This window comes from Aplidium turbinatum, chromosome 6 (genome assembly GCF_918807975.1).
Source record: "Aplidium turbinatum chromosome 6, kaAplTurb1.1, whole genome shotgun sequence".
Taxonomy (NCBI): Eukaryota; Metazoa; Chordata; class Ascidiacea; order Aplousobranchia; family Polyclinidae; genus Aplidium; species Aplidium turbinatum.
Window position 1 is genome coordinate 31461709 of NC_137477.1, and position 60948 is coordinate 31522656.

Here is a 60948-nt window from a genome sequence, read left to right on the forward strand (position 1 = left end):
AAGATCGGGTTCCTTGCCTTCCCGTCCACTTAATCTAAATCTTCAACTACCGGGTGTAAGCCTGGATACGACAAACCAAAAAACATTTTCACGTTTCCAACTTGGCCTATTTGCAAACTCATACGATAATGCACTAGTGGTCACAGCGGTAAACCATAATCTCTTCGTGGGAAAATTGTAACATAAAGTTCCCGGATCCGTTCGTCTGTATGTAATGACCGAAAAAGAAACACTCCTTCGAAACGTCTTTTCAAAATTGTATTTCTGTAAAAATAGCCTCAAAGCTGTCGAAATTGGATGCAACGCCGTACACCACTAAAACTTGTCACTACAGAACAGATTACTTGGATAAAAGACGGAAAATTTGTCCAGCTAGCAAGCACCAAGCAAACAGTTAAACTTGCGACTGACTTCCAACAAACAATTTTACGAATGACTAGAATAATTTGCGATATCTCAAATGCACGTAGACAGTAACTGTGACGCAATAATGAAAGACATTGTCACGCAATTCAAACCCGTGTTCAAAGCGGCTGATGCAATATTTCATCAGGTCTTACGACCGATGGTGCAATATTTGGACATTTTCTAGCAATTTCCATGACGTAAGATGCCAGCTAGGTTAAGTAGACCATAACGGTTTTTATATGACGTTTGATTTGGTGAACAAAATTGTCGGGAACATAGCGGCCCCTAGTTATGACAGTCTAGCATGGCATAACTAAAAAAAAAGAATTGACGACAATTGTGAGCCAATGAATAAAAACACATGATACACAAATTGTTTGAATCACTCACTTTTAAGTTAATACGTAAATACAAGGGGCATGCAAAGAATGAACAACAATACGGGATAATACACGACGATACATGAAATTGGTACCATAGGTACATGCTAAAATGACGCTACCTACAATGGTTGCGATAATAACCGACTGTTCTGGGCTCAGACAAGTGTCGGCCACCACAGACAAAACCAGGCTCAAACCGTAACACTTAGGTGTTCTTTACGGGGGCGAGGCATGAAATATCCCTCAACACGTAGTCTACTTTCACTTCCCCCGTACTCTCATCATAGTTGCAGACGGCAACTTTGGCTCTACGAACCACAGGCTTCCCTTTCCTAATTTGTGGAACTACCTCATGCACCCTCCCAAGTTGATACTTCCCACGTTTACCAATGTCTTGGAGAGAACCCACCACTCCAAATTCTCGGCCATTTTTAGCCATTTTTTTCCGGCCCTGAAGACCTGGCAAGTAAAAATCGATCCATTTACTCCAAAACTGCTGAGAAAGTGACAAATTGAACCGATAATCCCTTCTTAATTGGTCACGATCATGTGGTTGCCCAACAGCACAGTATGGGTCTAAGTATGGGGTCAAAAGTGAGGTAGGGGTGATGACAGTAAAATCCCTAGGGTCGTCACTCAAAGGTACCAAAGGGCGTTCGTTCACGATCCGAACGGCACTGCCTGTGTACGTAAGCAATCCAATAAAATTGGGCTTACGTATTGAAGAGTCCAAAATGTGAAAAAAGTGCTTGGTCATATCGGCCACGAAACCAAATCTGCCAAGCCGCAATCTAGCCAAGAGATCTGCCAGAGAGTTTAACAAATCAGGACGCGAAAACATTACCTCATTAACACAAGTTCCTCGAAATTCAGACTTGCCATCGTAAACAATACGCTTTTTTAATTGTGACGTAACAAAGTATGGTAAATACCACTCAAATATTTTTACATTTTCTGCTTCACCAGCACGCTCAATATAGCCATTAGATTTAAGATCCTTCAGGGTGTCAGTAAGGAAATCACGAAGTTCAGGTTGTTTTAAAGCCTTCTTCCTTAAAGCAGCAACTCTATCTGACGCCAACACAAAATTGTTAGGTAAATCAATATCTTCCTTCAACGGTACAGGTATCTCAAATCGACCATCTTTCAACTTAATATTCGGTTTGACAAGTTCTCTAGCCAAAATATCATTGCGAGACAATTCACAGGTTTCATTTTGCAAAGTCAAATCCTGAATGACTTTATTCAGGTCTGCTATTTCCATATCACGAGACTCAATTTTACGCTGAAAGCCAGAGATGACATCCGACTCTGAAGACGTCTGCACTCTGCACACATTTGCAACGCTTTCATCCAAGGGTGACTTACCACCACAAGCCAACCAACCGAGAGGAGTGAGCAAAGCATGTGATTCACTACGATTTTCACCAACACGCTCTTCTTTAGCACACATCAAATAAGCGTTGTCGTTGCCAATCATTACATCTACAGTACTACAATCATTCAAATGAAACATATTCACGTCATGAAAATGACGGAAACCACTTAAATCCTGCTTATGGGGTAAAGTTTTAACATCGTCAGCCCAAGCTGGGTTAACCACCGAAGTTATATCACAAAACAGTTCATCTGTCTCTAACGACTGAATGTTGAGTTTAACAAGGTCAGCACAAGTAGGTTTCTAACCAACCAGGGTATCCATCTTAAACGACGCTTTGTCATACGGTTTAACGTCAAGTTCGCAGACCAAATCACTCGAAACAAAAGTCAACTGCGAACCATGATCATGCTGACAATACACCAACTTCGATTTGCCAGTCATTGGATTCAAAACACGAGCAGCAGTAACGCGGTTAAAGGCTGCTTTAACATTTCCAATCTTAACATTACGCACAGGAACTCTGGCACGAGCATCATCTTTGCCAATCGAATCCAGAGAATCACGTGACGTCACATAAAAATCATGCAGAAGAAAATAGTGTTTCCTATCGTTGTTAGGGCCACACTTACGACAGTTGTTTGCATGAACGCAATCCCTAACCATATGCTGGCGCAAACAATTCAAGCATTTGCCAGCTTTCACAATAACATCTCTCCGATCTTTAGGTGTCAAGCGCAAAAATTCTTTACAATTAGACAAAAAATGATATTCAACTTGACCACGTGACGAACAATAAAAACATGCCGGTATGTCTCTACGTCTGGCCACACCATCGCGCGGTGCGCCAACAGCAGTCGAGTACTGCGGACTCCCTGAAATCACATTATCATGGGGTTTTACCGACGTCTGCCTAACCGGACATAAAGGCAATTTTCCTTTGCCAAACTTTTTAAAATGCTGCGACTCACCAGAATCGCCCATTAGCATAATAGCAAAATCAGTCGACTTGCGCGTTTCCTCCCGTACTACAAATTCAAACAAACTCTGAAAAGTAGGCTCATCAGTACTACCATACTGATCATCTAAAAAGTCAAGATAACGCTGCTTAGCGTCAAACGGGAGTCGCTTAGCCAAATCCAAAACAAAACGTCCTTCCAATTTATCACGCTGACCATAAGCTTGCGCGTAAAGCAGACACTGCGACAAATCATCTTTAAACTCTTTCAGATCACTGGAAGAGGTCGAAGTCAATTTGCTACCATAGCGATACTTTCTAATTTCCGGTTCGGCAAAAAGACCTCCACGAACCCCAATACGCTGGGACAAGCGAGCTAACGACATTTCTATCCTGTCTTCTTCTGACAAGCCAGGAGTGTCGGAAACCAAATTAGCAATCGTTTGCGCAGCTGTTCTAACACAAGCTGCTTGTAACAAAGTCAAACGAGTTCCTTTAAAGGGTGAAGCTGCCATTAAGGCCGTAACACGATTTTTAAAGAAGATAAATGGCATATTATTACCATCGTAACCAATCAAGGCCGCCTTATCGAAAAACGTCCTACTACTTTGGTATTCAAAAAAGCAATCCTGTTGTTGAGAACTCGATTTAGCGGGAGAAGACAAGCTATATCCCTTAAGGGGCTGAGGGGGCTCAGTCATATGCACAGCCCGATCACGATCCTCACACACGTTAAAATCAGAAGACGCGATACGCCTCTCACAACCACCCAAATTACGTGTAGCTGGGAGATCAAAAACTAGCCGCGCAGAAAATTGTGAAGGGGGCAAAACATTACTTCTGATAGCGGCCCCGTGACCTGTACGCTCTGGGGGAGGAGTTCGGTTGTAATTCGCAGACCTTGGCTCTACAGCTTTCGGAAGACCCTTAGCCGCGACCCCGAGACCTCCTGAAACGGCTGGAAAACGTGTGGATTGCACTGGTCCACTTACAAATTGAACAGGCGTCTGGAAAAGGTTATGTAAATTAAACTGCGATTGATGTTCATTTCTGGAATGGCTAGAAGAGCCCTTCTTAGAACTACGCCGGGAGCCCAACTCTGATCGATATTCAGCTAAAACTACCTCTTTACGTTGTTCAGCCCTCAACTGAGCGTCTTTGAGTGCGAACTCAGCAGCTCTCGCTTCGGCTCTCGCGGCGGCCTCAGCAGCTCTCGCTTCGGCCTCAGCTCTCGCGGCCGCCTCTGCTCGTACGGCCTCAGCAGCTCTCGCGGCAGCCTCAGCTCTCGCGGCCGCCTCTGCTCGTACGGCCTCAGCAGCTCTCGCGGCAGCCTCAGCTCTTATGGCCTCAGCAGCTCTTGCTTCGGCCTCAGCAGCTCTTGCTTTGGCCTCAGCTTGTATCTGGAGCTCCTCTCGTCTTAGCTGCAGGTTAATTTGTGCAACTATCCGTGACGAGCTCTCAGACATCCTAGTGCTTACATTTGAAGCGCTATCCTCAGGATGTATGTCAGCGTCCAACATATCTGAGAACTCTCTTACTTTTTCTTCGAAGTTATTTTTTAACGAGTTAAATTCTGGATCTACCCTATCACGAAGTTCTGCCAAGATTGCAGAGTTAAAAATTTTAGTCAAAAGAGCATGGAAATGCCGTAAATCCTCTTCCAAAGTAGAGAACTTAGATCTAAAAATTAACAGTTCCTGCTTATCACTCAAAGAACCTAGGGCTACAGAAAGTTCCCCAATTTGAGTCAAAATATCCCGTCTAAGATGCCGGGCCTCTCGAACTGACTTAGCCTCATCGTTAATGGGTCCCTCCCCAGAATGGCCTGCCCAACCGCAAAGAACACCATCAGGCTTAAACTCAGTCGAGTCGACGGCGGTCGAGTCCCTGTCGCCACCGAGTGTAGACATGTTTGTTTGTTTGTTTGTTTATCTTTATCCTGCATTGCGGGAAAGCGGACTTGAGCGCTATGCATCGGTGTACGCCTTCCGACATACACCTGACCCATATTAAATGTTGGGGCTAAATTTAACAATTAAAAAATTAAGTTACACAAACACACAAAATTATTACAGTAGTTATAAAAAACTTAACTGCAAAGACCGTAAAAATACAAAAAAGAATTTAAATGCACAATACCGTAGTTGTAGGGGTATATAAAGTCCTAAAGTTCCACAAAACTTGCTTGGATTCGTTCACTTGAATCTTCAAGCACAGATGGATTGTCTTTAATCTTTTATCTTGCCAATGTTATTTTTTCTTCAGAACCAACAAAGAAACGCCTTTAATTTTCTTTTGCTTCTGTAGACTACCAACCAACAAGATCTTCTTTTATTATTTCTTTTCTTTTGTAGCCTACCAACCAACAACTTCGTCTTTTATTATTTCTTGCTTCAAGTTCTTCTTGGCCTACCAGCTAACAAAAACGTCTTTTATTATTTATGGTCACAGCCAGGGCCGGATTTACCAATAGGCTAGACAGGCTGAAGCCTAGGGCCTCAACGTCCAGGGGCCTCGAAATTCGGTTTCGAAGTTGTAATTCTTTTAAAAACTTGACCAGTTTAAACCCTACCTAAAATATTTATATAGGCTATCAAGCTTTTCAGAGTAAAATTTCTATACCCAATTGGTTTGACAGACTTTCTAAGCGAAATTAGAGATAAGTTTGATCAGCAAGCAAAAGCAACCTTGCCGAATATTAACTACAGAGCTGTCGCTAGAAGACAAAGAAATGCACCTGACGCTTTAAGTGAACTCTCTTCAAAGGAAAGGTTTAAAATAAATTCCTTTATCCCTATGCTCGTCGCGCTTGAAGCCAATTTAAGAAGAGCTAATGTGTACAGTGACATTGCAGAAATGTTCCTCTTTCTTGCTAATCTGAAAGCAACTAAGGTAGAAATTGTACGAGGCGTAAAACTTTTAAAAGAAGCGTATCCGTAAGATGTTGACTCGAAACTTGCTGATGAACTTCTATATATTCATTTGTACGTGAGACAAACACAAAACTAAAGGCTTGCCGGTACAGAAGAGCAATTTATTTCCTTGTCTCATGGAGATCTTTATGAAATTATATGCAAGGAAAAAATTAACACTGCCTTTCCTAACGTGGAAGCAATATTAAGACTGTTTCTAAGCTTAATGGTCAGGTCACTAACCGATAGCTCAATTGGTTAGCTCGTCACTTCTGGAACGAAGTAGTTTCAAGATCAAGCGGCGCTGGCTCGACTCTCGGCGTGTGCGCTTGAGCAACGCACGTTAAAGACTGCTCTCCATTCAGCGGCACCTAGTGAATGGAATAATTCCCCGGCAACAAGACTTCAACAATCAGAAACTTCTCTCTGTTAATCTCGGTGACCGGGCCTGCGTCAGTGATTCAAAGCCTCTACAGTATGCAAAACTGCCAGAATTAAGCTCTGCAAGAAGCTTTCCCAGTCCGAGCATAAAGATTCAACCAATCAAACTGCTCAGGAGAGAGATCTTTCTCAAGGCTCAAAAGCATCAAAAATAAATTGAGATCGACAATGTCTCAAGAAAGGTTGTCCGCACTGAGCATTCTGTGCATTGAGAGTGACAAACTTAAACAGATAAATTTTGATGAACTTTTGCATGATTGTGCTTTGACCAAAGCTAGAAAAAAAATTTGGTAGCCTAGTCTTACTCTATTTGATGGCTGTAACTATTTTTTATATTCTCGTAAATAAACTTTACAATTATTGTAACGGTTGTTTGATCAAAGAAATTAAAAGCAAAATTGCCTAAACTAGATTTTTATTCTATTAATTAAAAATTTGCACCCATGAATGTGGAAAATGAAAAGAACGAAGAGTTTAATGCACTCATATTTTTAACATTAAGCAATGACATGTGATGTTGTTTAGAGAGAAATTCTGAGCTCAAAAATAGGGAGAGGCCTCACAAGTGGAATAGCCTAGGGCCTCTCATGGTCTAAATCCGGCCCTGGTCACAGCGGTAAACCATAATCTCTTCGTGGGAAAATTGTAACATAAAGTTTCCGGATCCGTTCGTCTGTATGTAATGACCGAAAAAGAAACACTCCTTCGAAACGTCTTTTCAAAATTGTATTTCTGTAAAAATAGCCTCAAAGCTGTCGAAATTGGATGCAACGCCTTACACCACTAAAACTTGTCACTACAGAACAGATTACTTAGATAAAAGACGGAAAATTTGTCCAGCTAGCAAGCACCAAGCAAACAGTTAAACTTGCGACTGACTTCCAACAAACAATTTTACGAATGACTAGAATAATTTGCGATATCTCAAATGCACGTAGACAGTAACTGTGACGCAATAATGAAAGACATTGTCACGCAATTCAAACCCGTGTTCAAAGCGGCTGATGCAATATTTCATCAGGTCTTACGACCGATGGTGCAATATTTGGACATTTTCTAGCAATTTCCATGACGTAAGATGCCGGCTAGGTTAAGTAGACCATAACGGTTTTTATATGACGTTTGATTTGGTGAACAAAATTGTCGGGAACAACTAGTCCATACGAAAAAGATTTGTAACAAAAATGAAGACATAGCATACCGCGATTCGGCTAAGTCGGGGAAAGATCACGAAGACTGACATAGATTAATCAACGCTACCGTTATCTGTCACGTTTGAGATTACCATGTGATACTTAGTATTGTTTTTGGAAGTTTAAGTTGTACAAGGTAGCTTTCAAGTTGCTGTATGTAGGCCTATGTTATAATCATATCTCGTAAGAGCTATTGCAACAAGCATGAGTACCAGCAAACATCTATAGGATTGGCCCATGATACAAGAGAAGGATTCACAGAGGATACAAACTGATAACTACGTAGTTATCTTTTAGTTGTCTCGTAGTTATCTTTTAATAATGTCTTTTTAGACATTATTTTTAAACAAACATAAAAGAGTTAAAATGTCTTTTTAGACATTATTTTTAAACAAATAAAAAAAGAGTCAAAAGTCATGTAAAATTCACTCTGTGTGGAGCTACATGTACTTGAGAGGTTAATTGTTATTTCTTTATTTACTTGTTGATTTATGCATATCAGTTTGTATCCTCTGTGGATCCTTCTCTCGTATCATGGGCCAATTATTCAGATGTTTGCTGGTACACCCCTTTATTTTTTAATATCCAGCTTTCCCTTTAACTCTTCATCTCCTACCATAGTTTTGAGATAGTTATTGAGCTTCCTTCATCTAGCAATGAAGAGTTCTTGTTGATTGATGAACCTGCAAGTTTCTTACAATGCTGTAAACGTTTGGCCACCAAAGGAAAATCCTACAATCGGGAGGAAACGTACATATCCAATTTAACCTACCAGAAATAGTAGGCTACCTTCAATTTGTATTGAGGTTGGCTATTGAGTTTGGTTATGGATTCAGACGGAAATGGGTTTGTTTATTTGAAAAAAAAATTTACTGCTAACAAAACTGATGCCAAACTGTTTTTTATATTTATTAGACCATGAATCGGGTATCCTTTGCTTGACGATGACTTTAAAGAACGGCCTAGCCTCCTATGCTAGAAGGATGGGTTGGATTAAAAGCAGTAATTGACAATCTTTGTAAAAAATTCAAGCATGAGCAGTTTGATGACATTGGTGAGAACATGTTAAAGCAGGGTTTCTCAAACTGTGGTCCGCGGACCACTGGTGGTCCGCGACGACTGCACAGGTGGTCCGTGGCGATATGACTAGAAATTAGAGTCACACATATACGTTGTACAGTACGTATCCTGCAAAGATAATTGCCGCAGTTCTTGACAACTTAAATGATTTCGAAAGCTTTTGCTATTCAGTATCGTGAATCTTACTTGGTGCACCTTCGTTGCAGTTAAAAAGTTGTTTACGAAAAATTCTCGTATTCAACATTCTCATTTAACTTGTTGGTGTGAGGTGGTATGGGCAATTGGGCATGTTTTGAGAAGGGATGAAGATGATGGTTTGAGAAGAGCGCTGGAGTTGCAAGTGGAGGGTCATAGAAAACAAGGAAGACCCAAGAAAACGTGGAGAAGGCAAGTTGAGGAGGAAAGCAGCAAGGTCCAAGGTGGGCTTAACAAGAGAGGACGCGTTAGACAGATTGATGTGGAGGCAGGGTGTGAAGGCGATTGCGGCACTTGGAGGTGAATCCGGCTACCCTCGGTAACGGGGACATCACCGTATTAAAACTGGACTACTAGTAAAACTTGTAGAACGCGTCTTTGAACAGCGAGAGGAGCTTTTGGTTTTCCTGCAAGCACACAATGCTGACTTGGCTTCACTAGTAGCCGATGAAATTTGGCTTGGGAAACTATTGCATACCTGGAAGGCATTTTTAACCTTCTAAACCAATTGAACTTGTCACTTCAGGGAAAAGATGCGAAAATTTTACTTACTCAAAACAAAATAACACCATTCATAAAGAAACTCAACATAGGGAAAACAAGGATAAATGGTAATGCTGTGGATATGTTTCCTGTTCTGTGTGACTACATTACCAACAAATCCTTAATAAAGAGTTGATTTTCTCTGACGTTACACAACATTTGGAATTGCTTTTTGCACATTTCAAGAAGCATTTTTTTGAAAGAGACATATGAGATTTTGACTGGATTTTAAACCCTTTTGTTGTTACAAAGACTGATCTGTCAGGACGCGAAGAAGAGGAATTAGCCGAATTATCATCTGATCGAACTTTAATGCTTAGTTTCAATCAAACAGCTGTCGTATCTTTCTGGTTGAGTGTTGTGGATGAATACCCATTGCTATCTCAAAAGGCATCTAAAATTTTATTGTCTTTTTTCACGACCTACATGTGTGAGACAGCATTTTCCGCTCTTACCAACATAAAGGCAGAATACAGGTCCAGACTTTCAGTAGACCCTGACTTACGAGTTTGCCTTTCACAAATAACTTAATTCAGAGAATTGATGACTTAGTAAGAAGCAATCCCATCCGTCCCATTGATGTTGTCAGTTTTTTAAATATACAAAATTCGGTTTTATTCATTTTTACCTTTGTATTGGGGGTCCGCGAATAAACGGATTCACAAATAGTGGTCCGTGGCCAAAAAAGCTTGGGAAACCCTGTTTAAAGAATTGTTTTGCTTTGTTAACTTTTTATTATTGCTTTTGGCCTTTAAATTATTGTGGTAACCTACGCTGAAAATAACTAAATAATATGATGCTTGCTGAAAACTTGACGGGATAGAGAAAATCTGACTTCAGATTTTCCCCATCACATCTAAATTGATTTTTCTGTAAAATTTTCCTCATTTAGGCCAATAGGACTATTACTTTGCTCAAACGGACCACCCTCCTACTCCATATAGGCTTTGCAGTTAACAGTTTTTTCACATGTGTTTGGCGAGATTACATTTCGTTGAGAAAGTAATCATTTCCCACTGTGTTTGAAATTTTCTACTCTCACTTGCTAATTTTCGTTTTTTTGCTTGCTGCCTGTTACGGACAATCTTCAAATCAAACGTCACATAGAACCGTTGTCTACTCAACCTGACGTCTTACGTCATGGACTGTTGCTAGAAATAAGCAAAGATTGCATCACCTTTGTCACACCTGTGAAACATTACATAATCGTTAAATCTTGAATTACGAGATATGGTGTAAGCCAAATTTAACAGGTGCTTGAATAGCTTCATAATGCTTATCATTATTACGTCACAGAAGATGGTTACGTGCGTTTGAAATATCGTAATCCAGGGGTGTGCAACCTTTATTACAGGAGGGCCAGATGTAAATATCTGAGTGAAACCGCGGGCCGCACGTTTATTTTCACGCTTTCCATTTGCGTTTCCTTGTCGCAGTACGGATGCACAATCTGTAATTTCTTGTTTGAACAAATTGTTCTTTATGTTTGGAATGCCTGCCTATGTTCATTCCGATAGGGGCTCTGCATTCCTCTCGCATGAACTCATCACTTACTTGCATTGCAGAGGAATTGCGTGTAGCCGCACATCTGTATACAATGCTCCTGGTAATGGTCAGTGTGAGCGGTATAATGGGATCATATGGTCCGCAGTAAAACTTGCTTTGAAATCACGTAAACTTGACATATCGCAGTGGGAACTTGTATTGTCTGATGCTTTGCATTCAATTCGGTCACTGTTGTGTACTGCTACAAATGAAACACCCCACGAACGGCTATTTTCATAAACGTCGCTCATCCTTTGGTGTTTCCGTGCCTACGTGGTTGAGTACATCTGGCAATGTGTATTTGAAATCTCATAGTCGCTCTACTAAATACGATCCACTTGTTGAGGAAGTGGAGCTTGTTCATGCCACTCCAAACTATACCCGCATTCGATTCCCTACAGGGAGGGAAACAACAGTATCGCTCAGAGATATTGCACCGATAGGGCAGTCTTCATGTGAGCAGAATGTTTCGATGGACGCAGAACTGCCAGAGTCGGCGGACTCATTGCAGAGACATGACGTTGATGTTCCTACTGAAATTTCACGTGATGTTCCTGATAATTGTGATAATACTGATCGTGATCTTGACCTTTCATGTGAATCTAATGTACCTTCTCCTGTTGATTCCTCTCTGACTCATCCAACTACCTTAAGGAGATCCACTCGTATAAGAAAACCTGTAGATCGTTATGAATGTGTTCCATACGTTTGAACTGTTTGTGCATAAACCTGTTTGCAAGTGTTTATGGTAATATTTTAGGGAGGATGAATGTGATGAGAGGAACAACTCTTGTTACAGTTTCTGCCTTGAGCATCAACTCCTTTCCTTGCCATTTGCTGTTCACGACTTCTGCTAAAGGCAAACGTCCTAATTTAGTTTCTCTCTCTTTTGTTGTAGACGCTCTTTCAGTTAGTGTTGTCAGCTGTGAAGATGGTTGTGGTTTGGTGTAAGCTATACGTAAAGAGTATCTTATTGTATTGTACTTTATGTTTTCAGATGTTTCGTTTTAAGTGAATAAAGCCTTATGTTAGGTTAATCTTGAGTCTACTTTATACAGCAGTATTTTGTATTATGTATTAAACTCAGATTCTTATTCTTTTTTCAAGACAAACACTGTGTCAGTCTTCTGTTGCCTGTTTTTGTATTTGAAGTGTGATGCAATTGCAAGTTTAGAGACAGCCTTTTTGTTGCCACCAGGCCCAAATTATCCTCTGAAAACGACCATTGTAAGATCTCCAGTTTTATTTAGTTAAACTCCATAGCCCTTTGCATCGGTATGTAGCCCTATAGTCAAAGATGGAGTCCAAACAGATTGTGGAGTCAGTCTGATGTTTTTGATCTGAATTCACAATTTATGGTTTGAAAAACATTTTAGGCGTCACTGAAAAATAGCGGTCCACTAGTGGATTTCAGGGGTGGGGGAAGGATACTTGCTGGATCCATCTCTAGATACATTTATGCAAAAATCAAAGTTTTTATAATCGTTGTTTGTCTGTTATTTGAAATAAAACAAAAGCTATTTCAGAATTTCTGTACCGGTACCATTTCAACAAAAAAATAAAACGGTCAAGTTTAGGGACAAATTTACCCATAACCAAATCGGTCCGAACGGGTCATAAAATGGCAATCTGTCCATCCGGGTAAAACTTTCGTTTGAAACTGTAGTTCCAAAAAAATGTAAGGAGTAGGTTTTTCCATATGCCTATACTACCATAGGCTAATTGACAAAGTGGTGAGTAGCTAATCGGAAGTCGAGAACTGCATGACGAATGTAGGGCTTCTGGGGATGCAACAACAACCCAGTCAGCAAAATTTGTCGTTTTTGCGCTGTTTTGACGTCCCTAGTCCAGAGAGCGTTAAAGCGATTCAATATCAATTAGTGCAACATCTGGCGACGTTAGAACAATGCAACTAATGTATTCTAAAAATGACAAGTTATTCTGGCTGAGAATGAGCTTCATAGTTCATGCTGAATGTGAGTAGCTTGTTACCAACTACGTTGTGGCCATCATCGTAGTAACGCATGAATAGAAGATAACGCGGATGGAGGGAGTTAAACATGGTTTGTTTGCGTTAAGTAGCCTACTGGGATTATCAATTAAACCTTTAGCTTCCGCGCAAAGAAACTAAAGACAACAAAAACTCTGTTCCAAATTTTCTATTAGACAATAAAAAATATTTGACAGAAGAATAGAATATTCAATGGAGTTGATCACCTCGTTACATCTTTGCAAACAACACAGTAGTAAGAATGTCCGATAACTCAATAGGGTAGCGCGTCACTTCTGGAACGAAGAAACTTCAAGATCAATAGCGGCGCTGGTTTGACTCTCGGGGTGTGCGCTTAGCAACGCACATCAAGGACTGCTCTTCATTCAGCGGCATCTAATGGATGGAATAATTCCCCGGCAACAAGACTTCAACAATCGGAAACTTCACTCTGTCATTCTCGGTGACCGGGCTGCGAAATTTTTTTCCCACGAAATTTCTGTCTCATTTGCATATTTTGGAAAACCGTGTAAATGCACCATTTTCTCGTTGGCACGGTTGGTTCAGTGGCTTCATCCTCTGCCAGGTGTTCGTGAGAACGAGGGTTCGACGCCCGTCGAGGTCAAACTTTTTTTTTCTTTAAATTAATTTTTGCGATGCACAAGAGCTTTTCAAAAAAAGTAGGGTTAGGGAAAGCTTATATTTTATTATCATTGCAGAATTTCATTGGCAAATAGTTATTTCGCAATCTCAATCAAACAATCTTTCAAAACACTTTCTGAAAATCTTACTTTTAGAGTGACTAGAATCAATGAAACAGAAAGCTCGTGGGAAAAAAAATTCGCGACCGGGCCTGCGTCAGTGATTCCAAGCCTCTACAAGTAGGCTACCGTATGCGAAACTGCCAGGATTAAGCTCTGCAAGAAGCTTTCCCAGTCCTAGGATAAAGATTCAATCAATCAATCAATCATGTCATTACATCGGTTTAAAAGCAGCGTTTATTGGCACTGAACTAAAACAAGGAATGGCTTGGCGAAATGTTAAAATGGTCAAACAGTCCTCAAATAAGACGTTCGACATACAAAATAATGAGGCACGCGAAAGAATATTTACATGAAGAGGCTGCTAACTGGTATTGACTTCAACAATTCTATAATAACCTCGTGCTGCTCTGGCGCGAGTGTCATGCAACGTAATCAAGTGGCTAGTCACGTGATTACGTTCTGCAGTCGTGTTCATCCAGTTTTCTGTTGAAGTCATCCAAATCATTCCAATTCCCGACTTCGTATAAGTCGTTCGGATCATCGACCATTTCTTTCAGAGCGCCTTTGCAACGTGGGTCATGCGATTCAATACCAAGAACTGACAGCTGTTTGAAATACAATCAGTTAACCCGTTATTGCGAGCATCATAGAAAAAGGAAACAGTGGGCAGAGATTGCGATTTGCGAAACACTCGTGTAACTACTTTTTCTAAACATTTAGGGGTTTAACTTTTATTTGGGCTAACGATTGGTTTATCGAATATATACAGTAGTATTTACTTTATCAGCAGGCCACAAACTACTTCCTTTGTTTTATAAACCCACCAGAAAGCAACTTAGTTTATAATTTTGTATTTTTTACCTTTATTCCTCGTTTTTTAATTGCTTTTAATCCTTGGTGCAGGAAGTATCCTTTTGATGTTCTGCATCCGTCCGTAGCAATAAGAATCTCATGGACGTTGTCGTCATCATACCCGGGAAAGCTCCTCATTCCTGAAATGAAGGATGACATCGCATTGATGCAATAATATATCTTTTGAGATCAACCCAGCGTCTTGAGCAGGCTAAGTAAGTTTATAATCCTTTACAATTGTGAAGTTAGTTTATCCCTGGTCTCAAGCATCATCAGACTATAAAACCATAAGATTGTTCGATGTTGTCATTTCTTTCTATTGCTATTTTTTTTGTACTTGTGTTTATTATTTCGAAACTCTTATTTGAAAGGCAAAGTAATGAATAAACAACAACAAAGAAGTTAAAAATGAGAATTATTTTTCAAAATTTGAATTGCTAACTTATAATTTAAAAAATACCAACACTCGACAATTAGACTTGTTGTATGTTATATGAACACTGCACAGTTGATACAAGCCAAACAGCGAAATCCGTCATTTTTACATAGATTCAACGTCTGCAGATATTAAATCATTGTAAAAATGACGGATATTGTTGTCTGGGAAGAGTGGCAAATACACACACTTCCACACAATTCAATCTAGGCTAGGCTAATCAATGTTGGAAGATGGGCAAGCAACTTTGCTCCTTCAATTACAGATCTGACAACAACAAGCGAATTCAACACCAAATGGACATTGTTTTATTCTAAACAGACCTTCGGCTTGTTGAAACATCCAAGCATTTGCTTCTATTAAAGCTTGTCCGATCTTGGAGCGATGGCCGCCGTGAAATATCGCTCGATCAATTGCTTTGGTGATGTCATTTGTATCCTGATATTTGTCAAATCCAAATTGGGTGCGCGTCCAACCAGCAAATGACATCATAGCTATTTGGTTGTTTTGCGACCCAATGCCTCCTCTTACGTTCCGCGTCACCGCCTGCGCATGATATTCAGACAACTTTCAAGGTCTGATAGAATTAAAAAATCCAGCAAAAAGCTAGCCCTATAAACATTGGCTCGTAAAAACACGAGAAATATACGTGTATTCAGGCGCGGATTTATGGGGGGGGCCCCCCCGAAATTTTGTGAAAAATCGTATGTTTCCGCATCAAATGGTTTGATATGCTTCTAAACAGCTGATATTAGTCCCTCGGCATCACAATTGATGAAAATGGTTGTTTTAATGTCTATTTTCTAGCATATCGTATATGTCGTAGTATCATTGTTCATATCTGTTTAGCTTTTTCTTTCTTTTTAATTGATTTTCAAATTTTCTGGCCCCTCCCCGAAAAAAACTCTTAGATTCGCGCCTGCGTGTATTACACGAGTTTTCTCAGAATTTTACGTGTTTTTCACGATCAATGTTTATGGGGATGGTACTTTGCAGATAAGGTTGAGCATTGAGTGTACACCACCAGAAGAAAACTGTTATTTCATATCGAGAAGAGCAGACGTTTGCAAAATGTATTTAGTTGAAAGCAACGAACGTTAAACATAGAATATATCTTTATATCTTTAGTGCCGCTAGTATCCAATTTCTTGTATTTTGGATCCATCTCCAATGGTTGTTATGTCCTAGCTTAACAACAAATTTTTGTCTTTTTCTCAAGTTTTTTTTGTTTTTAATGGAATTATATCCTTGATGTTTTTGCTTTATGCAGAGTCAATTCGAAAAGTTCGTTTTTCTTTATACGACGTTGCTTGCTGCCTTTAGCTGTGGCCTTTTCCAAATCGTACAGGGCTGCTTTCTTACCCTATCATATGACAACAATCATCCAATTTTCGTGTGCGTATCACTAGTCATCAAATCTGTATAGTGAAACTTTGAAGGATTTCCGTTTACAACAAAAATGTTACCATACCGAAATAAGCACTTTCTGAAGTAACTATTAAAGTTATATTCCAAATAACCTTAAAATGTTCCTTAATTTTGTCAAAGTTGATCCAACCAATGCTCCCAGATTCATCTCCTAGCAACAGAATATCTCGCTGCCCACCAGTTGTTCCATAGCCAAGGAAATCCCTCGTGTAACGGCACAACACCTCCTCATCAAATTCTATATCAGTTCCACATCCTAAAATCATTTTTTAAATTAATGCGTCTTAATTTATCTTAATTCTTAACCAACCACGTTAGGGATGAGCTGTTTTATATGAAAAAACAAACAAACTGCAAATCTAAAAAGTTTCTAATTGTCATAACTGTTGTCATTATAGAGATAGAATCGCCTGGAATGAACGAAGCTTTATTATCAAAAACAAATCTAAGGATAGCCTAATAGCCTATGCCTTTTATGAGGTAGCCTATCAATCAAGACAATTTTCTTGTGCGATCAGGTGCAGCGGACCAAAAACAAATAACCAACAGCAACGAACATTTTGTGAGGGATTATTTTGTTTTAACAAGAAAACTAGAGTAGTGAGTACGGAACAGAATTCCAATCAGCCTACTTTCAGAATCCGTTCGTAGTCTCGGACAAGCCGATCCAGTACCCGTCGCTTCCACAACAACCACTTGAGTACGAGAACGTCGATTACTGACACAATTTCCCCATTCGCCCCAATCGACGACACAATCTGAGCATGCTGAAATGCATCAAGTTTTGTTATAGGGATTTCTTGCAGTAGCGAATGCGAAACTCTTAGCTTCAATAACTGTGATGTCCGACTCTTTTTCTTTGCAACTTAAATTTCTAACAAGCTCAAAAGTAGACTAATGGTCTTCTTCTATCGAGTCTTCTAAAGTTCGTTGATACACCACAGATTGACACATTCTTCCGCAACGGAGTTATACACTGACAGGTCCCACCTACTGCACCGGGTGGTAAGCCGAGGGCAAACAAGAAGGTGGTCCGCTGAGACTAATCGTTGCATGTTAAAACAATCACAATTTTAAATTACACAAAGTCCATCCAAAATGACATTTTTAAAATGACCTAATACAACGAAGTTTGGTAATTTAGTCTTCGCAAGGAACTTAGAGCTTAAAAAGCATTATGCTATTTTGTCAAACTGCACCCTGTGCTTTTATGGTGGTTTTATTTACGGACATTTACAGCCTACCCAAATGACTTCAAGATTCTGTCACTTTTTCTAATTTATTGGCACGTTCGATTGTTCGTGCTGGTGTGTAGCTTTAAGGTAGCTAGTAACTTACTTTATTTACGATTCAGACAAAAAAGAAATAGTGTGCCAGTTAGTAAAATAGAAATCATTAGTGTCTGATGGGTAAAAGTGAGTCTTGTACTTGAATCTAAGCATCGGCGGATTAGAAGATAAGGTTCTGATTATATTAAGCTTTCGGCACTAAAGAAAGAAGAGTGGCCAGTTCCTTTCACTCGGCCGTATTTCCTTTAGTTGCTACGCCCACCCAATTTATTACACACTAGGTAGAGCTGAGCGGTGTTTTCAACAACCAATAAAAAGTATATACGTATTTATTAAAGAAATTTTACAGCATGTCAAAACAAGCTGTTAATAGCAAAGGAAACTTATAAGTTTCTGTTGGCTGTTTTGAACACACCGTCAAACAATATCTTGAAAACTCTGCTATCATCTAGGCCAGTGTTTCTTAAACAGGTGAATGGTTCACCCCAGGGTGAATAAAAATTCGCAGGGGTGAACCAACCAAAAGGGGTGAATAAGGGTGAACCGTCAGAAATGGATGATAGCTTGCAAGCAGGGCGAATATTCCGGGTGTTTAACCTGTTCAGTGAACAGGTGAGAATTTCCAAAAACAAAATCAATTCTAAGTTTTTCATCTTTTAATCAAAACTATTTGTTTTTTATAAATTTCAATATTTTTGATTGTTTGATTTTTTTATAAATTTCAAAAAACTAACTAAAAAGAGAAATGCAGTGAAATGTGTGAACTCATCGATGAGAGTGGCATTAGAAGGACTGATTCATCCGCGATTTGAAAAAGTAGTTGCGAAAGTTCAGGAGCATCTTAGTCACTAGTAAACAATTTTCTACAGTAAATCGACTACCGGTATTGAACTGTTGTTTTTTTGCTTATTGTAATAATGAAGTTGGTTTGTACTGAGTGTATAACTACAAAAATTTGGTGACTGTGTTTTGTAGCTTTATATCTCTGGACTCAAGAAATTGTAGATTGCAATGGTAAAACTTAGCTTGAGTTGATCTTAACAAAAATCGAAACAACCTAACTTACCTAAGTCATTTTGTGCTGCTATATATGGACGAGATAGTTTTATCATATCATGAGACAAGGGTGAATGAAATCTGGAGGTAGATGCTCGGTGTGAACAAAACTAAAAAACTTTAAGAAGCACTGATCTAGGCTACTTGAGCATACAAAACTTTGCAAGGAAGCCAACTTTATACTGATTGATTACTTGTATTATTCCATCCAGACAAGTTAAATCGTTAAATAAACAATATGAATAGCCATGACTGATTCTATCGGTGATTAAAACTAGCAGTACATTTTGCACAATGCCAACATCTTTTATACAAAAATCTCACGCAAGGTATGTCTCCTACCTTCTGTCTCTTCATCAAGTTCAGGACATTCCGCTCCTCCACCCAACGGTGTTGAGGAGATAAATTGCCCACGTGACATCCTCCCGTTGACGCAGGATCCAAATTCTCCCCATTCCACAGCACAGTCTCTACATACTGAAAACAAAGAAAACAACAGCTTTATTCTTGTTGAAGAACGAGCTACCAGAGACGCCAGTAAACTCACGTTTAAGTCATCTTACTAGCAGGTTTTTTCTTCTACAGTATCACTTTGAATTTTAAAGCAGACAGTGTTTGTCCGCTGCTGGTTTGTCGCAGTTTCAACTTCATATGCTTGTCACATGGGAGCAGACGAATTCATGTTTTCCCTGCAGAGGAGCTTTGCATTTTAAGTTTAAGGTTGTTAAGTTGCATTATAACTTGAATGAATGGAACTGGCAAGAGCAAGATAGCTTTAAAAAACAACATCTACAAACTGCACAAAAAAAAACACTATAAACTAATTTCTCTACTATTGTTTTAAAACTAATGTTTAAAGAAGTAATTAACCTATTTACTGATTTATAATGATAATAGCTTTCGTCAAAGACATTAGAACTTTCGCACGAGTTTCGTTCTAGGTGTTTCTCGGCAGCGATAGACATCGTGTTTCGCCCATGCGAGGCTTGGGTCTTTTTTTCTCTTTGCGCAACGCTCAGAGTTCAAGATGGATACCACTACATTTTGCAGGTTTACAATTTTCCATATAAAATGGAAAGCTCAGCGGTTAATTACGTCATGCCTCCCTGTGAGTATAGTTTGTAATTAAACTCACCATCACTATCCGAATCCAATTCGAAGCAAGCGTTTCCAGCGCCCACTGGCTCCACAGCGATGTACTGCGTTCTGGTTCGACGATTGTTGATGCAGCTGCTCCAGTTGCCCCACGCCAACTCACAATGAACGCAGGCTATAATGTGAATATGACATTAATCCTTATTCATTTCATTTCCATTAAACTTATATTCCACCCGATACCATGATAAGATGAGTAGGCTAAGGCTTGCAAAACGAAAGTGATAATGATTTTTAAGATGACTTATTAGGATTGAAGGGAAATTTGGTGAAAGATGCTTTTTGTCATACAAGGAACCGCAACGGTTTTGGAATTCCAGGATTTGCAAAACTTATCTTTAAATTTTGTGTGAACTGTTTCATTGCTTTTCTATATAATCTAAAGAACTCCAAGAGTCTTACATGGGATCGCTTGATATTTATAACAATAGCAAAAAAGTTGCAAAGTTTTTGTGTTAGTTTGAGCACAACTTTTACACAATTGCACGAATATTTATATTAACAGAAAGCCTTTTTAGGCCCCTTGAAGGACATTGCTCAAGGATGGTAAAAGGCAGAGCTCTTTGATTTCTGGAGTGGCAAAGAAGATAACAGTTCACACGAAGAAGAAGGACAAAAAAACCCACTCTTGACACTAGCAGAGAATTTGTTCGAACCACTGATGTGAACCACCGGTCAAAGTTTAGTCAAGGAGATTCCAAAGTGAAGTTTTCATTTGTTGAATGGATGTTGCATGTAAGTTATTTCATTTAGTAAGTGTCTATGAAGAAGAGCTGCCCCTGATGTGCTTTGTTTAAACGCAAACCTGGATAGTTAAATCTCTATTGCTTGACCTTATCTTTTTCTTCGCTCGCAGAATGGGATGTTTATTCACTTAGAGCACACAGTTACTTTAAACAACATTTATGTTTGATTGGGCAATTGTTCAATGTTACCTTCGCTATCGTCACCGAGGTCAGGACATTCTTTTCCGGCTCCTTGTTGCTGTACTTTCGCATACTGGTATCGGATGCGCAGTCCATCCAAACAATCGCTCCAATCAGACCATGCCACCTCACAATCGATGCAAACTATGTCATAATCATCAAATTAGACCAAAGAATATAATGTCATTGTTTCTATTCCGCTATACTGTCCATCATTTGTTTGTGATATTGTTAATTAAATCTCAATCGATTTCGCATCCAACCAGCTGAGCTTTGTCGCGAAGAAGCCATCATCCTTCTCTTCATGCCATGAACCCCACCCACTTGCTCTACTCAAGCCTCTACGAATCTGAAATCGAGATAACTATTTGTACAGGCCGCACAACTTTTGACAAAACTGCTGAAGACCAGTCCATCAGTGTGGCTGCCATCCACCCAACAGGAATGCATTTGCCAAGGAAGGCTTGGGTGCGCCTCATCCGCCTGCGCACTGGCATCGGACTATTCTGCTCCAACATGCACAAATGGGGGTGGCTCCATCGGCGATTTGTGAGTGTGGCAAAGAGGAACAAATTGCAGACAAAACTAGATGCAATTACGCCATGTACCATGCGCCATATGGTGTGTGTAGACTGCGTGAACTAGATGACGAATCAATTAAGTGGCTGTTCGACACTTGCCCAAAAATATATAGACCGAGTCGCCGCCACTGCTCAAGGGTGGTAAAAAACAGAGCCCCTTGACCTTTGGAGTGGCGAAGAATATTCCTAAGCAGGATAAGAATCGATTTCGCTAAATAACACAAAACAACACTTTTTAATTAGACGTTATTGCTAGAGAGAACTAAAACGTTTTCATGGTATCCAAAAATATTATTACTGTATCAGTCTAAATTCAATTCAATCAAATGTGCAGGAAAATTGATGGGATACAATGAATTGCACGTACTTTCGTTTTCTTCGTTTAAAACAGGGCACGATGTACCGCCTCCAGACGCAGGGTTAGCCACATACTGACGCCTTGTTCTTATTCCAGCAGAGCAGGTCGACCAAGGTCCCCATTCTACAATGCAATTGCTGCAGTCTGCAAGAATACCATGTTATATTAGAGTTGCCCTGAGCCTGGTTCCACTAACGCAGGGTTTTTTAAAGTTCAGGTCGCCAGCCGTTTTCCGTTGAGTCACCAAGTAAATCGAAGAAATGGGTCCTTTGAGTGGCAAGAAAGAGTTTCATTTTCAATGGCAACATGGTATTGAAACACTTTCTCGTTGTGCTTATGTTTCAATTATAAGAGAGACTCTGGAACAAAAAAGGGAACAATGGGCGTGACAGCTACCCTTGCAAATGGAGCGTATTTTCATGGGTGAAGCAAACACCGAATTCTAAGGAATTCTTATCACTGCACATTTTCTTAGAAAACAGTTAAATAACGCCATATGGCATAAAAACTATGAAATTGCAAACTTAAAGGCATATTAAATGAAATTTTCAAACGGGAATTAAGTATTAAAATGCGTAAACTGAACATTCAAGAATACATTTCAAAAAAAAATTACCGAAAAAAAATTGTTTTTAATGGCGCTGGCAAGGCCCAAAGTCCAATGTTTCATTTATTTTCATTTTTTTCAAAATGACCAAAAAGTGCAAACACAGCTCGAGAATACGTCACAAAAGACAGCAATAACAAAGCAATAAGAAAACTATAGGTCAGTTATCAAGACACCACCGATGTCATGTCAATGTACATTGTATATTATCTTATGCAGGAACAAGGAAATTAACTTCCTCAAAATTTGCGTTGTTTTTGTTTCGTATGAAATCGCATCTTTGTCATTATTATGGAAAACTTTTGCACATCAATCTTGCTCCCCTGCTATTGGAGTTTTTTCAAACTTGGCGATCTTTATCGCCCATCCACCTCAAAATAGCAGGTTTTGGGTTATATTCATAGATCGTTGGTTTATTGATGTTGGTGTACAAGCAGTCACTGATAGTTTGACGTGCTAGCGATTGTCTGCAAGTGGTCTCATGTCTCGCTGCGAACACTCATGTTCACTGTGTAAATGACCTAATAAAAGCCCAGACGGACATTATTACATCATAGATCAAACAACTTCAAACGAAATTTATTATTATTTGGCCAAAACACTTATTTTATCACTGCGCATTTTGCAGTTTATCACCGCACAATTTTGGTTTATCCCTGGCCTCAGAATTAGGTGAAACAGGCTTGTACCAATTTGTATGCAGATCATTGTGCATTGCTTTGGCTTGACGTCTGATCTAAACTTTTCATAATTCAAAGTTTTGAAAGAAACCATTTGTGTAGGATCGACCGTGGCAGTAGGTGGGGATTGGATGGCCCAAAAAGGATGACAAGACTGTGTTCGCAAAGATATGTTCAATTTCGGTTGACAGACGAATTATCGTATAACCGAGAGGGTTGAAGGTTGCCACAGAAACCCCACTAGGAATAAGTTTGTAGAAAAAGAAGTTGTTGGCGTTAATAGTAGAACAAAGCACCAAACTCTTCCTCACCTGTTGTTTCAATGTCGAGCAGAGGGCAGGGTAGGCCTGCCCCAACTGTTTCCACGGTCACGTACTTTTGCCGCTTTCTCTCTCCGTCTTCACATTGGCCCCACTCTGTCCAATCCACTTGACAATCCACGCAATCTAATTCAGACAAAAATGATTGTTGAGAAAGTATAAACAAACACCATGGGGCTGAAAAAGCAGCCCAGATAATATGCGTGCGTAAAAACGTTAAATAACTGAATAGCCGGAGAACTGAAAGCACAGTAAAACCAAGAAGCAGTGAACAAAAGCCTAACTAGGAGAGAAAGCAGAATACCCTATTTTTTTTATTCCAAACAGACATTTACGTCGTTTAAGCTTTAGTTCGTGTTAATATACTGTAAAAAAGAAGCACTAAACTGTTTAGTAAATTTTGTTAGTCAATAAAGTTGTTGTTTTAACCGTTTTAGGTCAATTTTGTTTAGCCTTTTAATATACTAAAAAGCTGTCCTATAAATCAGAAAAGGCACATATTTATTGTCTTTTGTTTTTCAATTTAAAGAGATTAATTGGGCCAATGTCACTCCAATAAATTTATTGTTTCTTTTTCATGTTTTCTCAAACTGCAGTAGGCCTGCTCAAACAATCGAAGAAACTAATTCAAGACAATTTTGCATCGAAACAAACTATTGTGGAACTTTGAATTGTCTCTTTTGAACAGCCCTCCAAACATGTTTTCACAAAAATGTCACGAACCACTGCCCCAGACAACTACTTTATCTCGTCCGGATCTGGTAAAGATCTGGTCAGATCCGTACCAGATCTGATAACGTTTTGGACCCGATAAAGTTGTTGTTTAGGGCGATATCATCTTTTATGTACTCTACTGTCTAGCAATTTAGATATTGGAATGATTAATTTTGGAATGGAAGTTTTTTTTAGAAATAGCACAAATTTGTCTAGTTAAAAGTAATTGATTGATAAATCAATGATAAATCTATAATTAATTATATATTTAATTAATATAATTATATATATTAATATATATTAATATGTTATATATTAATAATAATTAAATATAAAATTAATAATATATAATTATTAATTACTAATTAATAACAATATAATTAATATAACTATATAATTAATTGATAAATCAAAACACCTTCAACTTCAGTTTCAGCAGGGGGACAGGGTTTTCCTCCTCCTATAGCTTCAATGATCACCAACTGCTCACGTGACCTCTTCCCACCTCTGCACTCGCTCCAATCATCCCAGGCCAATTCGCAGTCAAAGCAATCTGTTGTAACAAAAGTGCTAATCGAGTCTGAAACTAGATTCATCGTTCAGGGTTGTCTTTTCCTAAGCACATCTTCCACTTCAATAAAATGTCAAATTTTACAAACTAGAATGACTTTGCGGCAAACAGACCCAATATAATCACATTCGTATCAGCCTCAGAGATAAGCAAGCGTTGGAGCAAGACACACACAAACAGTCATTTTAAAGTTTAATTTTACCAGCATTCAAAATATAACGAAAGTCTATGTCAGGGTTACTCAACTAATGTTAACTAAGTTCTAGTTTGACCAGTTGAATGTTGTTAGCAGTCCGATAAACAAATTATTTCATGTGCAACCTCGAGAGTTGAAATATCAGTACCAGTACCGAACCATCTTGTGTTATGTAAAATAATGTAACTCAACTTGGATTTTGACAAAGTGTTGGGCGTCTGGAGGGACGAGGCCCCCAGCTACTAGGGTAATCACATAAAAATTTCTTCCCTCCAGTAGAAATCTGTTTAAAGAGACCCTGAAACGTGGCAGTGAGGTTATTCATCCACAAGCTCGAGGTCCACCATTGACACCCAAAAGGTCCGGGTTCGGACCGCGGTCCGCTAGTTGAGTAGCCTGGTCTATGCAGTGATGGGAGTTTACTGCTGTTTGCGTTTGAATAAGACGAAGATTTATCAACCTAACATGCATTGAGACCAAAGGTGGCTGAAGTATGCTCGTGAGAAGAAACACTCACAACTTTCTTAATTTATATCGCTCAGAATGAAAAAAACAAAACAAACTTGGCAGTTGTGGACAAATTTCCTAGAATTTATCTGCAGCAGTGGTAGAGGTAATTATCGGCAGCAGTGGCTGAGTGGTTAGCGCGTTGGGCTCGCAGTCGAGAGCCTGCATGTTCGACTCCAGCCACCCGCACTTGCTGTTGTTTCTCTGGGCAAGAAACTTTACGATAATTGCCTCTACCCAGTGATCGATTTCGAGTAATGGGTAGTACCAAATTTAAGTCATAAATAGAGTAGACAACCGGAAACAGACATTGCAGTCGGCTGCAGCGTGGGTCAGGTGTACGTCGGAAGGCGTAGACCGATGCATAGCGCTGAAGTCCGCTTTTCCGCAATGCAGGATAAAGATAATAAAAAAAAAAAAATTACCAGTTCGATCAACACGAAGGTAGAGAACTTTTAAAACTTGTAGCCTGTAATAAAAGCCTCTTTTTACCTACCAAGACCAACTATTCAAAAGTCGTGACTGCAACTATTTTAGGGAAAACGTAAAAAAATATGTTTTAAATCGATTTTAAATGCCGCGTAATCGCCATATTACGGCATATACCACAACTCGCAAAAAGCGACATGCGGCCCATGCATACAAAACTTTGGACACTTTTATTTTAAAATGATGATGAAAATGTGTAATGTAATCATCGTAGCTAAGCGATTTTCATTTCTTTTCATTGTTTTAGAAACATCGTTCTGACCTTCGACGAGTCTGTCCGTGTGGGGGCACGGTCGAGCACCTTCTCCAATCGGCTGCACAGAGATGTATTGCTCACGGAACCTCTCGTTGTTTTCACATGCGCTCCAGTTTCCCCAGGCGACCTCACAGTGAACGCAATCTGCAAGAGCAAAAACATGTTGAACCGAACTGATCGTGAATGGATCGTTGAACCGAACTGATCGTGAAATTTGCCCAAGATTACTAAAGTTGGGCAGTGTATACATAAATTTGGTGAAGTGTAGCACTCAATGTTTTAACTTTACTTTGACTAATAAAACTTGTTCGGTTGGCCACGGTAACATTACTAGAGGACATCAGGAACAGTTGACGACATTGAGGTTTAACAATTCTGCATCACATGTCCAGAACAAAACATGAAAGTGATCGAAGAAAATACGGGCACGTATGGAAATCTTCTACGACAAATTATATTTTTTCTAGGTCCACAAACTATTTGCACTTTTTCGAGCTGGATCTTATCTGTTTACTTAAAGAACTCGAGTTAAAAGAAGTTTTTTTACGTAAGCTACGATCATTGCTCATAGAACGATTTATCGATGATGCATTTACCAGTAATTGATTGGTTTGGTTTTGAATCTTTATCCTCGGACTGACAAAGCCTTGGTTGGGTATTCCTGGTAGTTTCGCATACTTCCGATTGTTGAAGTCTTGTTGCCGGGGAATTATTCCATTCACTAGGTGCCACTGAATGGAGAGCAGTCCTGAAATGCGTTGCTCAAGCGCACACCCCGAGAGTCGAACTTGCGGCGCGTGATTATGAGCCAGGCGCGTAACCACTGAGCTAATGGGGCGGACTAACCTTCGGTCTCTTCACGCAATTGGCCGCATTCTTTGCCCGCCCCTTCTGCTGGTCTTGATACGATCTGGAACCTAGATCTCAATCCATTTGAGCATTCATTCCATTCATCCCATCTCACTTGACAGTCGACACAAGCTGCGACCGATAAAATATAAGTCAGCAGAGCATCTTGTGTGCTTGATGAGTTGTTAGAACACAACGTTGCGAAGACATTCATAGCTGACCCAATTGTAAAAACTGTTTAAATTAAACAAAACGGAATGTTTTTGAATTGGAATTTCAGTAGAGATGGTCCTTCTTGCTGTCCGCTACAACAGACAAGGCGAGTGGTAGTAGAGATAACAAAGAACATTTTCAAAGTGCTGCGGAGAGTGTCAATACATGGATCAAAATTCTTGTTTAGACATTATCAAACCCTCTGCACTAAAGGTTCTTAATCTTTTTTGGCTGCGCCCCTCTTGACGTCACTTGTAAAGCTTTGTGCCCCCTTTGCTAGTTTCAGTTATAAATCAAAGTTAAACTACATAGATTTTAAATGTTTCGGATTTTAAAACAAAATTTACTTTTGTTTTTTTTCATAAGCCCTACATAAATCAAAAGATAAAGTAGATCACAATCTACTTTTCTTCGCATTGATGAGAAGGAAATGGCTGCTTTTTTGAAGACACAGTTTTTAATTCGTAGCTTAGTTGAAGACAACACACATGGCATGTCTGGTTCCCAATTAAGTTTGTTCTGAGCATTAGGTATAACCCACAAATCCTATAGCTTACTTTCTGTCTCGCGGTCAGGAACAGGACATGGCTGGCCTGCTCCTACTTGTTCAACGCTAATGTACTGGACGCGGGATCGTACACCCCCGGCACACTCCCCCCAAGCTCTCCATTCCATCTGACAGTCAACGCAATCTGTAGAATGTACAGTGGTTCATACAAGGCACGTTTGTAGCTACCAGGATTCAACCATCCAGCTGATAAAATTCAGTTGGATGTATATCTTATTCATTTCTCTGTGTCTCACGAGAAAAGTACATGAATGTGCCACAAAACAAATCAATGAGTAAAATTAGAAAAATTATGAAACTCAAATATCGAATAGTAAACTATGCAGCCTAGGGGTGTGCAAACCGTGGCCTGCGGGCTTAAACTTTTTGGCCCTAATTCCAACATACGGTACTGTAGAGTGTAGATGTTGGGCTTCTAGTGACTGAATTTCGAAAATCCAAACACCATGGAACTGTTGCAAAGTGGAATCGAACCAGATACCTTACACTTTGCAACATACTAACCAGGACCGTTGGAAGGATAATTTGGGCCCGGTACCAATGAGGCCCTCGGGCGGCGGGCCCATAAATCAAGACACTTCTAAGAAAACTATATCTAAAGAATACTCGATGGTTTCTTCAAGTTTTCGGGCTCTCTGGAAAGGTTCCAGGCCCCTAAGATTATCCCGGGCCCGGGTCCAAATGTAGGCCTACCACCTAGACCCCCCTCTCAACGCTACTGATAATAACTATAGCATACCACTTTTGCAAGTTCGTTATTGCAAATGCATCCGCAAGTGCTAGATTTAAGTATTTCTCTGTATAAAACTGGAAAGTTTATTTTGGTTATTATAAGATAACCACTGGCCCTAAGCTGTAGTTACTTTTATTAATGAACGAACTTGACTAAGGAGATATGACATTAACTAACAGCAGTAGGTTCGACTCTCGGGGTGTGCACTTGAACAACGCACTTTCAGGACTGCTCTCCATTCAGCAGAACCTAGTGAATGGAATAATTCCCCGGCTACAACACTTCAATAATCGGAAAACTTCACTCTGCCAATCTCGGTAACTGACCTGCGTTAAGAGCGTCTACAAGTACGCAAAACTACCAGGAATAACCTATCAAGGCTTTGTCAGTCCAAGGGTAAAGATTCAAAACCAACTAAACCAACCAACTAGTAACGAAACTCAACTATATGCTTGACCTTACTAAAAGAATACTAAGTGACACGAAGACATTTCACAAAGAAAAATCAACAAACACGTAATGTGACGTCATAATTTTACAGTTATCATCAAGTTGATATCTTCGAAAATACGGATTATTTTTTAGGAAGAAACAGATCTTCCCGTATCCACCAAGTACTGTAGTTGTTACTGATCGTTACCTTCGCTCTCTGTGAGGGGAGGATCACATTCATCACCGGCCCCAACTTGCTCAACCGCGACAACTTGACTTCTGGATCTTGCTCCAGCTGCACACTCTCCCCATTCTCCCCATTTCATTTGGCAATCTGCACAATCTTCAACTTCTGATTGAATAGGAGGACACGGGTTTCCAGCTCCCACTGGCCGGGTAGTGATCTGCTGGAAGCGTGTCCTAGACCCACCGGTACAATCAGTCCACTGTCCCCAGCCTACCTCACAATGAACACAATCTGAAATTTACACAAAACAAATACCAACACCATTCACAATAAGCATTCCGACAATAATTATTTGAAGTATCTTGCTTTTGTAAAATTGTCGCCACACTACTATAGATTTAAGAGCAACTTTTTCCGGGTGCAAAGAATATCTTGAAATGTTTATTTCTATACAACTTTTATAAGGGCTGCAGAGTTTACTGAATATTCTCTTGTGACAGTAGATTACCATTTGACACTGGCCAACGTCAACAAAGCCATCAAGTCAGTCACTTCTTTATAGTTATTTATTTTTGAGACAAAACCACATAAACTGTTTTCTTTCAAAAAGACCAAAGCGCTGTATTGATGTGATAGGTATGAGGGAAAAGTAGTATCAAATATTTCAAATTTTTTGAGACTACATTCAATTTTTAGAATTCACTTCCCTATTTTAGCTAGTTTCCTTGCCATAGTTGTTCTTCAAGTGCAATTGCAAAATTCAGACATAGGGGCTAACGTAGCCTACAATGACTTCTCCATCCGTTTATGTCCATAGAAAACTGCAGGACATGTGGTGGGTGTGTCTAAACTTGTCTAGAATTTAAGTTAACTTACTCTGTGTACGGTGTGTTTTTTTTGTCGCCTGTCACAATCAATATGCGTAGCTTGGGCGGTAGGCTACATTTTTGTTCTAGAAAGGGTAAACTATTTTATCGTGTAGCCTAACTCTGTTGCGGTGCTTCGACGATTACTGACTGACAGTGTCAATAACCTTTAGTTACGCAATCTGTTATTGTGAAATTTGCTTCTAGAAAGTTTCTGTGTACGTGACATTCTGGAAACTTCTTTGACTTATTGACCAGAAGAATGAATTCTTGTGATGTAATATTACCCTAGTCTCTGGAAGCTTCTGGTCCAAGCAAACCTGTTCTAAATAGCTGCTTGATTTGATTATTATTATTATTATTAGAGTTGCGTTGAGAGTTGTGTATTATGAGAATTAGAAGTAATAATAAAAAGTATATTCAAAACGATTATAGAGTTCTAGCCAATTCATGCAAAGGTCACACACTAGACTTCATGTTAGTGCGATGTCATACAAACATTGTTGTTGATAAACCACTAGTCATTGATCCATGTCTGACCAATGTTCAGGGTATTTTCTCTTCTGACCATTTTGCATTAATATTAAAAACAAATCTATACATACCACCTCATCCCAAGAAGCAAGTAAAATTTCGCAAATGGAAGAACATTATTGATAAAGATTATTTTTGCTTCTGATGTCTGTCGTGCTTTTCAATCTTTAAAATTGAACTGTTCTTGTGAAGAACTTGTAAAATTGTCTAATTCAACTCTTAAATTTATTCCTAATGATCATGCTCCCATCTGCTCCCAATTGCTCACATTCAGAACAAATTCTCTCTGGTTTACTATGGAACTCAAGAAAGAAAAACAAATTCGAAAAAAGCTTGAACACAAATGGAGAAAAACTAAATTATCTATTCATCGAGATATTTACAAAAAACAATGCAAATATGTGAACATGTTAGTACTTACGGCCAAGAAAAATTACTATCTTAACCCATTAACCGCTGACGTTGCGTTGCTGCAACGCTTACTTTGAGCCTTTATAAACGCATTTCAAAAGCAACTTTCTATCTAAAAAAATGAATATTCTTGTCATTTGAACTCTAAATAAAGTGTTTGAAACCTTATTTTAAAAAAATATTTTTTTTTGTATAGCCTACTTAAAATCATCGCTCTTCTACGACACTTTTTACGCATTTCGAGCGCATTTTGTTAGTTGTATTTCAATATGCATTAATTCAATAAAATAATTTCAAAAATTAGCTTAAAGTATAGTGTAGTGATGCTAGAACATACCAGTGTAAGCACATCTTCTAAATATGTGAAAAGCCGGAGATATTTAAGTGCAAACTTTGCTGTACCATTTCTGCAACGTCAGCGTAAAACCGATACTTTATTATGCAGTGTAGTAGACACGCACCGTTGTTTCGTAAAGAGATGTTGATTATGGGTGAAAACTTCTGTTTGTTTGCTAACAAAGCATTTACGAAACAATAAAGTGACAATTGACCTGATTTGCAAATGATTTCTGAGAATTACTAGCCAGTAACTAGTTGTCCAACTCTAAACGATATTTAGTTGTCTTACTGATGGCTTGACCGAAAAAGAGCTGGATTTTGTTTTCTGTCTCACATGGTAACTGATTGTTACAAGAGGCAGGCCGATCAACTGCTATTTTTTCCGAACGCATTACGTTACACTAAATAATGTCTCGCTAGAAGTTTCTTACTGTAGAGGAGGTATTAGCCGCTTTCGAAGATATGGAATATTTTGAAGAAGATGAAATTGACCTGGTCATAGCACCACCAGATCCTGCTGTAGTAAGCGACGAAGAGGGTATGGACGAAAACAATTTGACAGAATGTGAAGCAGTGTTATTAAACGCTACAGGAGAGATTGAAATTCATTGCAACCCAGTACAAAGTGATGATGTGCCAACGACTCCAGTTCTGAAGAAAAAACGCAGCTTATCGGAAGTAAAATGGAGTAGGAAAAAGGCTTCTTTCTTATCTTCTGTAAGCAAAGAAACTGACAAGCTGGAAGATTTGGAAAGGAAATTGCTGGGACTAGAGTTTCGACGACAAGTGACTGTGAAACTTTTGAACTCCAAACGCTTTGTAATCTCTGCCACTGGCCGCCCAAGTGATTTTGCTCTTGAATATAGCCGACCAAGTAATTCTACAGTACATCGCACCACTTTCTAAAAACTATTTCCTGCAATACAAGACGTCGTTGCAGACAGTGTCACAGCCAAACGCGTTTTCATTGTGCGATGTGTGACGTTCCTCTTCATCAGCATTGCAATGAATTGTACCACAAAAGCAGGCAATAATCCAAAGTAGATGTGTTCAAGGACATTGTGTTTTATTGAGGGCATTTTTTGTGTACTTTTATTTACTTATTTATTACTCGTATGTTTTTATGCCACATGATTTCGTTGTTTGTAATTGTGAATAGAAAACTATGTTTTCGCACTTGACTAAAATATGGTCTTAGATTTTTATATGTTCAGAGGAAAATAATAAAACAGTCAAAAGAGAGACACAGAAGACGCAAAGGGAAAGGAGTCTTAACATTCGATTAGTCAAACAATTAATTTTTTTTTATCGTTTAACCGCTGACGTTGCGTTTCTGCAACGCCTCAGACTTTGTAGATAAACAAACAAAAAATTTTCAATTTTTTTTACTAATTATTATCGAAACTGGAAGGATACTACTAACATATCAAAAAATGAAAAAAAATTAACTTCTAGAAATAGGTTCGGCGTTTAATGGGTTAAGCAAATCAGTGAAAGCAAAACTCCAAAACAATTCTTCAAATTTTCTAAAACATTGATGGGCAAAGATAACAGAAGTGTTCACTGTTCATCCAACTGAAAAGTCTGCTCAAGAAATTGCTGAACGCCTGAATCATTTAACCAAAACTTTTCAAACAAAATTAGTTTAATTAGGAATACTCTTCTATGTCTTGACCATATAACTGGAGGAACTCAGTCAGCAGATCCTTGTAACCATATTCACATTGATTTTTCATTTTCTAGTTTACTTGACCACAAAGACTGAAATTCTTAACATTTTAACTGCATTATCATCTGCATCTCGTGAACTAGATCCAGTACCCTCATGGCTCCTCAAAAAGCATTCATCATCTTTTCTGTCTATTCTGACCTCCATCGTAAACAAATCCTTGACAAGTGGTCTTGTTCCCCCAAAACTCAAACATGCCGTTGTTCGTCCACACTTAAAAAAGCCTAGTCTAGACAAAGAAGAATTCAAGAACTATCGCCCTGTGTCCAATCTATCTTTTGTGTCAAAAATATTGGAAAGAGTAGTTGGCAGACAGTTAAATGATTTCTAAAACGTGCAAAATTTATTTGATATAAATCAATCTGCTTATCGTCATCATCACTCCACAGAAACAGCTTTACTAAAAATCCATAATGATATTGCTACTGTAGGCTACTTGACCGTAATCACAGCGTTGTTCTACTTTCTCTTGATCTTTCAGCTGCTTTTGATACCATTGATCACAAAATTCTTCTAAATCGTCTCAAATCAGATTTTGGCATTACAGGAATGGCACTTGACTGGTTCTCTTCTTATCTTTATGATCGAACTCAATCTGTAGCAATTGACAACTCAATGTCTTCTACAATATTTCTTTCTTCTCGAGTTGCTCAGGGTTCTGTTCTCGCCCCTGTCCTGTTTTGCCTCTACATAAAACCTCTGTTTGACATTATAAAGCGACATGGACTTTCATACCACTCATATGCTGATGATATAGGCTACAATTGTATTTGCGTGTTACTGATGAAGATTCATTGTGTTGTATTAAGTCAAAATTCCAAAAATGTATGGTTGATATCTCAAATTGGATGTCTCATAATATGTTGAAACTGAATCAAGAAAAATGTGAGTTTATTGTATTTACTCCGAAACGGTGTATTTCAAAGTTTAACGACATGACCCTTACCCTGAGTAATATCTTTGTTTGTTTCTTTTATCTTTATCCTGCATTGCGGGAAAGCGGACTTGAGCGCTATGCATCGGTGTACGCCTTCCGTCGTACACCTGACCCACGCTGCAGCCGACGGCAATGTCTGTTTCCGGTTGTCTACTTTACTTATGACTTAAATTTGGCACTACCCATTACTCGAAATCGATCACTGGGGCAATTATCGTAAAGTTTCTTGCCCAGAGAAACAACAGCAAGTGCGTGTGGCTGGAGTCGAACATGCAGGCTCTCGACTGCGAGCCCACCGCGCTAACCACTCGGCCACTGCTGCCGACAATATCAATCTTTCTTCTTCTAACCTAACTCAATTAAATTGCTTGGTGTAACATTAAATCAACATTTGTGTTTAGAAAACTTTGTCAGTTCCACTGTTAAATCTTGCTTTTTTCATCTTAGAAATATTGGTTCCATCAGACAGTTTATTAATGTTGATGCTTGTAAAACTTTAACTCATGCACTTGTGACATCCAGGCTTGATTATTCAAATTCATTGTTAAATAACATTCCACATTGTACTATTTTGCGTCTTCAAACTCTTCAAAGAGTTCAAAATGCTGCCGCTTGGCTAATTAGTAATTACTTTAACACGTAAACGTGAACATATCACTCCTATACTAAAATCCCTGCATTGGCTTCCAGTATTGTATCGTATTCGCTTCAAAATATGTCTATTAATTTATAAAGTTTTCCATGGTTTTGCTCCGAACTATCTCGACACTTTGCTTGTTCATTATAAACCTGCCAGAACTTTGCGTTCTCTGCTCTTGTGCAACCCTTCATGTAAGACACAACATGAAAATCGTACCTTCCCAGTTGTTGCTGCTATGCCAGTTGCTGGAACTGTTTGCCTATTTGTGTATAAGAAGCTGAAAATTTAAATGAATTCAAAGCTCGCTTGAAAACGTTCTTATTTCAATGAACATTATGACTGAAAGTACCGTATTAATTATCACCATTGTCATGTACAGCGCCCAGGAGCATAGTTTGACTGTGGATGTGGCGCTATATAAATATTGTTATTACTATTATTATAATATTGAATAGATTGTAAAATTGGGATTTATTGCCAATTGTAAAGCAGCTGTTGCAAGTAGTAGTGTATAGTTATTTTGAAATCGACAAAGACATTGGCTGTTCTGAATTTGATTTCTTTATGTGCTGGAAGTGGTAAACCATTTGTCAGTTTAAGGATTTTCGTCTATTATCTCACAAGAAGAACTATTCGACCATTCATTTGATTGTTTAACCTTTGACATCTCAATGAACTACGTCATCAATCTTTTCAAAGTCTCTTTACGTGTAAGAACTAGAAAGAATTGTGACATTGCCCATGTCTTGTTTTCTCTACAATCTTATGACAAATTGTTAGTTGCCCTGGTTGTTGAGATCTAAGGATGCAAGCGGCGTAAGCAAACAACTCCAATTGTCATTTATCAATTGAATTCAAGAATGAGCAATTTTGATGAATTTGATTTAAAACCTCTTCGTTTGTTTTCTTTTGTACTTGTTTCTATCATGTTGCAATAAGAACAATATCGTCTACGTAAAGAGTATTTTAAAATCTTTTGACCAATTTGAAAGCCAATGATATGTTTCGTATTTTACATATCTAGGCGTTGCATCAGCTGTAGCCTACGTGGTTTACAACTCCAGTCAACGCTCCTTTGGACGACCCCGAGGGCGTTTTTGAAATAATGCGACTTAGTGGAATAATTTTGATAACTGATTTAAAATTACTGTATGTAATGGTAAATATATTTACATTTATTGAGTTTCACTAAGGAAAAGGGGATCTCCTGATTAAGAAGCAGCAGGCCAGCGATTCTCCATCAAGTATCAATTCAGTATTTTTTTATTAAAAGTGCATGGAGAATCAACAGAGCCCTATTTATGGCACATGCATTTCGCTCTACTAGTGCAGAACATCATTAGTGCCTAAAAAGCAAACATTAAAAAGCATTATTTAAATACATTTACTTTTATTTAAAAAAAAATATTGCGTTATATGGAAAATACCAACCATCATTGTTATTTATATTCATTGTTACCATCTGACTCATTTCAAACAATCTGTACGATATTTATACGACATTGTTACTTTAAAGTTGCTCTTATCCTAAATGCCGATGAATTTTATTTTTAATTAAAACTATTAACACATTAGCTTAAAATTAACTGCGAAAAGTATCCGGCTGCAGTTACGAGAAATGACCATGTTTCCAATGTCGAATCATGGTCGAATGTATTTACAACTTTAAGCTAACCTTCTGATTCTCTGGTCAACGCTTCACATGCTACGCCGGCACCGACGGGGGTCACCGCTATATATTGGTTTCTGCTTCTTTCTCCGCCCGAACACTCCGCCCATTCGCTCCACTCCAATTGACAGTCGACACACTCCTCTCTTTCAGTTCTGAGTTCGGGACACGGCTCTCCAGCTCCTACTTGAGGTTGGCTGATAAATTCTTTTCTGACTCTTTCTCCATTAGCGCATTCGCTCCATTCTTCCAACTCGATAACGCAGTCAGCACAAGCTGATGAAAGAAAACGAACAGTCTATAGCTTTAAGTCAAAAGTTGCTTATGAAAGTTTACTTCAAGGACGTTATGAACATACATCGTGCGACGTGCGACACAGTGATTCCCAATCGAGAAAATACCTCCCCCCTCCAGGGAAGAATTTCATGAGTTGAGAAAGATGTTTTATTTTCTACTCTATGAAGCAAAGTTATTTGTCATCAGTGCAGTATTTTTCTAAATTGACGTTGTTTCTTTCTAAGAATTACACTTTTTTTTTTTGTAGGCCTGCTTAGTGGATTTTTGCGCCTGCCACCTTAGTTTCGTGAATGAAACTTACGAGGTGGTTAGAGAAAACTTTGAGCTTCCTTTTTCGTTTATGGGTTTATGCGCGATGGTTAAAAAAGTTAAGTCGCATAGATCCGAAACCAACCTTCGCGTTCAACTTCAAGAACAATTAAGTCGCATGATCTAAATAGACGAAGCCAAGTTCACAGATACAGCAAGAGGTTACGTGATGCTCTGAGTTACTAGGATTTTTTTTCGGCCATTTATCGGCCATTGACTAATTTGTTAGCAAAATGTCCTAAAAAAGTTGAAGTAAATTTGCTCAAAATGTCCGAAAAAAGTATGTACGATTTTAGTGATTACAAAGAAAGCTTCTTGTGCCTCTGGACGATTTTTTTTGGCAATTGGAAATATAAGACATAAACTTAGAGTTTGAACGTTGATCCAATGTCTTATTATATGTGATAAACTGAATACAAAAGTAACACTTCCTAAGGAGTAAACTTCCCAAAAGTGATTGCCCTGATGCTTTTAAGTGTGCCGCAAATTGCATTGCCTTGAAAAGCTCGAACCACTTGGTAGGGATTGATCGGTCCATTCTGTCAATCGGGAAATTATCCTGATGCTTCGGCCCCGTTTTATAAATTGGACGTAGAGAGCACTGGTGAAGAATGGAAAAATTTTAAGTAATTGCGAACCAGACGACAATTGGGGAAAGTTTTTACAATAGTTGCAATGCCTGATATAGATTGCCCGGGTTTGGAAGCAATTGCAAATGCTTTGCTGATTTTCAATGCAGGGAACGCAACCGTAGAATGTGGATTCAGTTTGCTTTCGCGATTGCAAACTCCAACAAGAAATCACTTGCATTGTTCCGCTGCAGATAAACTTCTGCGTTTGAGGTTAAATGCTGCACCATACAAAACGCCCAAGCATACGCGCACTGGCAAGCGAGCACGCTACAACGTGAGAGAGCTGACATTGGAGTTGAATCAGTTTGTAATTACAAACCGGTAGAGCATAACGTGTTTTTGTTTGGTCATTCTCACTTTTTTGTATTCTGTTGTACTTGTTGGTTTGCGTGATTTTGGAACGTGTATTAGTGCGCAATAAAAAATGTCTGCGGCCGGGTGTTGCAACGCTAAGTTTCGCTGGTGAACGTCGGAGAAACGTTGGTCTGTTCTAACTTTTCTAAGATAAAACACTACAACGTTTCTCAGCGAAATCATCATGCATCTATTGCATCATCTGGCGTTGCCTGATGATGCAATAGATACAAATTGATTGAATCTCTTGGTCAATAGTTGTTTCACAGTTTCGTTGCATGGTCGAGTCGTGTGAGCGTTAACTAGACATTCAAAAGCACAATTTGTCGTGAGCACGCATCTTTGTTCTGTGTCATGCAGCCCAAGGTCTAGCACCTGTTTTTTTTCGCTGAGACTTTTCGGTCATTTGTTCGACATGACTTAAAAAATTTGTTCACTTTTTTTTTAAATTCGGCCATCCTTTGTTATGAAAATATTTCGCTCCGATCGGCATATAGAAACCAAAATTTGCATTTCGTGACTATAGCTACCACATTCTTTAACATCAATTCTTTAACGTAGCAAGAGTGACGCGTTTTTCATTCTTTTGCACCTTCATCATTTGATTTTTTGTGCTGTTTGCTTTCAGCTTAACTGAAGATGATCTAGCTGCTAGCTGATCGAAATTGATTTTAGCTGTTTATGATTAAATTGACGTGTGTGAAAATAAATTCGTTTGTATTTCTGCATTTTGAATTGCATTTTTTTCATATCATTTTTAACATTTGTGTTTAGAAAACTTTGTCAGTTCCACTGTTAAATCTTGCTTTTTTTCATCTTAGAAATATTAGATCCATCAGACAGTTCATAAATCTTGATGCTTGTAAAACTTTTAACTCATGCACTTGTAACATCCAGGCTTGATTATTCAAATTCATTGTTAAATAACATTCCACATTGTACTATTTTTCGTCTTCAAAGAGTTCAAAATGCTGCCGCTTGGCTAATTAGTAATTACTTTAACGGTGTCCGACGTTTTCTTCGTAAACAGTTCTTCGTAAAACAATTCTTCGTAAATAATTCTTCGTAAATAATTCTTCGTAAATAATTCTTCGTAAATAATTCTTCGTAAAATTAATTCTTTGTAAAACAGTTCTTCCCAAAGCATTTCTTCGTGCATGCAATTGAGATTTGAAGTATACGAAGAAATGCTTTACGAAGAATTGTTTTACGAACAACTGTTTACGAACAATTTGCCTATAACCTACTTTAACACGTAAATAATGAGCATATTACTCTTATACTAAAATCCCTGGATTGGCTTCCAGTATTGTATCGTATTCGCTTCAAAATATGTCTATTAATTTATAAAGTTTTCCATGGTTTTGCTCCGAACTATCTCGACACTTTGCTTGTTCATTATAAACCTGCTAGAACTTTGCGTTCTCAACATCAATTGCTCTTGTGCAACCCTTCATGTAAGACACAATACGGAAATTGCCTTTCCAGTTGTTGCTGCCAGTTGCTGGAATTGTTTGCCTATTTGTGTAAAAGTAGCTGAAAATTTAATGAATTCAATACTCGCTTGAAAACGTTCTACTTCACTGAACATTATGACTGAAAGTACCGTATTAATTATCACCATTGTCAGCTACAGCGCCCAGGAGCATAGTTTGCACTGTGGATGTGGGCCTGGCGTTATGTAAATGTTGTTGTTATTATTATTATTATTACAATATATCAAGATTGACAAATGCGTCTCATCCGTTGCATCCTTAAAAATATTTCATGACGCAGTCGATCACCTTCTTCATTATAAGGTACAGGAGAGGGGCACGGGATTCCTGTTCCCACCGCTTCTTGTACGATGTATCCCTCCTGACTTCTGGTTCCGTCTTCACAAGAGGTCCACGCACCGTATGCAATCTCGCAGTCGATAGGAACTGAAAGATATGGTAAAATAAGTTACTTAAGAACTAGAGATGTACCGATATATCGGTATCGGCATCGGTATCGGTGATATCGGCCATTTTTTGAGTATCGGTATCGGCATCGGTATCGGCAAAATTTGGCCGATACTGTGGCCGATACTAAACATGTAAAAAAAGGCGTTTGCTGCGGATTTTTGCAGAAGCAAAGATATTATGTACATAGATTTTTTAAAGTAGTAACTAACACCACATTGATATAGAAAAATAACAACCTGTTCAAATTTTTGATACCTCACACTCCCATGACTTCATGTGCGTACCTCTTGGCATTGTTTGCTTACAGTGATTCTTTCACTCAAACAAAACGTTTTGTTTCAGCAGTTTTGCGTTGTTCGATTCTTAAGTTGTGAAGGAGACTCAATTTCTCCAATATTTATCATGCTTTTCTTTGTGTTTCTTTTTATTTCTCAGCAGAGGATAAAACCAGGCCAAGACTACCCAGGTAGCAAAAATGTATACTTTTGCATCGTTTTTACGTTGCTAAACGTTTAAAAAACCATGTAACTTGGTTGTTTTTAGTAAACTGGTTTTATCAGTTTGTGATTTAATATCCACACATTTCGTTGTAATAAACTCACCAAGCTTAAACAATGTCATGGCAGAGTAAGTAGGCTTAAAATGATAGCAATGGGACTACCAATCCTCACTAAACTAATCAATAAATGGTCTTGTTGCGCCTAAGATGACAACCTCATTGTGAAGAAAGGAGCGTTCTTCCCGGCTATCAGCACAAGGCTGAGCACTCACTAGTACAGCGAGCTGTTGCGATTCGCTAACCATAACGGTGTAGCTTCCACGCTAGCCATTTAGACCATTAAATCAACTATATGTTTCTCGGCAGCCGTTTTGTAGCAAGAATTGACATCGACAAGAATTGAAATGGCTAGTGTACGCCCGGACAGCAGAATAACTAAGTGTTATGATTTAATTTAGGGTGCTTTAAACAGAACATTTTTGCACGTAAAGCATTAAATTACCACTTTGGGCCCATAATTTGCTTGCAAAGCACTCGCTTACCTTTCTGGGCCCTTTTGCTAGATTATGGGCCCCCAAGACTAAAGAATAACAACTTTAATGCTTGAAATCAGTCGTTTAGAATGGTTTTAGCCAAACATTTTTGCGCGTAAACTATAAAACCGAAATTTCGGGCCCTCCCAACAAACACAGGCTTGGGCCGTCAAGGGTACGCCGTACCCTCCGTACCCCCTCTCATAAGCCTTGGCCATTTTAGGCGCAACAAGACCATTTTGATTAGTTTAGTGAGGATTCGTAGTTTCATTGCTTTCATTTTGAGCATACTTATTCTGCCATGACATTGTTTAAGCTTGGTGAGTTTATTACAACGAAAGGTGGAAATTTAATCAGAAACTGATAGAACCAGCTTACTAAAAACAACCAAGTTACACGGGTTTTTTAAATGTTTAGCAACGTAAAAACGATGCAAAAGTATACATTTTTGCTACCTGGGTAGTCTTGGCCTGGTAAAAGCTTTTCAACCGAACGACAAGCGCCATTAGGTTGCACATTACTTGTCGAATAGTTTTTGTACGACTACACAAATTACTTGGTTTACATTTTACATCTTATTATCAATTATGATAGCCTATTTGGAGAGTTTGCGCAAACATTTTATTAATTTTTCAGAAACCCCAATTATGATGTAATGTTTCTTCCCTTATACCCCAGTCCTCAATTATGGTGGCCTTTCATTACTAAAACCTACTATTATGACACAACAATGCAGTTGAGATAGGATTCTTGAATCTTTAATAAGTTATGCCAATTGAAAGCTTTTTTCAATAGTTTTATGCAAATAAGGTAAAACTTAGCATTTGATATGATTCCTTGCAAATACCAAAATTGCTTTGTAACATCAAAGTATCGGCCAAAATATCGGTATCAGTATCGGTATCGGCCTAAAAAAGTGATATCGGTATCGGGATCGGTATCGGCCAAAATATTGGTATCGGTACATCTCTATTAAGAACCATTACAATGTCTTGCGAGAGCAATTATCCTATTGTACTTCTTCTTTTCTATCTATTTAAATGAAAAAACATCATTCTCAAAAAAGAAGTTAACTCGACCAACGATCAACTTTTCACACCAGCAGACCTCCAGGTAGCCTTCAAACACTTGAAAAGTTGTAAAGCAACTGGCCTAGATGGAATCACTACTGAACAGATCCTCCACTTTGGTACGAAAGCTAAATCCTGGCTCTTAAAATTCTTCAACAATTGTCTGGCCGGTGCAGCAATCCCAAAGATCCGGAGAAAATCAAAAGTAGTAACTCTTTTGAAACCCCACAAAGATCCCTCTTCCCCAAAGAATTATAGACCAATATCACTTTTATGCATTCTCATGAAAGTATACGAACGCCTCATACTAAATAGGATTTCAACGCAAGTAGATGACCAACTCACACATGACCAGGCAGGTTTTCGACCAGGTGGCTCTTGCTGCGTAACTAAATATATAGAGGATGGATTCGAACAAAAACTCGCCACTGGAACCGTCTTCGTAGACCTATCTGCCACTTATGATATCATCAACAATAGGGCCTTGCTTCTTAAACTGGACCATGTCATCAAGAACCCCACAATCAACCAAGCTATTCAATCACTTCTTACAAATAGACGAGTTTTTGTTGATATGAATGGTCGCGAAAGCCGCTGGAGAACCCAACGTAATGGCCTGCCGCAAAGCTCTGTCCTTGCACCTATCTTATTTAACATATACACCAACGATCAACCAAAACCCCCAACGTACGTCGTTTCATTTATGCCGACGACCTCTGCCTAGCTACCCAATCAAAAAACTTCTGGGTGATAGAAAAGACCTTAACAGGAACACTCTCCGATTATTCCACCTATTACAAGTACTGGAGCTTAAATGCAAACCCTTCCAAAACCCAAGTAACATGCTTTCATTTGAACAATCATAAGGCTAGCCGAAAACTTATCATCCATTGGGAAAACACTGCATTACAATATACCCCCTTTTCTGTATATCTTGGCATAACACTGGACAGGACTCTATCCTTATAAGACACACCTACTGAAACTTAAGAAAAAATTATCTGCTCGCAATAACCTTTTGCAAAAGCTGAGAAACTCAAACTGGGGAGCACATAAGCAGTGAGCACACACTGAAGCAACCAGCACTGGCTCATTGTTATTCGACCGCTGAATACTGCGCTCCAGTATGGACTAGGTCAAGCCACCCCAAAGTAATTGACTCCGAATGAAATCAAGCATGTACAGTAGAATCATAACTGGCACACTCCGTCCAACACCAATCTCCGACCTCTATAACTTAGCAACTATAGCTCCACCTCATATCCGAAGAGAAGTTGCTACAAAAAAGGAAAGAGTAAAACAAATATCCGACCAACGCCACCCTCTCTATGAACACAAACATATTCCAACAAGACTCAATTCACGCAAGAGCTTCACCAAAGTCGGCCCATTGGAACACACAAGCGCGGCAGCTGCACGATTAGAAAAGTGGACCTCTGAGCCCGATAGGACACCATCCCAAGTCCTTCCAAAAGTCTTCAACAAACTCCCAGTCCCACCCTTGAAAGAAGAGAGTGGTGCTGCCTAAATAGAGCCCGCTGCGGAGTCGGGAGAAATAAAAGCAGCCTTTTCCGATGGAAGATGACTCCTGACCCAACGTGTGATTGCGGCCTAGACAATGCAACCAGACAATGAAGCACATCCTCACCAACTGCCCCTTAGCCCTTCATGTGATGACAACGACCTCAAAAACATCACAAACAATGCTCTTACCTGGCTCCGTCACTGGCCTGACAAGCTATGAATGAATGAATGAACTCGATTACTGCAACAGTCTTTTGTTACTTTCTGACATGTGATAAGCTGATCATATTGTGTCATTTCAGCTGCATAGAAAAGGCTTGTACTTGCGATTGGATGTTACAGAAATTTTTTGTCAATCATTGCATCTTTCTTCCTCTCTCATCTTTTATCTATGACCCAATGTTGACACTATGCCAATGAAGTGAAGTTACACAAAAGCGATTAACCTATTTCAAACATGTAGGCTATGAATTTTGTATAAAAAATGAAAACATACTGAGTTGACATGTAGGATTTGGGTTGGACCACACTCTCGTACGTAGACATTCGGAAGTCGCAGATCCAATTAACTGGTATCCCCGGTTGCACCGGAAATTACATTCAGATCCGTACATGTTGTGGTTAGTGCAACTAATCTGGCCGTTTGGAAATTCTTGATTGTCAGTATGAGGAGCACAGAAAATCCCTGGATGTCAATGAATAATTTCAAATGGCTTCACACAACGTTTTACAGTATATTTCGTTTTACATTTATTTGACTAAATAAAATATTATGGATCCTTGAATTTGATTATTCCAAATATTCAGAGACGAAGCCGAGGTTCGTTAACGCAGTCTATGGGCTACCGTATCAACGTGTAGTTGATTGACCAGAACTTCATAATATAGAAAATGTTTTCTAAGCATTTTTTCAACCACACGTTCTGACGACGGAGCAGTGGCTTCTTTCTGGAAAGTTTCGTTTCATATAAACCCACTAAAATTAAAAATGTAAAAATCAATTAGGAACGTGTAGGCTACATACCTTCTTCAGTGCCGTTACTTACTTATGCAATATGGCGGATCAGCATTCCAGATGCCATCAGATGCACAAGTTAAACTCTCTATCCCTGCTACAGATGTTCCTTCATTGCAAGTAAATTTACAAGTGGAACCCAATCGATTATCATCTGTGCACTCCATCTCTCCAAGTTCAGGCGCAGTAAGGGATTGGCAATGATCAGGTAATTCTGTATTGTTAAACATATATCGCTCGCTACCGTTGTTTTGCTGTGATGTATGGCTGTTTAGACTTTAGACCAATTGAATTACTTTACCTGGAGGATTTGGTTCATTTGTGTCTGGAGGATTTGGTTCATTTGTGTCTGGAGGATTTGGCTCATTTGTGTCTGGAGGATTTGGTTCATTTGTGTCTGGAGGATTTGGCTCATTTGTGTCTGGAGGATTTGGCTCATTTGTGTCTGGAGGATTTGGTTCATTCGTGTCTGGAGGATTTGGCTCATTTGTGTCTGGAGGATTTGGCTCATTTGTGTCTGTTGGATTGGGACCTCCATCGCCTCGATTGGTTGGTAATCGTGGTCGGGTAGTGACGACTGCAGTTGTAGCAGGAATGGTGATGTCATCTACAAACCAATGTATTGTCATGGCTCGGGTTCCAAATAGCGACTGTCAGAACAGCGACTGTCAATAGAGCGACTACACGACAGCGATTCATTTAAAACAGCGACTGTCAATAGAGCGACTACACGACAGCGATTCATCAAAAACAGCGACTGCCACAACAGCGACCTCACTTCTTTTATTAAATCCAAGGCTTACGCGCACACGCACTCTTTCACCCCCTCCACACATACCTTCCATCCCCCACACCTCTCTACACACATATGCACGCACAAATAGGCAAACACTGCGTAGTGAAAGATTGAAACCAAAAGGGACTTTAAAACAACATTTTATTTGGACTATCCATAGAAGTCACATGATTTAAAAAGAAATAGGCTAGTCAAGCCAAACAACAGAAAGTCGTCAAGCCTTGCAATAAAATTCAGGGTCTAGAAAAAGATTGAAACCAAAAGGGACTTTAAAACAACCAAAAGTCTTGCAATAAAAATCAAGCCACGTTTATTTCTAAATTGTGAGCAAGGGCTCGAAGGAACTGCCGCAGATCATACTGGCCTCGATTTTGCTGTACAACAGTGATTCGTGTGTTCATTGTCACGTATCTTTTCATTCGCTGAGTCAGGTCTCTGCCTTGTAGTAGCTGGGTTCGGTTTGGTTCGGTTTAAAGTGTTAAGTCGCTATCATAACAGTCGCTGTTTTAATGCAGTCGCCATTATGACAGTCGCTGTTTTGACAGTCGCTTACTTCATTACGTCGCTATTATGAAGTCGCCATTATGACAGTCGCTGTTTTGACAGTCGCTATCCGGCCTGGATGCCGTTGTCATTGATGAAGCACTGGAGAGCGGTATCGAGCGGCTTCTCCGCATGAGACCGCTGTTGCTCGCCATGGCTTGCATTTACACTCACAGCAAGTAGTCAGCCACGTCAAAAATAACATAAATGCAGGTTATAAAAAGAAATCACTACGATACAAAATTCATTGTAATACAGGTTCGCACATGTCGAAAGTATTTATCTACTACTCACAAGTCCTTTGACAATCCATACTAGAAGACGTTGTAGCTAATAGCACAAAGGTATTTCGATATAAATACGTATTTTTGTAATCAAGATAAAAGGTAAGCACATACTTTCAGATGAATCAAATATAGTAATAACTATATTTGATTTAATTCGCTCTGCTTTGCCTTTTTGCTTGGCATTGAGCACTTTTTGTAGTATTAATAGTTTTCATTGTTTTACTTTCAGATGAAAGTATTTTTTTAGGCTCAGTATCCGCCATAGTGAATGCAATTTAACAGTTTTGTCTTTGTAACTTGAACCTACGGCAACAACTAGCCAATTGTTTGTTGTTTGTCCAACTTTGGAAGAGAACTAAATTTTGTCGTAGAAATTGTGCCAATTATCCTTAGGCTTGCATTAACTTTATTTTTGATTAGAAAAATTTTTGGATCCAGAAAATAAATTAGGTACTAACTGTTCAGGGTGTGAAAAAATATCTATTGTTCATCAACCAGGAGCGATTGCGAAGAATCTGTAGTTGCGGCTACAGTTGAAGTTGCAAATTGTGCAGTATTGGTTGAAACATCGTTAAAAGAACAAGTTTGAAAAATCGAATATTTCATTCAAAGAGTACCCACCTGTTGGTGAGACAGTGGAGGAAGGTGTTGCCAACTCTGAAAACAAAATCAATAATTTCTTTTAAACTCTGTCAATATTTCATATCCTGATCATCATGAAGCCAAATAAAGAGGATCTTTTAAAGTGAATATTTATAGTTTAATATCATAACCATACTTCTTAAAAATTTCCTTTAATGAACAAAGTTAGATTGTTTTATTGAAGATTAACATTTTTAGCAGTTTGTAAATATTGTGCCAGCTTTTTGAAAACTTAATATGCCGCGTTCGTTTGGGTAACAGTCAATAATAAACATTTTAGAAGAAATAATTCGAATATTGAAAATATAGTCTCCTACAAGTCAGCAGTTGTAAACTGAGCAAGCGACAACTGAGCAAGTGACACTTGAGCTAGCAACATTTCAGCAAGTGGCTGAAATTGGTAAATTATGAAACTGAGAAAGTAACAACTGAGCAAGCCGAAACTGTCTTGGCATGTCACAAGTCAGCAAAATCAGTTTGACAAGCGATGACCAAGCACGTCCGACGTGAGCACATAAATCTCATTTGTTGACTTGGCAGTAGCTGAAATGTCCTTGCTGAGTTGAAGCACGCCGAGTGGTCCGACGACCAATATACATGATCAGTCAACCGTAGGCTTCCTTGACTCTCCTCGTGCTAAATTAACCTATCATGTAGGCGCTCAGTGTGGGGGAAATATTTTTCTGACATTAACACTTCAATGAAAGTCTCCTACAAGTGCAAGCATAAACACCACATCGTATCAATCGCCTTACAACAATGACAAACCACCAGAAAAAAAGGCTTCGAACTTCAACAGCTCATTCATTTGTCATCGTGGTGCCTCGTCTTTTCTAGGTATAATTGTGGAAGCCACAAAACAATGGTCATTGTGTCTCTACTACGGCTGGGCAATTTATCTAACCATGGCACTGGTAGTCAGAAATTTTATATGACAATATAAGTACCTTAAACTTGAAGAGGACAACATCCCACGGCCATTGCTTGGTTTCTCATCGAAAACCTCTTACCTGCTGCTACGATGAGTTTTCCATGCAGAGGTTCGCCAATAAAATTAGCGAGCGCAGCTTCTAGTCTTTCTGGAGGAACATTTGTTAGTGATACTGTTAAGTCAACTTCAGTTTTCTTCCCGCGCGCCTTTGGTCGGAATTCTCGGACATTTACTCCGATCTGTATTGATTATAGGAGTTTAAATAACTCATAATAGCATGATTTATATAAGTTCCATTCTTTTGGTGAGTGCCAAGCAAGGATAATACTCAGTAGGCCTACTACTTCAAAAAAATACTTTGATACGACCCGACTGAGTATTGAACTCACGTCGTACGACTTGGAAGCGCCCATATTATGATCTGACCTGGAATCAGTCCAAGACTTCCTAGAATCAAAGCTAAAAATAGTCTGGTCCCGATTCCACTGGAGAACGATGCATTGGTTGCATCATTATGATTATTGATAAAACATGTTTCATCAGAAGATCTAATACGAATCTTCCGTTGATGTGTTTACCACAACAAGATTAAAACTCACCAGATCGAGCGGGTTCAGCGTTTCTTTGATGATCAGGTAAAGGTTGATCTGAAAGTGAAAGTTTTGCTAAAATTTGCTGTGTTTAACCCTGAATGGTACTGACATAAGCTGCAGAACAATATGCAACTCTAAGAAAGCTTGGTTTAACTCTGCAATATTCACTGATTGGTTTTTCTCGCATTTTGTGCCTGCGACTCGGAAATATCAAGAAGAAGTGCTGAAGATTTCTCCTGATGATGTACGAGCGATTCTAATACTCGACAATGCCCCAGCGCACCCTAGTGAAAAGAAGCTTGTAAGCGCTGACGGCAAGATAAGGGTCCTTTATCTGCCCCCTAATACAACATCGGTTATACAGTCAATGGACCAGGGGGTTATTAGCGCCTTGAAGAGGCGCTACACCCGACGTTACTTGGATGAGATCCTGGTCATTGTAAAGGACAAAACAGATGCTGAGGTCGACACCAGGGGCCATCGGACCTTAAGCAACATAAAAAATTACAATATTTGTTCAGCCATTTATAATTTTGCAGCAGCGTGGCAAGACATTAAGGTGTCTGTCCTCGCAAATTCATGGAAGAAAATCTTAGAGGACAAAGATTCAGAGGCCAACTTTGAAGGAATAGAGACAGGAGAGTTTCTCCAAATGTTGCAGCGTGGTGGGGAGGTATCCACCTCCATCGATGATATAACAGACTGGCTGGACGAATTAGATCTGGACCCAGGGTATCAGTTCATGTCTGAGGCCGACATAGTGGCATCTGTGGTGGATGGTGGAGAAGAGGAAAGCAGTGACGAGGAAGAGGCGATTGAAGTCCCCAAGGTGAAGTTGTCAACTCTACGGAGTTATATCGATGCCCTCATTGATTACTCCCGCCTACAGCCAACTAGCTGAGATGGCGCACCAATATGGGAAGCTCAGGATGATCAGGGAGCATATCATCAAAGAACAGCATATGGGGGGTCGCCAGACAAAAATCAACAGCTTCTTTGCCCCTAGTCGCCCTGTTCAACATGGTGCTCCAGCCAACTCATCTGTGTCGTCTCCATCTCTCTTACGCATCCCACCTGCCCCTGAAAATCTGAACAATGATGCCCCATGCTGCAGTCATCGTCCCGCCATCCCTGAGGTTGATGTTCAGGAGGATGGACATGATGAGTTGATGATCATCTCTGACTCAGATTAATCTACATTTAAGTTGTGTACTGTAAATGTACCTGTGTACTGTAGTCGCTATACAAAATACAAACAAGGAACGCATTTCATGTGTCTTTAAACTGCTACTGTGTTGTACTGTACAGTATTTGGTTTATTAAGCGGTGACAGATGGTCTACGCTATAGCAGAGTACTTGACTGTACACTGTACAGTAGTGGGAGTACGGTATTTTCCATTAACGGACTTTTTCCAGCAACGGACTGCTGCTGGTCCGTATTTGTCCGTTAAATCGAGGGTTGACTGTATATGCAAATATGTTATTTCAAACTATATGGCTACACAATACACATGTGGACATTTTGCAAAGCTGTGTATTTCCGTTTATTTATATTTTTTTCTGTTCAAGGTTGGCTGCAATGTAATTTAGTGCAACTTTAACCTGTGCTTTAACACGGTGGATGGAAGCGTGGAAATATAGTAGGTTAATTCAAGCATGAAATGACCTCATTGGGGCCTTTTCCAGCGTAATGTTCAGCACACAAAAGCATCTTAGCCTGGTGACTTATGTCATCACGTATACGAGAGTTATGCAGCCATAGCTGCATTTTGTAATACACTTGCGATATACCGGTTCTGGCAAAGACTAGTTTTTTTCTTGGGGGATTTAAAACAATTAGAAGAATTATTATGGGTTAATGCTAATCTATACGTAACTGCCGAGTTTTGTCAAAGTAAAAATTAGATATAGAAACAGTAGCGAAAAACTAAAATGTTTTAAATCAAAATATGCACAACAGTTTCCAATAAAGAAAAAGATGTAATGAGTTCAAACCGTGGTAAACATATTCTACTCAAATCGTGAACAAGGAATCAAACACATTGTCAAAAATGTAAAATCGTGTAGCATTGTTACATTCCTCTGACCCTCAACACGAAAACAAATAAAATAATCTTATTCATACATATCTTGATAACCTGATAGGATAGGTTATGCAACTACAGCAAAACTTATGGATTTCCATTTTTAGCAATCATGAATGAACTGAAGATAGACTCAGCTAAGACACACAAAATACAAGTGGGCTTGTTGCAAACGCATTTAAAATACACCTAACCAACATTCAGGAACTTGCCTCTTCTTCCACTGCACTTTTTTCTTTTCGGAAGACATTGGTGGTTGGGTTCGCTAACTTGTTATTGAATCTCTTCTTGTACACGATCAAGACATTGTAATCCACAGGGGTTGGAGGCTAGACAAAATAAAGATGTCACAATGAAAAACCCCTTGCATCTTCAAACAAGTCTTAATTTATTGAATTACCAAGCGCAAACTTTTTGTCCCGTAGCCCCTTAATTAGAAGACTACAATCTTCAACAGTACTTTAAAAATTTATCCAGCTATTAAATTGGGCCACTGTGGTGTCATGACCACGATTAGTTTGTTTGTTGATTTCGAAGTGCCGTATCATTGTATCAGTTATGATTTTATGCGTTTTTGGAGTGTAGGCTACGGATGGACCGTATGGGACATGTCGATCGGGTGCTTTGGTGAGAAACAACATGCATGCCCTAGCCAGCGTCTACGCATGTTAGTCGCGATACCGGACGCTAAGGTCTCTTGTGTTGGTTAATTTTGGCTCGATAGTGGTGACGTTTAAGTAGGCTCGCGAAACTAATGTTTCAGCAAAACGTTTTCAGGATAGCTATCATCAGTTGAAAAAAAAACGAGCAGTTGTCTTCCCTAGCGAATGAAATATATCAGGCTGTATTTTCGCATGAGTAGATTGCACGGTAGGTTATCCATGTCACGTCACAATACGATTTGCGATTGTTACAGGAATATTCAAAACGAAAATAACCGCAACTTAACAGCAAGGTACGTTGATAAACTGTAATTTATCAGTTACATGTTGCAAACCCACAAGTTTTTAGTGACCTCCTAAAACCGCCAGTGGATTCATAAGGGACAAGAGTCTCCAGATACATTATGGCAGTGAGCCACTGCATCTCATACTTTCAAAAAGAAACTTGTGAATGGTTCACTAACCTCGGGTGTTCCCTCCGGTGTTGTGGATATATTTGGTAATTCAGTGGTGGCAATTTCTGTTGAAAGCAAACAAATTAACACAAGATGGAATTTAAAACAAAAGATTCAATGAAATTAACAAAGAAATAAACTAAAAGATAAGCAGGGCTTTCATAAATTAAAGCGAGATGGATTGCTCGACCAGCCGGAAAGGCGTACATGTCCATAATCAAGAGTGAGCTAAAAGCAAATACGTTTGAAAAGTACTTTTGGATATTAAAGTTACGTACATCCATTTAGGCAAAAATAACAGACGATTTTTTCCACAGCTTTTATGTTACTTGCTCTATAACTATACCACAATAAATTGGAACGCTATTTTTTCAACAACAAAAGCCAAATGTTATATAAGCATAAACTATGTGCATTATTGCAGATCAAGCATAAACTTGTTAGACATAGGACAACAATCTGAAACCTGTTAAGTAACAAAGGATCGAATGTTTTAAAAGAAAAGGTGGATTGTTTCAAAACGGTAGAAATTCCCAAGAATTTACGCAAGCAACCATTCTTCGTACAACTATAAATAACAGCACAACTTTGCACATAAAATTTTTAAGAACTGGAATGTTTTCCTTTCATTGAAACAAACATCTTTCGTTTTGTCTTTAAACTAAGGAAACCGAAAGCATTAAGCATCTACTAAGCGCCTCGGGTAGGCTGCGTGATAATTTCAAAAAGCTTTATTCTACATTTTTATCTAATAAACATGTCATTAGGCGGTTAGAGATACTTTAACAACGACAGAACACCACCAATACCTGACAACATCAAAATTTGATATCGTTTGCACAAAATCTTTGGTACCAGGAATTTTAATTTGCTCGAATTTGAAAGAGTGAGCAAATAGGCGTCGAAACAAAATGATGGTCAGGTATTGGCATCAGCGATGAAGTGACGGAGCCTGGTTGTATTGTAGCCTTCATTCTGCTTTGCATTTAGGTTCTACCCAATTAGCTGTAGAAATATCTTGTTTGTCAGCTTTGTTGAATAGGCCAGGAGTTCTTCAGCAGAATAGCTGTCGCTTTTCTTACACAACGCACTTATGTAATCATGGCAAAACATTTCGTGTAATCAGAGTGTGGGTCCCTCATAACACAACGGCTTCAATGGTAGTGATCTGATCATCAAAACGATGATGTTTTTCTTTAGTTTGAAAGACATTTTGTAAAGTTTAGAGCAGCAGGTGGTGGACATTGGAAAGCCATGTCAGGGTGCCTTCGTCCAGTGCGGCCATATCAGGTATTCCGACTGATGTTTTTTTAGATGAACATTTGGATCACACTTGAATGACATGGTCAGTAGTTTGTTTTTCTGCTTTTCATTAGATATAATAACTACACTTAATAATCAGTGTTATAGTTTTACAAATTCCCATTGTCAAGTAGCCTACTTTAAATACAAAACGTAAATGTGTTACAATCTTTCACTGTAATGTATGAAAAGAAGGAATTTATTAAGCGCAACCAAGAAAGAATTTTAAATATTTCTCCTTAACCTAACAGCCGTACATATCTAATTTATGAAAATTCATGGAAACAAAACATTTTTTTAACCGAACCGCGCATCTACACCTGGTGTTTGCTTGCAAGATCGCTTATGTCAATACGTCAACAGAGGAAACCAAAATATCCGATCGCGGCAGCCTCGCAAGACGTGCTGTTGTCATGGAAATAACGAACATTAGTAACTATTTTAATGTTTGGTAACCAGACTCATTATTCATCAAAATGGTGTTCGCAAACACAGTAGAAGTTTGCTGCATTAGTGGCGTGTAGCAATGATTAGACAATAGACATATTCCAAAGAGAACGAACCTCTCCTAGATTTTTCGACATGCAACAGAAAGAAATGGATCAGCTACAATAGAATTGGTAATGACTGAACCTTTTTGGTAGAGAGGTAATTTTTAACCATAGACAAATATAACCTCAACAACTAGACGGCATTTAACATAATAACATGACAATAAACTAAAACTTACAAACGTTTTCGGCCATACTCATGTTAGCCCTTATCAAGTAACCAACTGACTGATGTTCTTCATAAATTAAAATTACAGATCTGATCTACATACAGAAAAATCGAGAAAAGAAACGCATAAGAATGAGACGGCAAGGCAGAGGAGAGGCAAAATTACATGACGCTTAATTGTGAAAGGAAAAAACACACATCAATGATGTAAAATTATGTGAAGACATTTAGCAGATATGAGGCGCCTGCGGCAAACAGCTGCTTGTTGAGGCGAGGATTGCAAGATTTTAGGAGCAAAGCCTCATTGATTTTAATACCAAATTCGATACTAATATTCGATCAATATTTGATACGATACGATCTCAGTTGATAATCACGCATCTCATACCATTCAAGCGTAAATTTGACGTCTAACTGCAACGTAGGTGAATTTTTTTTTCAAATCAAACCTACCCACCCGTCACTTCGATAACTTTCTTTCCTCCTATCTTTCCGGTTTCTGAAAATCGTTCCATGACCTGGACAAGTTCTTCTGTTGTTTTCCTCGTGTAATCCTGGAACCTAACATCAACGACAGCTCGAGTTTGGCGTGATTGAGCTCCCGGCTCAAAAGACTTTACAACCACATCAAAGTCGTCCGTTATCGACGCCATTTCTTCAGCGACATACTTTGACACCTGAGATGCAAAGAAAGTGATGTTTATTCCATCTTTTATTTCATTATTTTTTACTAGGGTGAATAGACTAAAAACTGAAAATGGTTAAGATTTTCAGGCTTCTTGTACTATTGTGCACAAGACTTAGTAACAATCCTAAGTTGTTCTTAATTTAGCTCTGGCTTACCAAACAACAGCTTTGCCCATATTTGAAAAGTTTACTCAGTAGGCCTCCCACCTAGCCTCCTAGAGGTTGCACTGCATCGTTATTTGTTTGAACAAAAGCGCTTTTAAACTTTACATTGCAAGCTTTAACAGTCTAACTGGTTAAATCATTTGGGCACTTCTTTTGTAACCTGACGTCACCTTTTTTTGTAACCTGACGTCACAGGTATCAGCAGCATCATTGTAGGTGTGAAACATAGCAAGGAACACATACTTACATCTCTAACGAGGTCACTTGATATTTTAATGTATTTCTTGGACGTTTCATCCAACAGGGTCGGTTTAAACTTCATTTTGAATGTGATTGCAAACGATCCTGAAACGATTCCATGATAAAAGTGCAACGATTTAAAAATATTTCCATTCAGTTGTAAAATCTTCAAACATTTTAAACGTCAAGTTATTTCAGGCTTTGTTTCCTGGTTCATTTCATATGGTGACTTGTAGCAGTTTGACCCAGTGCATCTGACTTTATTCAAGTTTTCTTACCGAATTAAGCAACCGAGGAAACTGTAGGAAACGTCCCAAGTAGATTTGAATGCTAATAGTTTGCTCTATTACTTAAAAGCATTGGGTGCTTGCCAGTGGCGTACGCAGGATTTTCTCAGAGGGGGGGGGGGGGCCATTGAGAGTAGCGTAGCCAGGAATTTTGAAAGGGGAGGTTTTGACGACAGGCGGGCGAAGCCCGACGGTGTTTTCGCTTAAGATGACACCCAGCGGCGGGGGGTCTGGGGGGCTTACCCCAGAAAATTTTGAAAAATTACTTTGAATTTGGTGCATTCTGAGAGCATTTTCAACAAAAACGTGGGTATGAATATTCCTCTAAAATGGCGCTGTCAGGTGGCATAGCAAAAGGATAAGATCATGTTTTCTTTGGCATTTTTCGGAAATAAAGCTAAGTCTCTATGTTTTCTTGTTGTTAATTCCTGGCTGAGATGTTTGGTATTGGCAAAACTCGCTCTTTTAATGCAGTTTTGTTTAAAATTAGGCAAGTTTTTTTTTAGACTGAATGCATCATTCCCAAGCATAAAGAGACTGAAAGCAGCATTCTCAATATCGTGACGTCACACGCGTGCCAAAGTGGAGTTGTAACCCCCCCCCATGTATTTCGTATTGGCTTAGTCTATAAAACAACATTGTTACAATAATTGCTTTGACAGAGCAATGCAAAACATATTAAATGCCTTAATCTACGTCGTTAACTACAAAAAATTTGAAGGGGGGGGGGGACCATGGCCCAATGCCCCCCCCCTGCGTACGCCACTGGTGCTTGCAATTGCAATAGCTTACGCTTGTATAAACTACCCAACTACAGCAATATTAACTACTGATGGAATCATCCAACAACAATGTCACTTATTAGTGACAAGCGTTCAATGAGATGAGGTATTGACTGAAACTGGGTCGACAATCAAAAGTGGACCACGAGTCCCGGGTTATCGGGCCTCAAGGAAAGAATAACTTATCCGTTTAAAAACATGTTGAACATGACCATTTCCTCATTTGTGTGATTTGGGGTACATCAGTTTCAAGCGAAAGGAGGGAAACAATTAACGATAAAAAAACGCATGCAGTGGTTGTCGACTCGGTAATGTAAACATGTAAACAATGGTGTCAGTCTTATATCCGTTACTTTGAAACGCTGAAGAATTTTAATCTTCAGAGTTAAAACAACACTTCTAACAATAACTCCATGCCTCGACAACCAATTATATCATCATAGATGTGTATCTCTTGAGCACATCCTCATACTGACAATATGTGGTGTAGATCTAGCACTTGGTGACAAAACAGTTTCAATATTATGGCTGATACTTAGCACCAGTGATGATGCGTAACCGGTTTGCGCCAGCCGATTGTCAAAAAGCTTAGCTATCGATAAAAGTTATCATTAAAAAAATATTGTAAATTCACGTTAATTAACCACTTACCGTATGCTGCGTCCTCCTGTGAAAAAAACAATTTCGTGAAACATCAGAGCTATTAAAAATTAAACAGAACTTTTCTTCTATTGACTCAACGTCACAAAAAAATGAAAGATAACTTAAATATAAAAGACAATCTCATTCGTTGCAAAAGTAAGAATTTGCGGAATACTTAAACCTAAACCAATATTGATAGCAGATAGTGAGTTCTGTTAAAGTGTTTATTGAAAGAACCTTGTTTCTATTAGGATAAGCTGAAAATGCTATTATCATAGAAAAATCGGTTCTGTATCAATTACGCTATACGAGGTTAAATTGCTGCCAGCATTTGATGAATGCAAAATAGCAGTAACATCATGTCAAACAACCAGGAAAAATGTAAATATCATATATTGCACAGCGTGTTGAAAAACGATTTCACGTTTATGCTATGATTGAAATCTACTTACAGCAAAATATCCTGTAAAATAATAACAAAACCAAAGAATGTTGACGGCTTCACCATATTGGCTTGGTTGAAGAAGAGTTTTTATTTTGTGATAAGATTCGTGGGAATAGGTTTCCCATGAGGTTCTACGTAATTGCTATCATAGAATTAAAAAGGATGGTCATCAACCGGCCATCAAAAGTGCTGTTTCAACGCTAAAACAATGCAAAAAGACAATTGTTGCTGACTTGGAAGTCATTTTGGGATTGAATGACATGAGACAAAATCTGCATGCAATAACTTGATAATATTTATAAAAACACTACAACCGCACTTGGTAGTGTGACTACGGGTGTTCCAAACAAAACACCAAGTTTGTTTCGATGTTTTGTTTTTATGTTCAAAATTGTAGAAAAGCCACTTTCGCACAGATAAGGACGAAAACGGAAGGACGATATCGGACGAAAACGGAAGAAGTGTGCGTATCGCCACGCTACCCACTCCCTTGCATATGTGCAAATATTTAACCCAAAAATCAGTTAGTGGCATTGCTTCATAATCGTCTTTTGCAGTGGAGTTACACTTTATTTCCAAGAATTCCTCTTGCAAACCGTCGGGAAGAATGTCCTCGTTAGCACGAAAGGGATTTCTTGTCATCTTCCATTCTGGAAGGTCGGTGTCACCCAAGTCTGGGAAATAGCGTTCGAATTCTTGTTTCAAAAGCTGAAGGTGAGCCTCCACTTCAGCCTCAAGCTCACCTTCCAGTTCAAGTTGCTTTTTGTCAAGTGCAGTAGGCCTATCTAGGTTGGTAAATGAAGCTGCATTTCCTATTTGTATTCGGCGGTGCCACAACCCCAGCTTTGCCACAAATGCTCGAATGGAATCATAGCTATTAATCCGGTTAGTATTTCTGCCCTGCAAGAGCAGATTTAAGTTATTGAGGGCCTCGAAAATGTCCACGAGGTATGCCAACTCCAGCTGAAACTTCTCTGATGAAAATGGGCAGAAGGAGATCTTGCTTCCCACGAGCTTCCAAAAATAGCATCAGTTCATCTCTCATTTCATACACGAGGGCTAACTGATTACCTTTCGATAACCAACGAACAGATGTATGGAAGAGGAGAGTCTTATGGATCGAATCCATATCCTTGCACAGCTTGGTAAACAGTCTCGTATTGACGGCACTGGTTTTGACGAAGTTGACGGCTCGTATGATTACTGTAAGCTTATCTTTCATTGCAGCTGGTAGAGTCCTGGAGGCCAGAGCCTCACGGTGAATCACGCAGTGAGATCCAATGGCATTGGGACTTTTTTGCTTTATCCTGGCAATAAATCCACTTAGTCACATGCGTTTAGTCACATAGTTTGACATCGCTCGCGCTCCCCTTGTGAACCTTTCGCGCCCCCCAAGGGGGGCGGGCCTCCCAGTTTAAGAACCGCTGACCTAGACTGTTTGTTGTTTACTATGTGTGCAGCACATGCTTGCGGCAAGATTCGCAAACACGTCGCACTTTTTATCAAATGCAGGTGAACAAAAGCTGCATCTTTTTTTTTGGCGGCTACTACTTCAATCTAAACTTCCTGGGCTGCAGCTAGACTATTCCCACACATATTCATAAGCATTTAAACAAAATTTAGTAGTTTTTGGTTTTAGCCTTGTGCTTGATCTGTGGTATTTCCAGTTGTTTTGCTACGACTTCTTGAATGGCGTTCAAGAACAATAATGTCAACCATTACTTTCGTAATAAAAGAACTACATGTCTGCTTACTTTTAATGCAAATGAAGGAATATGCAAATGAAGGCATATACGTTGACCCTGCCTCAAAGTGTCTTGAGTTTAATGCCTTCCTCAACTGGTGGCTGTTTTTGCCCAATTTTTACCAACAAATATATTTTGAGTTCGGTAAGTTTTATTTGCAACTATTTGTATCCCTTCGCCTTGGCCTCGGTCTTGCAGATGACCACCATGGTTTCTCTAGTCTCATCGACTACTTTGATCTTCTTTATTGCTAATAAAAAGTTTATGGTTACATCTTCATTTGAAGATTCTTGTTGAAGTGATCGAGTGCCACAGATTAGAAAATTCAAATGTGTGAACTTCCTCAATTCAAATGTAAGTATCTTCGACTTTTGAGTCTTCTTCCACTTGAAAGATAATATTTAGTGCAAGAACGTATTATGCATGTCTATCTCTATTTGCCATTTTGTACTCTACAGTAATGTAATGCAATAAAATAAAACAAAAAGCAGATAGAAAAAGAATGCTAAAATACAATGTCAGTGCTTTATACCAGCTTTCAATCTGAAACTAAGACATGGACTAGATAGGTATTAGAGTCGAAGAAACTCCTAAGATCTCCAACCCTTTGAAGCACAAGTATGTTTTTGGCACGCACTAATACACTGCTAGGATCCGATCGGATCCCACTTGATAAGATGAAGGTTAAGGCAAGAGTGTTTCAAAAAAGCTTGGTTTTGACACCTAAGTCATTTTACTTCGTAAAGAGCTTCGGGCGGAAGCATAAATCAGCGGAATCTCAAAGCGTAAAAAGTGTTATATTGCGCAAAACGCGTGACTTTGAGCTACGTCCTTGGAAAGTTTTTATATTACAGAATACAAATGAATTTATTTTCACACGAGTCAGTTCAATCGTAAACAGCTAAAATCGATTTCGATCAGCTAGCAGCTAGATCATCTTCAGTTAAGCTTATTTAAGTAGATTTTTTAATTGAATAAGCTTTTAAGTTTTTATATTGCAGAATCAGGCTTTACACATGTTACAATTAAAAACAATACCGAACAAAAGTTCCGACACAAACCCTTTATCTTGGTTTCGTTTTGAATTAAGTTTCAAATGTTTACTTCGTGTTCGAACTTTTTGACTGTTACAAAGGAAAAAAAAAATACGAACTTAAAAACCTTACCCCTGAACCATCCCCGCTTGTATAATCTGGATTGTAGTTTCCAAAAAAGTAGTTTCCCTGCTCATAAAGATTATCTGAAAAGCAACAAAAACACCAAAAGATTAATATGTTGCATCTGAAAAGACAACAATTCTTTTACTGTGTGCTGATGCTGAGTAGTCTAATTTTTCATCACAAATAATAAATTAGTTTTTACACCCAGAAAATAGCATGAATGCAGTGAAAATCTACATCGTAGATACATCGAATTCAGAAGAAAACGGTGATAGACACTGACATCTAATTTAAAAGTGGGAGTTAAATTATAAAAAGCACAAAGATTCTTTTGATTCTCATCGGTTTTACCAGAAACAAGGTTAACGATACCCCTCAGTAGAATGAAATTAATCCAATCTGCTTAATTTCATGCAATTCATTTTGATAATCGCATTTGCGACCATAAGTTATTAAGCTGGTTATCATCATCATTTTCAGATGTGATATCCCACTGCAGGGCGAAGGCTTTCTCGTTGTTTCCAATCCAGTCGATCGTGTGTCTTTGTATACCAGTTGGTTGTTGCTCATTTTTTGTCATAGACTAGTTATAGTATATACAAAACATCTAGTATAAGCACAACATTCATATCTATGATTGATAGACTGTCACAATCATTAATTACTTGAAATATTTGCTCTACGATTTAGGCTACACAATCTAACTAAACTTTACAAATGACAAAGCCGATCTAAAAAGTCTTACTTCCGTTGTTGTTGTCATAAGAGTAATCCTCTCCCTCAGGTGCAGCATTGTAAATGGCTTCGTTTTCATTGCCGAATTGAAATTGTGGGAAATCATCATTGTGCTGATCCCATTCTCCGACGTCATTTTCTCCGACGTCATTTTGCCCTCTGACGTAACAATGCAACAAACAGAACACTATCGCTGCTCTCCACATATTGTCACGTAAGAACAACTATGGAGTCACCACCACAAAAGTGCTAAACTGCAACTACAATTCATTAATGGTTATTATTATGTAATTATTGTAGGTTTGTTTCGCTTTTCATGAAACAAGAACCTAACAAAGTCTAGTTTCGCTCAATCAATAAACACGAGACTCTGAAAGTAAAACAATTGCCAGATAGTTTTATTGTAAACGTCAACAAGCGCAACCCAAGAACATGGAGCCTGCAAAATGAACAACACTAACCACGTGAAGCTGCTAGAATAGTGAAAAGGTTTCGATGCAGTGTACGAATGTTGTAAGTCCGAACTCCTTTTGAAGCTAGTTCATAG

The 60948-nt window shown here is 38.9% G+C and overlaps 1 protein-coding gene across 1 annotated transcript; it reads right to left on the reverse strand.

Moving 5' to 3' along the window:
* Positions 1 to 14006: 14006 nt before the first annotated feature.
* On the reverse strand, positions 14007 to 60657 carry LOC145771719 (uncharacterized). Its single transcript, XM_082583449.1, has 30 exons — positions 60412 to 60657; positions 59673 to 59746; positions 56326 to 56341; positions 54613 to 54710; positions 53971 to 54190; positions 51501 to 51556; positions 50587 to 50703; positions 48296 to 48343; positions 47776 to 47935; positions 46745 to 46780; positions 44799 to 45104; positions 44529 to 44711; positions 43979 to 44167; positions 39695 to 39832; positions 36325 to 36594; positions 29215 to 29484; positions 27831 to 27965; positions 27058 to 27192; positions 26218 to 26355; positions 24611 to 24745; positions 23470 to 23604; positions 21881 to 22015; positions 20942 to 21076; positions 19987 to 20121; positions 19194 to 19328; positions 17139 to 17273; positions 16599 to 16762; positions 15402 to 15624; positions 14652 to 14782; positions 14007 to 14395 (listed from the first exon to the last, which is right to left on the reverse strand). Exons 1-30 carry the CDS (start codon positions 60605 to 60607, stop codon positions 14243 to 14245), a joined length of 4401 nt encoding a protein of 1466 aa, XP_082439575.1. The 5' UTR covers positions 60608 to 60657; the 3' UTR covers positions 14007 to 14242.
* Between the last annotated feature and the right edge of the window lie 291 nt (positions 60658 to 60948).

What these genes read in the sequence shown, in the direction of transcription:
- LOC145771719 (XM_082583449.1), bottom strand. Translation starts at nt 60,607, where the DNA reads ATGTGGAGAGCAGCGATAGTGTTCTGTTTGTTGCATTGTTACGTCAGA. An exon ending in TTTAAACGAAGAAAACGAAA is followed by an intron (nt 21,077 to 21,880) that starts GTACGTGCAATT and finishes ATTATGACATAG; the next exon opens with TTTGCATCGATTGTGAGGTG. An exon ending in ATTGGATTCGGATAGTGATG is followed by an intron (nt 19,329 to 19,986) that starts GTGAGTTTAATT and finishes CTTTGTTTTCAG; the next exon opens with TATGTAGAGACTGTGCTGTG.